General features: G+C 44.3%; 1 protein-coding gene across 2 annotated transcripts; it reads right to left on the reverse strand.

Annotated features, from left to right (window-relative positions):
* Positions 1-3,676: 3,676 nt before the first annotated feature.
* Znf592 (zinc finger protein 592) lies at positions 3,677-52,259 on the reverse strand. 2 transcript variants are annotated; one of them, XM_032893328.1, is made up of 10 exons: positions 52,178-52,259; positions 36,774-36,879; positions 21,108-23,340; positions 16,951-17,129; positions 11,074-11,250; positions 10,633-10,792; positions 10,245-10,532; positions 9,910-10,022; positions 9,320-9,455; positions 3,677-7,495 (listed from the first exon to the last, which is right to left on the reverse strand). In XM_032893328.1, exons 3-10 carry the CDS (start codon positions 23,319-23,321, stop codon positions 6,974-6,976), a joined length of 3,789 nt encoding a protein of 1,262 aa, XP_032749219.1. In that variant the 5' UTR covers positions 23,322-23,340; positions 36,774-36,879; positions 52,178-52,259; the 3' UTR covers positions 3,677-6,973. The 2 variants fall into 2 exon arrangements, with proteins under 2 accessions (XP_032749219.1, XP_032749220.1); XM_032893329.1 differs by lacking the exons at positions 36,774-36,879; positions 52,178-52,259 and adding an exon at positions 24,530-24,875 and having other exon boundaries at positions 6,974-7,495.
* Between the last annotated feature and the right edge of the window lie 19,830 nt (positions 52,260-72,089).

Raw genomic sequence — 72,089 nt, forward strand, 5'->3', positions numbered from 1 at the left:
GCAAGTGGACACCAATTAGAGGATTACTGCTAACAAGAAGGCACTCTGATTCTAGTTTGAGTGGAAGGGGAATTTAGGTTCCCAAAGTAGGGCTACCCAGCTAGGTGTTCTCTCTAGCCTACATGCTCTGATTGAGCTCCACACTGCCCCAGGTCTAGTCACTTTCCAGAGAAAAGGGTACCCGGGGTCACAGGGCAGCAGTTAGTTAAGTCCAGAAAACCAACTCATCTTCAACTGAGCCTAGAAAGACCTCCCAACCTTGACTCCTCCTTTTAGGGCAAACTAGCCTGTTGTCTCCCCATCAAGTCTTCCCTTCGCTCTTCCTACCCTGCACTGAGGAAAAATGCAGTGTCCCCAAGCTGTGTCCCTAGCCTTTCCCTCTGTTCTCATCTGGAGATAGTTTTCTCGTTCCCCCAAGTTAGTCAAGCTGGTCTCAAACTTGACCCTGCTTCCCGCAGGCCCCTGGGTGCCAGACTTACAGACTTGAGCTACCAAAGCTTCTCAAGGCAATCTTTAATGGCCCTAGCTCTCATCTCCTAAGCATCTCCTCATCCTTCTGAATGTTTGAATGCCTCTCAGTAACAACTGCTACCACTTCTACCCACGCAAGTGACAGTACTAACAAATCCAGCCACCACCTGTCCCATCCGCCTCCTACTCCATTATGGATCCACCACCACACCCCCCAGTGTTAGGGGTTGAACACAGAACCTCCAGGCAAATGTCTCACCACTGAGCCACACACCCAAACCTAGCAGAGTTTCCAGCCCAGGCGAGACTTGAGCATGCAGCCCTCCTCCCTGCTGCTGGTTTGGACCAGCAGACCTGGTCTTCTACAGCATTCCTTCACTTCCATCATTTCACCACAGGTTTTGAGACAGAGTCTTACCTATGTAGCTGTAGTTGGCCCAGAACTCACTCTGTAGACCAGGCTAGCTCAAACTCAGAGAGCTCTTTCTGCCTCTGACTCCCAAGTACTGGAATTACAACACTTGCTGGGACACTATACCTGACTTCCTTCTTTGTTTTTTTCTTTTTGTGAATCACTACAGGCTGGCCTCCACTCACTGTGTAGAGACGCATGACCATGAGTTCCTGATCTCCTTGTCTTGGCCTCTCTGGTGCTGTGTTTAAGGTGTGTGACAGACACCTAGCTTTGGCTGCATTGTAAAGATCATATCCAAAAGCCTCTTCGGTACTAGCCTAGGAGCAAACTGTGAAATTCCCACAAGCAGAGCTTCTTAGACAGTAGCACTAGAAGTCAAGGCTGGAGAATCTGTGGGTTCAAAACCAGCCTGACCTACAGAGTGAGTTCCACAACAGCCAGGAGCACAGATAGACTCAGTCTACACACACACACACACACACACACACACAGCCACGCCCACGGGCTTGACTTTAGGTCTAGTACAAGAGGACAGTGGCTATCTATGTGACAGCACTGTGACCCTTGAGGCTAGTGATATTACAAGTCTACAGTCACTTGAGCACTCACTCCTCCCAGATGTAATTGGCACAAAAGACTTTCTTGTTTTTATGACCCAGTTCCCACATAGCCAATAATATATGTATTGATTTGTAGTATTCTTGTACCTAACACAATTTAAATTTGAAAATAATAAAAAAAAATTACAGGCATAGTTGGATCCTCATGAGTTTAAGGCCAGTTTGGACTACATAATGAATTCCAGGCTAGCCTGTGCTAGAGACTAAAACTGTCTTTATACACATATATTTTAAAATTTTTATTTTTATTTATTTTTTTAAAATATTTTATTTATTTATTATATATTATGATTACACTGTCACTATCTTCAGACACACCAGAAGAGGGCATCAGATCTCATTTCAGATGGTTGTGAGCCACCATGTGGTTGCTGGGATTTGAACTCAGGACCTCGGGAAGAGCAGTCAGTGCTCTTAACCACTGAGCCATCTCTCCAGCCTTTAATTTTTATTTTTTAAGACAGAGTCCCATGTTATTCCAGGCTGGCCTCAAACTCACTATGCAACCCAGGCTGGCTTGAAACTGATCCTCCTGTATCTATCTCCCAAAGACCGAGGTATCTACCATTCTTCTCAGGGTCATAAAAGCACATTTAAAGGCCAATACACTATACAATGAACTTCAAGAATTCATCCGGATGCAGGCCCCTAAAGAGCTGAGATGAAGGATTAAAGATGCCTGAGAACTATCAACAGGCAGAAAGCCCGATTTGGAAAGGCTCAACAAAAGGCAAAAGTAACAGGAAAGAACTCAGTATGTAAAAACAGAAACCCCAGGGTTGGGGATTTGGCTCAGTGGTAGAGCGCTTGCCTAGCAAGTGCAAGGCCCTGGGTTCGGGTCCCCAGCTCTGAAAAAAAAAAAAAAAAAAAAAAAAGAAAAGAAAACAAAACAAAACAGAAACCCCAGTACAAACTGAAAAAGAAATAAATGTACTTGCAGAGAAAGATCTTTTCTATTTTGCATAGATCTTTGCATAGATCATAGAGTAAATGGATAAGGAGAATACTGTAAGGATTCTTGTCTTTGAGACAGTCTTTTCTACTCTGATCATAAACATCAATGGAAGGAGTAGAATTGAGAGACCCAAAGACACAAAGAAAGCCCATCCTCATCAGGAGAGGAGAGGACCTGAGACCAAATGATTGTCAAACAACAGGGATCGAGGACTGGCATTTCTGTGAGGGTTTTTTGTTTGTTTGTTTTTAATGACAGGGTTTCTATGTCTAGCCCTGGTTGTCTTGGAACTAACGCTGTAGACCAGGCTGGCCTCAAGAGCTGCCTGTCTCTGCTGGGACTAAAGGCGTGGATCAACACTGCCACCACTGCCTAGGCTGCATTTCTGATTTTTAATTATTGTCTTTCTCCATTACCCTGCTCCTGAGATCACCCAAGGAAAATTAGAAAGTCTGTATGGTGGTACAAGCCTATATATAATCTTATTATTCAGGAAGCTAAGGCAGGATTTAGGGCCAACCTGGGATATAAAACAAGACTCTATCTTAATAAAAAAAAAAAAAAAAGGACTGGGAGGTGGCTCAGTGATAGAGCACTTGTCTAGTATGCCCAAAACCCTACCTAGGACATTCACCACCTTGACCATAATTATAATTCTACCATAAATTCAATTAGGAATGTATCAAAGGACTGGAAGGTGATGCAAAACTGATAACTGCCTTGCTAAATGTGGGCTTATAAATACATTTTATAAATATTACATCTCTCTATTAGTGGTCTGCCATTTTACAATAAAGAATCATTTTAAACAGGGACCTGGAAAAAAAAAATCATGTTATTTGTAAGTCATGCCCCAAGGCATTCTGTGCTCCCTGCTTAAGCTGCTGTGTGTGTGTCTGTGTGTATGTGTGTGCATCTGTGTGTGTGTGCGTCTGTGTGTGTGTGTTCTTGGAGAAGATAAAGGACATATTCCAGAAGCTAGAAGGTCCAATATTGTTTAGGCCAGCCCTGGGCGCTCTTTGGTTATATTACTAATTGAATCCAATGTATTCATTCACACATTCACGCCCTCAGCCATACACCTGGATGCAAATAACCGCTGGACGAGAAAACCTGAAGCTCTTAAAGAGTTGCACTGACCCAGTGTCTTCAGTTTTGAACAACCTCTGTAACACTATGTAAGTGGAAAAAAAGCAAGCTTCAGAACATGACGGATAGAATGCTACTGTTTGTATTAAAAATAGATATATAAATATACATATTTATAAACTCATAAATGCATAGAATTGCTCTGAAAGGATACACAAGATAGAGATAACAACGAGGAACTCTGGCAAGGGCACTGGAAGCCGACCTCCACCAAGAACTTTACTTTTTATTGTATGTTCATTTGTACTGTAGAATGCCTTATGTGGTTGAATGTTTACGTATCTATTTTTCCAAACCAAAAAAAGTTTTTTTAAATTACCTGGTGTTGAATGTACAATGGCATCCAGGACAGAAGTTCCTCAGCCTGGGGCAAGGCAAAATGTGGAAATTCTAGGGTGGGCCACAACACAACCATTAAAATTTTAAAACCCAGACTGTTTACATAAGAGGCAAAATCTTTATAACAATTAGTCCACGGTAATTCAGCATATAGTTTTACAGAGACAAAGCAGTTAAAGAGTAAATACTAGTCATTTGTCAAGCCTCAGGGTATCCAGATGGTAGTTTCTAGAGGGTAGCAAATCTCATCTAGCTTGGTCAGGAGAGCATCCGCTGCAGGGGTTACAGCAAGCATCCTCAGATGACAAATAGTGCACTAAAAAACTGTCGTGAGCAATCAGGAGATACTGTGAGGGAACCGTGTGTGTCCCAGAAGTTAGGTAACCTCTTCTAGAGAATGCTCCAAATGGTGGGTCTTCAGATGGAAAGTAAACCCCAGTGAGAGCCAACATCAAGGACACCGCATGTGCAAACGCAGGGCCCTCCTTGGGGTGACAAGGCACTGGAGGATCTGGCATTAAGGGGCACCCTGCCTTTTTGGAAACTAGAGGGGTGGGCTTTGGGTGGCTCCACACTGCTGACAGGCTGGCAGCAGCCAGAGCAGCCCTGTCACTAAGGCAGCACAGGTTTGACTCAGCACCATCATCCCAGGTAGCCCAGCGTTCTAACCTAAGACCGTTTTTGTTGTTGTTGTTTGGTTTTGTCTCTGTAAAATAGAAGGGTAGCTGAGAGCCTTGTGAGGAATAAGTAAAAGAGTTAAACAAGATGCTGGACAGGAGCAGGGCTGGAGACGTGATCTTCACCATCACTGAATAATAGATAAGCAGACTGGCCGATTCCTAACTGAACCCCACCTCCAGTGAGATGTGTTCCATCTCCCTGTGCCCCCGGTCCACAAGCACAGAACCCCCTGTCCACGTGGTAGCCTGGAAACTACAGTGCTTGCACACTCGTGACCTCACGAAAGTCTTGAAGGAGCTGGATGGGGATTCCTAATTCTGCTTTGAATGAGAGGAGCCCATGAGGATGAGGGGTGCTAGGAACTGGTTGAGGGCAGCAAGAACTCAGCTCATGGCTCAGGCTTCCCATAGCGGGTCCTATTCTACTACTCCAAGAGGCTGCATCTGATATGAGGCCAGTTGTTCTACCCTTAGTTTCTCCACCTTCTTTGTTCCAGCAGCTCCCATGGTTTCTGAGTGGGAAGAAATGCAGAAATACAGCTCAAAGTCCTCTCTTCAGCCCCTTAAGAATGATCTGGGGTGCAGAGGCTCCCAAAACTGGGAGATTAGCATGAGGTGAAGGTTGAAGGATCTGAAGAGAATGCAGGGTATGTGAAGGAACTGGGAGAGGGACAGTGGCTGGCTTGGGACCTGCTCAGCAGGGCTTGTTTCCCTTCACTGCCAGCTGGGAAGCAGGGAAGTGGACTTGCCAGGAAGAATGCTCATTAAAATGGTGTGTACAGTAGAGCCGCTCTGCAACTGAGGCAAGCACTAACTTTTCCCACTGCCATTAGCCTTTCACGAAAAATTTGGCATTTGCTAGAGCAAGGAAAAAAGTCTTCAATTGTGAAAAGGTCATGCATATTTATCCAACTTGATTCCTAATTGGTATTCATGCCTCCCTTGAAAGATCGAGCTAGGAACTCAGCCAAGCTTCCCTGTGCTACAGGGCCTAACCCAGGCCTATTGGGTCCAAGAACACCTTCCCACAGCTTGTCCCTTGTACTTGGACAAGCCTAATCTCATCTAATCCCAATTCTACCAAGTCTGGATTTGCTGTGGCAATAGCAGTCTCTGAATGTTGTATGAATGTCACAGAATCCCTTCTCTTCATCCCTCACCAAGAATCTCTCGGGTTGAAAACCCTTTGATGGAAAGATGCCCAGAGAATATCAATAGACCTTAAGGCTAATGCTGCCAGGCCAGAGACCTTGGAGTGGCTCTTGGCCAGTACTGACACCCCCACCACCACCCTGCTCCTTTAGAACTCTTCAGAGAACCAAGATGTATATATAGGACTCCTGGTTTTCCAAGCAAAAGCTCCAGAACCTAGAGCTCCCATGGGCAGCAGGAAATGCTGTTTTCCTTCAGATGGGGTAGTCAGGACTGTCTGGGAAGAGTCTCAGGTGGATCAGGGAAGCGCTAGCTCACCAGAAGAGGAATACAAGAGCCTACCTGCATGGTAAGAAGATTTTTTTATTGAAATATATTCTGAGCAACAAGATGTAGCCGAGAGGAGGAGGGGCTGGCCTGCCTGAGGCAGCAGCATCTAATGGCACAGGAACAAAAATACAAATACCCCAATGTCTGTGTGCCCCACACCCCACCTGCCAGGGACTGTAGGACAGCAGCAGAAGGAAGACCCACCACAGCCCCAAAGAGGATCTGGCTCTTGGCACCTGTCTGCCTTGGCCATATTTCGTGCTTCTCTCAGGTCCAAACAGGAGTGTACTGCCATTTCTCCCACCCACAGAGACATGATCAGAGTGACAGGTGAAGTCCTCAGGATGTTTCTGGGGGGAAGAATCAGAAAAAGAAGACAGGAGGGAAAGGGTGAGCAAGGGACCTCACCAAGCCAGGCTGGGCAGAGTTCCCAGAGGAATGGCCAGCACCCTTCATTCCCTTCCTTCTTGGGCTCTGAAGGCAAGAAGGAGAGCTCTGAGGTGTCTCCAGATGAACACAGCAGGTAGGGAGCCCAGAGCACAGCTACTGAGGGGTTGCAAGCTGAGTTGACAGCATTGGGGCTGCACTACCTAAGTAGCCTGGGCTGGAAGGACATGGATGAGAATTGGGGTATCAAGAAGCAGCATTAAGCCATAAATAACAGAAGCAAATTCAGAGCTGTGAGGAATTCTCGGTGGCCCCACATTTTCTGGGGCTGGGGACATCCAGAACCCACAGCTCAGAACAGACACTGCTCCAGAGCACAGTGGCCACACAAACACTGGGTAGAGCCTTTATTTCCCACAGTCTGCACAGCAGGTGCAGGGTGCCACAGCCTGCCTGATGGCTCCGGAGCCTCTGGTCACACCTGAGGAGATAGTGCATGGCTGTTCTGGTCCTGAGAGGCCTGTGGTTGATTCTGAGGGTCTTGGGCACTGTCTTCATCCACAGCCAGGCCTAGTGACCTCCTTGGCTCTATGTCAGCCACCAAAGGCTCACTGGCACATTCTTCCAGTCCATTCTCTCCAGTCTTCACAGCCACCTCCTCTCCAGAGCATGCCTCTGGGTCTGTGGCTTCCACCTTCACCTGCACAATTTCTTCCCCACCCTCTTCTTGGCCCCTCACTTTGTGGACTATGAACAGGTGGCGGCTGAGGGAGCGGGCAGATGTGTAGCACAGGCCACAGAGGGGACACTGGGCTGTGGAGCTGTCCACCTGGTGCTGAGGTATGTGGCTCTGGAACTCCAGCTCCGAGTCTGTGGAGAAGGTGCACCTTGCACACTGAAACAGGGGCTTGTGCCTCTTGGTGGAGGAAGCAGTCGCGCCATTGCTCGTGCCTGGAGCATCTGCCATTCTGCTGACAGGTCTTTTCAGATGGTTCACCTGAAAGACAAGCATGAGCAGAGATGAGGCCAAGCTCACCTGCACCTTCTGCTCATCAAGTGCCATGGAACTCAGGTGGAGGGCAACGTTTGGGGAGTCATCTTTTCTTCACTTTCCTTCCTGTGTGTATGTACATGTGCATGTTTGGTACCTGAGAATGCCAGAAGAGGGTACTGGATTCTCTGGAGCTGCATTTATGGGTAGTTCTGATTCCCACATGGCTGCTGGGAATCTAATTGGGGTCCTCTGCCACAGTTACAAAAGAGTTCTTAACTGCTGAGGCATCTCTCCAGCCCCGGTCCTTTATCTTTACTGTTGTACACGACCTAACAGGAAGGTCCTGCCCAGCCCATGTCTCAGGTCTGCTCATCCCAGGACGGATCACCTCTGTGCTTAGTGTTTGTCGGCCTCGCACAGCCAGGGTCATCTGGGTAGAGGGAACCGCGCCTCCTTCGCACTGACCCATAGACAAGTCTACAGGGCATTTTCTTAGACTGATAGGTTTCATTAGACCTAGCATGGTAGGTCCCAGCTTACTGTTGGCCGTGTCACCCCTAGACAGGTGGTTTTGGCTATATAAGAAAGCAGGCTTACTTAGCAAGACAGAGAGCAAGCCAATAAACACTGTTCCTCCATGGTCTCTGCTTCAGTTCCTGCCCTCGGGTTCCTGTCTTGAATTTTGACCCTGATCTTCCTCCATGATGGACTGTAAGCTGCAGTAAAGTCTTTTCTCTCCAAATTGTTTTTGCCCATAGTCTTTATCATACCAATAAGGGAGCAAACTAGAAATTCTGGGTTTTATAATTCTTCTAAGAAACATCTCATGCAAGTTCAAAAAATACAAGAAAGCTTTGAAATGACTACATGTCACTGCATGTGTGCACACCTCTCCCCTACACGTCTGTACTTAATAACATACACTGAATGCGTGTCATTGTGTGTGCCGTCCTCACCCTACTTAATAACATATACTGAAACGTCCCCATGTGAGCAAACACAGAAGCTTCTCTCTTCTAGTGGCAGCGCACTAACCTACTGTGGGCTGTGTCCTCCAGCAGATACCCAAGTTTCCTCTTTGTCACTCAACACTCCACAATGCCTAAGGCCCAAAGCTCTCTAGTCAAAAGTCTAGAACAGAACTGCTGTGTGGAAGGGCACACACAGCATTTGAAGGAAGGGAAATTGTATGTTCTCATGTATTGGTGCTGACCAAAAAAAAAAAAAAAAAAAATTGATATTCTACCTATCCTGTGTGTAAAGGCTTCTGCTACTAGCACCATTCTCTGAATAGCCAAAAAAGCTTCAAGACAGCCCATGGCCTCGTGGTAGCTCTCAGACCTACTGAGTCCTACTCAGAGCACTTGGCCCTTTGCCATGATGTGGGAGAATCTGTAGCACAGGGGTAGTCAGGCTCTTCTAGAAGCTCACCGCAATTGGAGAAGGAGCATGCAACAGGAATGAGGGAAGGAAACAAGGGGCCAGCAGAGAGAGAGAGAGAGTTCTAGACCAGATTCTTGCCACAGCTAGTGTACAGGGAAGCAATACTCCTTCCTTGACAAGGTAGCTTTGCCTGCCTGACTCACTGGATTTTGAAGAAGTCAGGTTACAGCAGCAAAAGACTGATGGAGTTCCCCACAGATCTTTGCTCCTGTTTCCTTCTTATGTTCAGTGCCCTAATGGGACATACAAAAATAGTGACCACATTAGGTGTTACTCTGCTTGCTCCATGGTCACAACTACTACTGGGCTCTTGAAGCCCTTCTAATGCCTTTCCAGTCCCAGGCTCACTAGGCAGCCAGTTCACAGCAGTGATCCCACACTCACCTGAGGGGAATGTCCACCTGCATGTTTGACTTTGGACGTCTGGCTCAAATCAGGGTTTCTGATACCGTGCATAAGGCTGATGTGGCTCTCCAGGAGGGAGGGCCGAGGAAAGCTGGGGCTATCCTCACTGCAGTACCTGCAAGAGCACATTTGAGGAGGTGAACACAGGTTCCCCAGTGTTCCTCACAAATCCAAGACTGAAAACCACGTGAGCAGGTAGACCTGCTAATCAAACCAGTACAGATGGATAAGGGAGCAGACACCAGCAGGTAAGAAGGCTTGCACACTTGACACTAAGTCCTCATCCCAACACAATCCAGAGGGCCCAGTGCTAGGCCAGAGCACTGTCATCTGTCACATCAGCATCTCTATTCTCAGACATTAGGCCACAGTGAGAAAGTCCAGGGCTGGGAATGGAAAGGAATAGTGAGCTGCCAGTCCTGGAGCTGGCTCCTGGCTTGCCTGATTTCTCACTTAGCCGGTGTTTTCTTGCTTTAGGACCTTGATCTCACGGCACAGAAGAGCACTAGTGACGCCACAGGCAAAGCTTTTTGATTTTCAGGCTTTTCTCCTCCCCCTTCCAGACTCACCCACAAGTGTAGACCTTCTTTACTGTGTCATGGTTGTTGCGAATGTGTTTGCGCAGGCTGCTAGGGTTGTGGAAGGACTGTTCACACTGCCGGCATGGGTACCGCCTCAGTGTCTATGGGAAGAGAAAACAAGTCCCAAAGCATCAGAATCCTAAGTTCGTTTTAGACGATGTGATCAGATAGATAGAACACCCTCAAGACCGTCAGATCTATGGTACCCAGCCTGCCCAAAGCACCAGGAACCTGAGAGATTAGCCACATAAGGGCATCCTAGACTCACAGGACAAAGTCCAAGAATCCCAGGGCTGCAGGGTGGCACATGCAGTTGTACTCACCCGACCATGGCTCTTTTTCATGTGGGATACATAGCTCTCTCGATCCGGAACCCACTCCTGGCACTCCTGGCAGGTCCAACCAGTGTTCCTCATCCGGGGCCTTGCTTCAGCCCTGCGGTGAGCGTCCGGCCGGCCCCAACGGCCAGCAGTCAGGGAGCTGCCTCTAGTGGCTACATTTGTAGCTGGGGGCTCAGTGGGAGCTCGAGAACCAGGGCGGTTAGAAGATGTGTCTGTTGAAGACTGGAGGCTTGACAGTTCCTCCACATTCCGGGGAACACCGTGGGTATTCTGGGGATTGGGAGAGGGATTACTGACTAGGCAAGGGAAAAAGACGCACTGAGTCACACCCCTGGCCCGAAGCACATCACTTCTTCCCAAGGTACCTCACCTTGACATGCTGCATTAATTCTGGCTTCTGCAGAAACAGGAGTGGGCACTCAGGGCACTTGAAGACCGCCGCCTGTGTCTTGCTGACATTCTGGTAAAAATGTTGTTGAATGTGCCTCTTCTTATTGAAGATCATTTCACAGGAGCACTTATAAATTAGCCTGACAAGACAAGCCCCGGAGGTGTGAGGTAACCAGGGCTCTGCTGGAAGAATCAAACAGCCCCTCTCCCCTGACTGCGCTCTCTCTGAACCAGAGTGAAGTTTGAGGATCTACTAGCCTGAGCCAGTGTTCATCTTTCCTGCCTTGGGATGTCCTCAGGAGACTCCATAGATCTCTCCACATCTCCACAGCATCAGCTCCCCAGCCCCTCCTTGTACCACCCTTAGAGCATCCAAGCCACCCTCTCTGCCCCACAGGACTAGTCCTGCAGCTGCACTCACTGGGAGGGTTTGTGGGGCTGGGTGGGGTGCTGGGTGGTACTGTGGTCCATCGTACTACTGGCAGTCTTGAAGGCCATGGGGCAGAATGCACATTTGTGGAAAACCTGGCAGTGTCGCTCCTGGATGTGGCTTTTCAGCAAGGCCAAAGTCAGGTGGATGACACCACAGTGGATGCACCTGGACAACAAAGGTAGGGGTGTGTTAGACTTGGGCACCTCAGGGCTCTCCTCCCTCATTCCAGCCCATAGGCTGCAATCTCTGCACATACATCCTAATATTGTGCTTGTTACTATCTGTACAAAGAGAATGCACAAGACTCCTTGAACCCAAGGTCACACCTGGTAGAGAAGGAAGGATAACCCTTAACCCTCCCCAGATTGGCCATCGTATAAACCAAAGCTCTGAGCCTCCTGAGAGAAGCTGACAGGAACAGAGAGGAAGGAGAATGTTACCCACTGGAAGAATGACAACACAGAAGGACAAGGAGAAGTTCAAAGGGAATTTGTAGAAATCCTTTCCCTTCCCATGTGCTACCACTGAGAAATTAGGGATGGGTCCCTAACCAGTGCAACAGGGGCATGACACCACTGCAGTGACCGCTGTATTCAAATAGTCAGCACTGAGACCAGGAAATGCTCTCAAGAGCACTGTGCTGGGGACTGCTGGGAGCAAGGGCTGCTCTGTGGCTGCAACTCAGTGTGGCTGGGTATGTATGTATGTATGTATGTATGTATGTATGTATGTATGTATGTGTCTTTGAGGCAGGGTTTCTCTGTGCAGCTCTAGGTGTGAAAGCTGTTAAATTTTAAATTAATGAAATATTACAAATTCAGTTCAATGCCAGCAAGAGGACTCAGGAGGTCTAGGTTTCTACTGCCAACTCTTGACCTGAGTTCGACTCTCAGAACCCAAGTGTCAGGAAACTACCAACTTCCAAAAGTTGTACACAGGCCTCTACACACATATACCATGCATGCAAGCACATATACACAAAGTAAAATCAACTTCTGGCATAGAATAGTATTTCCATTCTATAGCCACATTTTAAAAATGAAAAGAGACAGTTTTATAATTATATGTTGTGAAAGTGTAAATTTTTAAAAGAAATAAGTGTATATTATTTAACTATTTCTATTATCAACAATAAGAAAATAATAAATTGTTTAAATAATGTAATCTTGCTTTCTTATAACATCATAAACCACATTTCAACATTTTTTTTAAAAGGTCATTTTTTAAAAATGTTTTAAAATTCTAAAACATTTTTGGAAGAGGGGACAGAAAGGTTAAAATATGTCTAGAGAGATGATTCAGCCCTTAAGAGCACTGGCTGCTTTTCCAGAGGACAGGGTTTGATCCCCAGCACCTACATGATGGCTAACAACCATCTATAACTCTAGTTCCAGGGGATCTGACACCTTCCTCTGGTCTCTGTGGATACCAGGCATACACACAGTTCAGAAACATACATGCAGACAAACTCCCACAATAAATAAATTTTTAAAATAATAAATTCCATCCCAACGCTTATACAGACAACCCTGGTTAAACTAAATAGGTCATGGGATGAAACCAAGTCATGTGAATCTGGGAGACTTGGAAGGATGGTGTGTAGAAACTGACAGATATAGGAGAAAAGGCCAGGGAGTGACGGCCTATATCGTTGATCCCAACACTTAGGCAGAGGCAGAAGGATCTCTGAGTTTGAGGCTAGCCTGGTCTACAGAGTGAGTTCCAGAAAAAAAGAAAAGAAAAAAGGAGAAATGGGAAGAAAGAAAGGATTAATTAAAACACACATATACACATATGAAATTATCCAAAAAAATTTCAATTTTTTAAAACATATGAACATTATATAAAATGTAATTATATGATACATATATACAATATATAAGAATTTTAGCATTGTCCTTAAAAAAAAATAGCATTTGTACCAAAAGAATGGGAAGAAATATCTGCAAATCTGTATCCAGCAAGAAACTTAGTAACGAATGTTGGCAAAGACTTCACACTCTGCGTGTAGGGATTTAAACGGTACAGTAGCTTTGGAAAACAATCTGTCAGGGCTGCAGAGAGGTAAGCAGAGAGTTAGGATTTGGCATTTGCATTTACTCCTGTGTGCTCACTAAAAAAGAGGACAAAGCCAGGTGTGCAGCATTCAGAAACCTAAGGAAAAAGAGTGCAGAACTGACAATTCAAAGACAGAGACCGAGAAGCATCTCTGTAACAGAGTACCCTTGACTAGCACTTGAAGCCTTGGGTTCAATCTCTAGAATTTAAGGGAGAAAAGATTAAAATAAAGTGTCTTGGTGCTGAGCATGGTTGCACACACCTTTAGTCCCAGCACTTGGGAGGGGGAGGAGAGGGCCAGGCAGACTCAGACACAGGAAGATCTTTTTTAGTTCAAGGCTAGCCTGGTCTACATAGCAAGTTCCAGGCCAGTCAGAGCCATATAACAAGACCCTGTCTCAAAACAACAGCAAAAGCCCAAGATGAAGAAAAAATAAAAGACATCTCCCTAAATATTTTAGTATTGAATGAATTGCTATTAGATGGGATTTGATCTTAGAATTGGCTGTATAAACTTAAGTCAACATTTAAAAGGTTCTGGGAGCTTTTATTTTAGTTTGCTTTAAAAAAAGGACTTCTTTGTTGTTCATTCACTTGTTTGTTTTTTGAGACAGGGTAGTCCTGGCTGTCCTGGGATTCACTCTGTAGACCAGGCTGGCCTGGAACTCACAGAGATCCACCTGTCTCTGGCTCTTGAGTGGTGGGATTAAAGGTATGTGCCACTACCAACCAGCAAGGATTGTATCTATTTTTAAATAATTTATTTAATGTATATGAATACACTGTAGCTGTCTACAGACACACCAGAAGAGGGCATCAGATCCCATTATAGATGGTTGTGAGCCACCATGTGGTTGCTGGGAATTGAACTCAGTACCTCTGGAAGAGCAGCCAGTGCTCTTAACTGCTGAGCCATCTCTGCAGGCCAAGGGTTTTACTTTTAATTATGTGTATATGTATATGTTGTGTATGGGTTTGTTCATATAAGTTCAATGTCCATAGAGGTTAGGAGAGGGAGTTGGATCTCCAGAAGCTAAAGTTATAGGTGGTAGTTGTCCAATGTGAACTCTAGGACCCAATCTTGGATCCTCTGCGAGAGCAGTATACACCCTTACCTGCTGAGCCATCTCATAGAGAGGGCCAGGATTCAGTTCCCAAGGCCCACATGGCAGAACTGATTCCTGCACGTTGTTCTCTACAGGCACACTGGCATGCACTCTCCCTCACAAATAAATAAATCATTACTATTTTTAATCCAAAATACTGATGAATCACATTATACTCTTGTTGCAAGCCTTTCTGTAACTCTTCACTGCCTTGACTAAAGTCCACAAGTTTGTCAAGGAACATAAGGTGTGGCCTGGCCTGACCCTGCCAGTTCCCCAGGTCATATTCACATGCCTTTTCCATACACTGGCTATCCCCCTGGCCATTCCTTTTGTGTTTGCTATCTCCCTGTCTCTACTCTGCCATATGTACTCTCTCTCCCTTATCCTTCTGCTTGAAAACCTCCTAAGATCCCTGTGGAGGTTTGAGTGAGACTGGCTACAAGCTCACCGTTGAATGTTTAGTCCCCACTTAGTAGAACTGTTTGAGAAGGGTTAGGTGGTGTGACCTTGTTGGAATAGGTCTGGCCTTGTTAGATGTGTCACCAGGGGTGGGCTTTGAGGTTTTAAAAGCCTAAGGCAGGCCAGTCCCTCTCTCTGCCTGTAATTTGCAGAACAAGACGTGAGCTCTCAGCTATTGTTGTAGTGCTATGTCTGCCTGCCTGCCTGCCTGCCGCCTCGATCCCTGCCATGATGACTCACCCTCTGAAACTGTGAGCAAACCTTCAATTAAATATTTCTTCTGCAAGTTAACCTGGTCATGGTGTTTCATCTCAGCAATACAACAGTAACTAGGACAATCTTGTTTCAGAAATTCTCCTGACCATTCTACTCTGAGTTATAGTTTGTGTGTGTGTGTGTGTGTGTGTGTGTGTGTGTGTGTGTGTGTGTGTGTATGCATGTGAACATATGTTCATGTGTACACATACTCAGGGAGCAAAGGGAGCAAAGGAAAGAGGAATGCAATTTTAGGTCAGTCAGGCCTACAGAATAAGAAAGGCAAAAAGAAAAAACAAACAAAAAAGACAATGAGGAAGTTACATAAATTGACAAGTGACTAAATATAAACAAAATGACTAAATATTTTCTTCCCCTTCAAGGTTCTTTACTCTGGTATTTAATTGTATTTTTGTGTTTTGGGGTTTTGTAAATGTATTCCTTTCAGATGTAGGTAGCGTGTGTACACACTTAGGTGTGTGGATACATACATATGTCCAGCTGAACGTATATAGGGAGCTGAGACTGATATTGGGGATCCTCCTCTAACACTCTTCACTTTACTCGCTGAACCCAGAGCATGCCGATTCCACTACTCTTGCTAGGATGTTTGCCCTGGGGATCATCCACTGTCACTGCTTCTTATGCTGAAGTTACATGTGACTGCCAAGCCTGCACGGCTTTTGTATGGGTTCTGGGTTCTAAAGCCAGTCCTCAAGCCATCTACCCAGCCATGTTTTGAATTTTAAGAAAAGGTCTCCTGTGGTATGGGCTACCCTTGAATTTGCTAAGTACCCAAAGATGACCACAGCACCTGATCCTACCTTACAAATTCCAGGATTACAAGAATGTGCCACCACTCTTGGTCTAATATTTAACTTCTTTCTCCTTTGGTTTTTTGAAACAGGGTTTCTCTGTATAATCTTGGCTATCCTGGAGCTCATTTTTGTGGACCAGGCTGGCCTTGAACTCAGAGATCCAAGTACTTCTGCCTTGAGCTCTGGAGGATGAAAGGCATAGGCCAACATGCCCGGCTATAGTATTTAACTTCTAAAAAACTAATTTTCTCGCTTGTGCCTTCCTTTCCTCTATAAAACAGAAATGTCTATCCACCTGCCAGCCAGCACTGCTTTCACATGTTTTTTGAGGCAAGGTCTCTGGTAGCCCAGGCTGGCCTTGAACTCTTGATCGTCCTATCTCTACTTCCTATTATGGTGTTAGGAATCAAATCTAGGGCATCTAAGCATGCTAGGCAAGCACTCTACTAACTCAACTACATCTTATGCCTACTAGCCAACATGCTTGTCCTATTGAGGTGTGTGTGTGTGTGTAGTGTATACGCGTGCATTTGTCTGTCAGTATGAAAGTGTGCATGTGTCATGGTGTGATCATGTAAAAGTGTAAGTGTAGCGATTGGAAAGGAACATGGGTGTCAGTCTTTGCTTTCTACCTTGATATAGGGTTTCTTTGTGGTTCATTGTTCTGTATACCAAACTATCTTGCTGCAAGCTTCTCCTATCCCCACCAATCTCATCACAAAAGCATTGGAATTACAAACACATGCTATGCCCAATTTTACAGCGGTCTTGGAGTTTGAACTTAAGTCCTCACAGCTGTGTGACAAATGATCTATCCAGTAACCCATCTTCCCATTGCCCTACAGGATTCTTTTAAAAGAAAAATTAATGGCATTTATTGATTGATTGATTGTGTATATTTGTATATATACGTTAGTGCATGTGCTATGATTTGGGAGTACAAGTCAGAGAAACCATCCACAGGAGTTGTTTCTCTCCTTATAGCATGTGGGTAATGTGTATCGAACTCAGGTCAACAGGCTCATCGGTGGGTAACACTGAGCCACCTCACCAGCAACCCCCCAACCCCAACACACACATTGGGTTCTCAGTATAAAACAAGTTTCAGCCTAGTAAAAGGACCTGCCATTGGGCAATACCAGGACAGTAAGCCAGGTAGCACCCACCTGTAGCCCACTTTTCGGGCATAGTGCAGGCAATTCTCCTTTACATGAGTCTGGAAGTAAGCAGAGCGACAGAGGACACCACACTCCGGGCAGCAGTAGGGGGACTTGTGTGCATGGATCCGCTGGTGTGCACAGAAACTACATTGGTTGGGCAGCAGCATCTGGCATACCTGGCAAGTCTAGGAAAGAACACCAAGAAAGCAAATGACACGGGTGGGGGAGTGGGAAGCATACGGTCATAGACTGTTACAGTCAGGTAGTTGACGTGTAGGGTCCCAGAACCTGGGAGGTTGAGGCAGAAGGATTGCCACAAATTCCAGGACAGTCTTGGTTACACACTGAGTGATACCCTGTTTCAACAAGACCAAACAATAGCATGGGAAAAGGGAAGAAAGAGGAGCAATGCAGGATGTGATTTGTGTAAATAGCCCTGAGTAGGATACAGTTCAGGCTTAAGCCAGAGGCATAGCTCAGAGGCTGAGAGCTTGCCTTGCATGCTTGAGGTTCTACACTAGAAGCACTGCACTAGAAACACAAACAAACAAAAGTTAAACAAGCAAGCTAGCAAAAAAATAAGGCAAACATGGTGACACATTTCTCTGACCTTAGTGCTTGGCAGGAGGGTCACGAGTTTGAGGCCAGCCAGTGTAACTTAGAGAAACCCAGATGTGTGTTTGTTAAAAAGCTAGACATAGTGGGGTGGGTATACCTGAATTCCTAGCACTTGGGCAGTAGAAGCAAGAAGATCAGGAATTCAAGGCCAGCCTTGGCTACAAAGTGAATTAGAGGCTAGCCAGGGCTGTATGAGACATTGCTTCAACATAATAAAAATAAGAGACACACTGTAAGACTTTCTAATACAATTAGGAAAGCTTGAATATAGATTTGTATTGGGTAAGATTAACGAGTGTCATTAATTTTATGAGGTGTGATGACAGCATAGTTAAATAAAAGTTTAAGAACAAGAAGGTACACTCTACCTTGTAAAGGCCTTAAATCCTAGCACTTGGGAGGCAGAGAGAAGGTGGAATCTGAGTTCAAGGCCAGTCTGGTCTGTGAATTTCACAGAGTTATGTACAGAGGCCCTGTCACAAAAAATCAAGGAAGAGGAGGGAGATGATGATGATGATGATGATGATATAGACCTCTTTGCTGACATTCTACCCCAATTAAATGGCTTAAAATGCAAAGGAAAGGATGAACAACACCCACCCCACCTATACCAGTCAGTGCAGGGGAAGGCAGTTTTGCTATAGGTGCAGACTTCCAGGAGGAAGACAGAAATCCAAGCATGCTGTTCCTGCTGTGGTGGGGAGCTGCACCCTATCTATTTCAACACCCTTTGCTCTGGCTATGTGGCTAGACACTGGTATTGTCATGGAAACCCAAGCCCAGTGGCCATCAAGGCTAATTCCTGATCTCGTCTCCTTCCCTACAAAGCACATTTAGCAACAGGAGATACTGTGAATGATTCAAACTGGGCTGAGAGAAGCCCAACAGCCTCCAGAGTGGTCTGTCCCATTATGTCTGGTTGTGCTTTTCTGTAGCTCCCTCAAGGACAGAGTGACACAAGGAAGATGTGTGCCAGCCCTGATCCTATGCCAATTCTACCTACAAACAACTTTAGAATTTGGGTAAAAAGCAATGTGGAAAATGTCATAGACCCAGGCACCAGACCTCCATGGCCAAAGAACTTCAAAGACCAAATTCAGAAAAAACAGTCCTAGCCCAACTCAAGCACGCTAGGATAAACAAGAACATGGAAGCCCCTAGGAGAGGGTGCTGACTATGCTCCACTCGACTCATTACAAGAAGAATGGGACAGAGAAGGTAAAGGTAAGAAGCAGAAGTGACTGATGGTGTGAACGAGAATGGCCAACGGGTCATAGATTTGAATGTTTGGTCCTCAGGCAGAAGCCCTACTTGAGCGGGATTAGGATGTGTGGCCTTGTTGAAGTAGATGTGGTCTTAATAGAGAAAGTGTGTCACGGGGGTAGGGGTAGGAGCTTTACGGTTTCAAAAGCCCAAAGCAGTTCCAATGGCTCTCTCTTCCTGCTAGCTGCAGGTCCAGATGCAGCCCTCAGCTATGTCTCCAGCACCATGTCAGCCTTCCTCATGTCACGCTTCCCCCATGATGATAGTGGATTAAGCGGCTGACTGTAAGCCAGTCTAACTGTACAGTTAAATGCTTTTCTTCTGAGTAGCTGTGGTTATGGTATCTCTTCACAGCAATAAAACCCAATCTAAGACACTTCCTCTTGGGCAAGTTCTGTATCCTTCTCGCTGTTCTTCTGTCAACCTGATACAAGCTAGACTTGTCTGGGAAGAAACTCAATTGATCAAATACCTCCATCAGATTGCTATCAGATTGCCTGTAGGCAAGACTACAGGGCATTTTCTTATTAATGATTGGCATGGAAGGGCCCAGCCCTGGTAGACCAGACTAGACTGTCTCTGCTTCTCAAGTGCTAGGATTAAACACATGCACCACTACGTGTCTCCTTTTTTAAGAAAAACAAAACAAATCAAATCAAAAAACCAACAACAAAAAACCCAACTATTTATTTTTATATATGTGAGTGTTTTGCCTGTGTGTATATGTATATATATGTGTAGCATGTGCATGTCTGGTGCTTCTGGAGGTCAGAGGAGGAGGTCAGATCCCCTGAAATCGAAGTTATGGGTGTGTGTGAGCCACCATGTAGATGCCATATCAAACCGGGGTGTTCTACAAGAACAGCAACTGAGCCACCACTCTAATCGCTGATTAGTCTTCGTTATGAAATGAAGAACAAACTAATACACCCTGACTCGGAACCAAGTAAAGGAGTATTTAGCCAAGTCACGAAAGGAGCCCTGGAGATGGCTCACTGGGTAAGGGCACTTGCTACGCAAGCATTAAGGAAGGACCTGAGTTAGACAGACACCTCAGCACCTATGTAAAAATGCTGTGCATGGCTGTGCATGAATGGAACCCCAGTGTAGAAATGAGCAGATGCTGGAAGTTTGCTGGCCAGTCAACCTAAGCCAAACAGTGAGCTTCTAAACCAAGAAGACCCTGTCTCAAGAAAATAAGAAATTATAAGCTCTTTGTAATCTGATACACAGATCTCTCTCTCTCTCTCTCTCTCTCTCTCTCTCTCTCTCTCTCTCTCTCTCACACACACACACACACACACACACACACACACACACACACACACACACACACAAACACACCCCCAGTCTGAAGGCCTTTCTGTTTTTAAAGATGAAGTCTTACTACATAGCCCTCCTGCCTCCAGCCCCAAAATATTTCAACCACAACTGTACTAACACAGCTCGAGGCTGCCTTCTTAGAGAATCTGCTAGCAATACCAATAGGGCAGTAAAGGTAAGCACCAAGTCCCTTTAAAACAAACCACGTATCTCACCAATATAACCAGGAAGCAGAGTACACAGAAAGAGTAAGAATAAAGTAACTCACTCCTCGTCTAGAGTTGGGACAACATGGATGAAGGAGAGAGACCTCGGAACCTCTCCATGGGGCCTACATGCCTACCCACTCTCCTTTCCTCCTCAGCTTTGCCTCTGGCCTTATCTCCAGAGAGGTTTTGCTCAACAGTTCTGTCTACTGAGGAGTAGAATGCTCTCAGAAAACAGACTAAGGGACAAACGTAGGAATTCATCTACCCCATCCCCAGGTTCTCTGGGCACTTGCCAAAACCATGTTACCATCTTCGAGAGGCCTGAAAAAGACCACCCACCTAAGCCCTAACAGGCCTGAACTTGGACCAAACTAACTGCCAGTCTGAGTACAAGTGGAACATGGAGCATGCCTAGAGAGACAGAAACTGTTTGTCTGTTGAGAGTCAAATTCACGATCCTTCTGCTTTAGCCTTCTAAGGACTACAATTACAGCAAGTACCACGGTCCCCCAGCTACACTTGTTGGGTCTTCAGGCTTTCCCCACGGGTATGGGTAGGATTATCTTCCCAAATAAGAAACCAAGCACTCTGTATTCAGGTAGGATGCTAACCATTAAGCCAGATATCCTCCTCTAAGACTATGAGTCTACCTCTACTCCCATACCAATGGGTTCTCTCCCGTCCCCATCATGGGACCAGTCCCCAGATGAGCCCGAGGCGCAACACCTAACAGTGTGATGATCTACTTACTAGCCCCTCGGTTTCCTCTGTTGTCCTCTGGAAATGTGTAGCCAGGACCATATAATCTCTCATCTGCTTGTGACATTCAGGACATTTGGTTCCATACCGGATGAGCCTCACTGGGTCTGGGTAAAGTGGCAAGGCTGGAATTACAGGGCTGGCATTGTCCAAAGTGGGGCTGGGTTTGGGGGAGGAAGAAGCAGCTGGGGTTGCTGGTGCAGTGGAGTTCACAGGAGCCGCCACAAACATCTGGTCCGCAGAGATGGGCTTCACAAGCAGCTGAGAACACTGCATGACGAGTCCCTTGCTCTTGTGGTCACGGGCATGCCGAAGCAGGCTGCACTTGTTGAAGAAGAGCAGTGTCTTGGAGCACAGTGTGCACAGCACCTCGATGTGGACACTCCGCCGGCTGTAGTGCTGGCCCAGGCTCTTCTCTAAGGCAAACGCGTCTCCGCACTCCAGGCAGCAGTACCCACTGGCCGGCACGTGGATTCTGCTGTCTGCGGGTGGGCTGAGATTTGGCGCATAGAGGGGCACAGGGTTAGAGCTGTGAAGGACCTTGTTGAAGACCTCCACAATTAGAGGGGCGGCCTTTTTCACCTGGTGGACCAGGGGCACTGTCATTTGCGTGACCTGAGGCTGGCTCCGTCTCTGTGCTGAGGATTTGGCAGTCACAGAAGCAGCAACACTGTGGGGGACCAGGTTCAAGTTGGCCAAGTGCACAGCTTTCGGCAAGAGACTGGCAGGGGCCGGAGTTGATGCCTGAAGTGCTGTGCTCTGTTGCTTCTTGCTTGCCTGCGAGTTCAGGGCAGATCCTTTTGGGACCCGGGGCCCAGAGGTGCGGCAGGGAGACAAAGAGTCACTGGTCTTGTTGATCATATTCTCACCCCCTTTTCTGTCACCCTGGGGACTCCCTGAATCTATGCCTGCCTCAGAAAAGTGCTCTTCCACAGGCATGGCTGAACCTTCATCCCCTGGCACCTCACTTGGAACCTCAGAACTTGTGCCCCCTGCAGGTGACTCACTTGGGTCATCAGGGTCTGGCAGGACCCTTGTAACAGTCCGTTTGATTTCCCCTGATGAAGTCTTAATTGTTTTGATTCTGACTTTGGGAATTGCTGGTGGGGAGCTGGCAGCCACAGAAGGGGACCCTTTGCTGCTGCTGTCACTGCAGATGCTCCGAGGGCTATCTGATGGCTTGATATTTTTTCTAGTGGCCTCTAGAGGGCTCCGGGGACTCTTTGGTGACTTGGGCATTTTGGGGCTGCCTTTAGAACCCTCTTTAGTGGGCCCTGAGGAATCCTTTATGTGACCAGGCTGATCCTCCTTGGTGACATTGGCCACCCTTTTGGCCTGTAAGGCCACCAAGGCTGCAACACAAGAGGATAGCTTGGAATGAGCTGGTTTCAGACGCTGCCTAGGGGGGACAGAGGAGCAAGCACTGAGCTCTGGAACAAGCTTCTTGGGCTCTCCAATACTGTTGCTAGGGTGACTATTGAACTCTAAAGCTTCCCCAAAGAACCGACTGGAATCCAGATCTTTGTGAGGCTCCACCACCTTCTGCCCACCCTGTTCATGCTCCTGCTGGCTCTCTAAAGGCAAGGGTTCTGGTTTGGGTTCTTTCTTACAAAAGTGATCAAACATGTGTAGCTCTGGGACTGGGAACTTTGCCAGAGCTTCCAGGACTGGGCCTCCCACAGTCCCAGGAGGAGGTGGGAAATAACTGTCAGAGTGCTTGGACTTTATCCCAAACCCATTATCTTTGACAGGATCCTCAGGTTCTGGGCTAGAGATTGGGCTGAACTGGTTGAAGGTGGGTAATGGCTCCGACTTGGAAGGCTCTAGCTTACTCGTGAAACTCCTAGCACTGTCTCCATTTATAAAAGTAGAATCAAACTTTGCACAATGGTGGGAGTCTGGGGGCAGGTCTGAACCCCGGAATCCATTATGTAGGAGACTGGGAGTAATGTGGTCTTTCTCTGCTTCAAATGACTCTTGGCGGCTGGTGTTCTTGACAATGACACTCACAGCCGGCACATCTGGGACTGATCCTGAGTGAGACAAGGACACATTCTCATCCATGCACATGCCTGAAGACTTCAGGGGACTCTCATTCTCCTCACTAGGAGTCTGGATGGCCTCCTTTGCATCAAGACTTGTGGGATCTGGGATGTCAAAGGCAGCCAGAAGATCATCAAAATCTGGGGTTTTCATATCCCCCATGGCTGGATGCTGGCAAGTGCTATAAGAAAAACAAAGAACAGAATCAATGACCACCAGGGCCTCTTTGCATTGTCTTACATCATCTGTGTTGAACACTCATCCTACTAATGCATGCCTGCAGCTGGCTCAGCCCTGCAAAACCCCACCTTCTATGATAAGAAGCCTCATACCTGAGTCTCACCCTAAGGTTTCCTGCCTGCTGAAGAGTAGAAAAGGCTAAAGAGAGTGACAAGCTTGCCTGGAAGGTCCTCATTTCTGGGTGGCCCCACGACCAAACAAGAGGATAGGATGCCCTTCTATCCAATAGGCCATCCCCCAGGTCTCCCCATCACAACTGCCCTCACTACCTGTATCTTACTAGCATGTTCTCCTTCTAGGTGGCTCACATATTTCACAGACACACACACACACACACACACACACACACACACACACACACACACACACACAAATATCAGGAACAAATGGTGCCCAGAGCTCTCTGCAACTGCTGCCAAGAGTCTCTGAGAATCTTTACTGAATATATATATATATATGTATATATATAATATATATATATACAGATTCTCATATTCATATACATTCTCTCTCTTCTTCCTCTCTCCATGCTTTCTGCCTACTCTTCCTCCTCCTGTCTTTTTCTTCTGATTTTTGAGACAGAGTCTCTCTCTATAGCACTGGCTGTTGTGGAACTCAATATGTAAACTAGGCTGGTCTTGAGTTCACAAAGATTCACCTGCCTCTGTCTCCCAAAAGCTGGAATCAAAAGTGTGGGCCAGCACACCCAGCTGCTGCTGGTGCCGCTTCTATTAAAACAAGTTTATGGGGGTTGGGGATTTAGCTCAGTGGTAGAGCACTTGCCTAGCAGGCGCAAGATCCTGGGTTCGGTCCCCAGCTCCGAAAAAAAGAATAAAAAAAACCCAAAAAAAACAAAAAACAAGTTTATGTATATGAATGCTTTGCTCCCATGTACAGCTGCACACCATGTTGAGCCTAGTGCTTCTGTAAGTAAGAAGGGGACATAAGATCCCATTATGGAAGGTTGTGAGCCACTATGTGGATGCTAGGAATCAACTGGGATCCTTTGCAAGGACAACTGCCATTAACTGTTGAGCCATCGCTACAGCCTTTCATTTTAACGACAATGAAATAAAAATAGAAAATATCACGAGATAAAGATCTATCATCTATAGTCTTAGAGAATTAACCTCAAGGCTGAGGGGATAGATGCTTCCACCTGGGTGCTAGAATCCACAGAAGGACTTTGTCAGTCTGATTCCAGGACCACATACAGTGGGAGGGCCATGTGAAGCAGATGTGTGGGGAATACTGATAATCCTAGCACTTCAGAGGAGGATCAGAAGTTCAAGGTCATCCTTTCTCACATAGAAGATTCAAGGCCTAGGGAGAATGGTTAAATATTTGACTATTGCTTAATCAACAACAACATGGTCGATAATCTACACAGCAACAAAGAAAATTATTTGTAACTTAAAAAAGACTAATACATGCATCACATGATAACAATATATATAACATTAAGTATCTGTTGGAGTTATGATTGAAAAGAGAAAACTTTAGAGTAATGAAATTACTAGCAAGTTATTTTAGTTATTATGCACATATGTTGCACTAATAAATTGCTTCTCTAAAACTTAAAAGGGAGAAAAAGAAGAGAAGGATTAGAAGCACAGGGGAGGCAGGCGGCATGATGAAAGTGTATCTCCTACAGGTCTGCAGGTTTGCTTTCTCATCACAACTACTCACGCTCCAAACCACCACAGAGTGCATCTCCCTGCCTAGAGTTCTCATGGAAACGAGAAAAGCATATCCCTCCCTTTGGGAAGATATCCAGTTATGGATAAGTAATATAGCAATTATTAAACAGGGTCAGCAGACTGCCTCACTAGAGTGAGATTAGTTTTAAACTGAACAGATATTTATCTCCTGGACTAGGTGCTGGAGTCCATAAACAACAGGCCGATACCAGCATCCCAATGCCAAGCAAACTGATGTGCCTGCTGGGCAGCATAACTATGAAGAAAGGCCTTCGGGACCCTTGCTTCAGATGCTCCCTCCCTCCCTTTCTTCTGCCTTCCAATGCCTGAGGGGAGAAAGCTGAAGAAAGGTAGGACAGATTGGTCCTTCTGCAGTGCATGTGGGAGAGGGCAAACAGTGGTTGATATTAAAACATTTGCTGGAGCCCAGTGTCCTCCAGAAAAGGACAGGGGTTTGATGAAGAGATATTACATCAGAACAAGTAATATTCTCTGTAACTTTAATTCTTTAATGGCTATTTTTAATGATTTTTTAAAATACTTTAACTTCTCTTTTAGCCCAACACCCACCAGAGGTAGTGGAAAAGACAGGATATAGGGTGTGGACCTGTTTAGAAATGGTTCTTTGGAGCAACTCCAATATGTGTTATCTGAAAATAGGCAGTTTAGTTCACAGGATAGCAGCAGCAGCACGATCCCCTCATAAACACTAACGGAAATGTTAGCAGTCCAGATTGGTAGAGTGGGGTTAGCATCAGGGGTGGCACAACCTAGCAGAAATAGCCAGGCCTCAGCCTGGGCTTGAGTCGGCAGGAGGGACCAGTGCCAGTAAGAATGCCGGGAGGAAAAAGTTCTCGGCTGTGCCTCCCTTTGCTTAGGGGGCAAAGATCAGTGAAGATGTGAGAGCAATAAGCGTTCAGCTATGTAAGTAAGCCAAGCTCAGCCCTCATCACTGTCTGTCCCTTTTATGTTCCCTCCAAACATCACATGTCCTCTATGGGGCTTGTCTCAACATGTAACTTGTCTCAGCTGACTTGACTCTGCCAATCAGCAGGCGTCTGAGGAAGCAGTGAGAAACTGTAGCACACCATTAGAAGTTTGTTGATGGGTTTTTACAATGTGTGTTGTTAGTGAAGAACCTTTCATCACGTGTCCTTTTACGTGCTTGTTTTAGTAGAACATCCTTTTACCTGTGTTTTAGTGAAACGTTCTTTCACGAGTCTGCCTTAATTAGCCTTTCATCTGTGTCCACTCTAGCTAAATGTTCCTTCACTTGTTTGCCCGAGCAAAACACCATCCAACACAAGTGACTTTCCAAAGAACCCTTAAGTTTCTACTTTAGTTTCCCCACAGAAACTCATCACAGGTTTGCACAAAATGATCAGACATAAAATATTTGCTAGAGAGTCAGCTAGTGCAGGAGTGCTGGTGCACACCTATAGTCTCACCTCTTGGAAAGGCTGAGGCAGGAGGATGGAGAGAAGGCTGAGCTACATAGCAAGACTGTCTTAAAAAAGAAGAAAACAAAGATAGGTATGGTGGCAAATACCTGCAACCGTAGCACTTTGGGAAGTGGAGGCTGGAGAGTCAGGAGTTCAAGGCCAGTCTCAGTTATATCTGAGGTCAGCCTGAGAGCTCTATAAGAATTTGCTTTACATTTTTTTTTTCTTAGCAGGGCACTGGTATTGTCTTGAGTCAAAGACAGCATGGTCTACAAAGTGAGTTCTGGGATGGCCAAGAGAAACCATGTCTCATCTTGAAATAAAAAAGTGATACTCCCAAGTGTTATAGAGTTATAGTAAAAATAAGTGGTAAAAATCATGTAAGTAATAATTTATATGACCTATGACCTGTTAGAAGAGCTATTTAACAATGCATAAGCTACAATTAAAACTTCCTCTAGGATCTGCTTGTTTTTTTAGGAAATTTTACCAAATACTTCAGTAAGGAATAAGAAACATCTTAATTTTGAATGGGGTCTCACCAAGTCTAACTGACCAATTAGAATTCTTTGAGAGGTAAAAATAATATATAATTTTATGACTATAGCAAAATTAGCCATGAGCAAAATCCTACCTAAACACAGCAACTGAGCACCACAGAATCCGAGGGAATGTGCACCATGTGTCATTTGTCCACATGGGTGTGACTGTTGTTTTTCTAGGCAACTACCAAAAAAAAAAAAAAAAAAAAATGACAATTCTAGTTTAATGCTTTCATAATTCCCTAGAGCAATGGATCTCAACTCATGGGATTATCTGCTATAGTTTGGATCTTAAATGTCTCCCAAAGATTGCTGTTTAAAGGCTTGGCTGCCAGCCATGACTGTACTGAAAGATGATGCAGCTGAGGAGAAGGAAGTCAACTAGAAGCATGCTTTTGAAGGGGATATTGCATTCCCAGCCCCTTCTTTTTGTTTCACAGAGGCCATGAGTCTCTACCACAGGCTGTCTCAGGCCCAAAGCAACAAGACAAACTGATCATGGACTGAAATCTCAGAAAGTATAAACCTAGAAAAAACAACAATAATTAAAAAAAAAAAAAAAAAAAGACAAAACCCAAAACGCTGATTTTTTTTGAACCATGGTCTAACATTATACATTTAGAATATTTAGAATAATGAGTTTGAACAAAGCTGTTCATAAATAAAGAGGTCTCACGTACTGACTCGTTTTATGTCAACTTGGCACAAGCTAGAATATTATAGAAGAGGGCACCTCAATTGAGAAAATGCCCCCACTAGATTGGTGTATGGGCCAGCCTGTGGTGCATTTTCTTGACTGATGATTGATGTAGGAGGGCCCGGCTCACTGTGGATAGTGTCATCCCTGGGCTGATGTCCTGGGTGCCATAAGAAAGCAGGCTGAGCAAGCCATGAGAAGGCAGTAACAGCAACCCTGCATTAGCTCTTGCCCTGACTTCCTTCTGTAATAGACTTATAAGCTATATGGGGAAATAAACCCTTTCTTCCTCAAGTTGCTTTTGGTCATGGTGTTTACCACAGAAATAGAAACCCTAATTAAGACAACTGTATATCAGTTTAGAATAGCCCCTTAAAACACAGCATCGGAGTTGGGGATTTAGCTCAGTGGTAGAGAGCTTGCCTAGCAAGCGCAAGGCCCTGGGTTCAGTCCCCAGCTCCGAAAAAAAAAAAATAAATAAAAATAAAAAAAAGAAAAAAGAGAACTATAAAACACAGCATCGCTTTTTCATTGCAAGTTCCCTTGCAGACAACTTAGTAAGGCTTTATCTCAAAATAAAAAGCAGAAAAGGGGCTTAGGGTGGTATTCAGTGGTAAAATATTTGCCTAGCATGTGCAAAGCTCTAATTCAATCTCCAGTACTACAACACACACGGAAGGGAAGGTGGGCGGGAGGCAAGCCAGTGAAGGAAAAGGTCCTGAGAAATGAGCCTAGAGTTACAAAACACACGTGAAGGGCCACCAAAATGATTCAGCGGGCAAAGGCACTTGTAGCCAAACATGCCCATGTGCACACACAAAACAGACAGAGAATGGAAGCCAGAGATTAGAACAATTTCAATTTAGAGAAATAAAGATTTGGGGGAAAGAAGACTATATAACTAAAATGGAAGTCTGTTCATCCAAATAACAGAAAAGAACAGCATTTTGCTTTTATTTGTTTTTGTTTTTGTTTTTTGTTTTTTTGTTTTGAGCTGAGGACCGAACCCAGGGCCTTGCGCTTGCTAGGCAAGCGCTCTACCACTGAGCTAAATCCTCAACCCCTAGCATTTTGCTTTTAAAATAAAACATGTAGACAACTACAAGATGACTCAATAGTCAGAAAATACATTTGAGTTCTATATAAGTAAAACATATACAGGGTTAAGTACCTGAACAGAAGAGGACATGCCTAGCATGGATAATGGATTCAATCCCAAGCAATACATACACAAAAAGCCATGTGTGTGGTTGTGTGTGTGTGTGTAAACAAACATTAAAATCCAGAAGGGAAAAGAAAAAGAAAAAGAAAGGCTCTAAATAGTTAAGAATAGACTTGACACTGAATGCATGTAATTTTTTTCTTCCCTTTGCACCAAAATGTTCAAATTAAAAACAAACAAACAAACAAAAAAACCCAATCTTATAGAGGCTTGGTCTTTTGCTTGTATTGTAATGCTAAATACTGGCCCCCAGTGCCCGGTTGCACACAGGGATGAGAGAGTCTGCACGTACCCAAGTGACACACTCGAGTGAAGCTATGTAACCTTCTGCCCCAAGTAACCCTGATTGGTGAATTAAGATGCCTACAGCTAATAGCTGGGCAGAAGAGAGATAGGTGGGGTTCGTGGGTTCCCAGGCTTGGGGTCTGAGAAGACCAAGAAGGCAAAAAAAAAAAAAAACCAGGAGAGAGGAGGAAGCTGCCAAGGAGTAAGCTATGAATGAATACATGACTAGGAGAGCTAGCCAACTGGAATGAAGAGCAGTCCAGATAGAACATAGCAAGTCATAATTCAGGGTTATTGATGGGGAAATAGATTATAATGGTATAGAGAGTAGATGTCTGCCCAGCTCTATGCTGATTAAGATTTATTATAAAGAATGAAAGTTGTGTGTTTTTTGCCTGGTAACTGAATGATCAAACATAGGATAGAAACCCTCATTTGAGATTAAATAGTTTCAACAACAATTTCAGGTAAAATGACTCAGCAGGTTAGGACACTTGCTGTCATGCCTGACAACCTTGATTTTATTTCGAGGACCCACAGAATCAATACCTACAAGTTGTCATCTGACCTCTACATACACACTAAGTGCCTAAGCATACATTCACAAAGTAAATAAATAGAACAAATTTAAACCAGGCTGTGGTGGAGCATGACTCAATCCCAGCACTCAGGAGGCAAAGGCAGGTGGATCTCTGAGTTCAAGGTTAACCTACCTGATCCGCCTAAATTTGCCCAGCTCTTTTGTGCATCTAATAACTTTCTATTTAAGTATTGACTCCTAAGGTAGATAAACAGACCCTTCCATATACATGTTGCAAGTCTCCTAGACAGAATCTAGACTTGCTTACAGGTCAAGTAACCCAAAATCACAGATGTTCTGAATGATGGGAGTTTCATTCATGAGACATCTGTTGCTCAACCAACTTAAACAAAATAAAACAAAAAAAAACAAGAAGTCTCAGCCTTAGATTAGTAGATAAGAAACAGCTGTTTCTATAGACACAGACAGGCATGGGCATTACATAGGATGTGAACATTGAAGAGGACCTCCAATAGCCACTGTAGACTGCTGCTGCTCTGCCTGTAAAGCATAAAATTAACAGGGGCCAGCAAAATAGCTGAGCAGGCAAAGGCACCAACCGCCAAGCTCAAGGCCCAGAGTTCAAGCTCCAGAACCTCCCACATGGTAGGAGGTGAGAAGCAACTCCTACAAGTTGATCTATGCCTTCCGTACAAGTACCATGGCATGTGTGCACATACACACAAATAAAATGTAATGCATGTAAAATAATAATAGTAGCAGCAATATTAACAACATGCAAACGACGGAAACAGATGCTCAGGCTCCAGGCACAGCAATTCTGACTCAAAGCTTCCTAGTTTCTAGAACATTGTCCTAGTCCAACACTTAATGTTTAAAAAACTAAGACTCAGAGAGGGGAGTTTATCCACAGGTTACAAAGGCTTATTTATATTTATGGGGACATAAAGCTGAAGGCCAGGACTCTACTCTAGAGCTCATACCAGCACTAAGGGCACAGAGTTCTTACACACGTCACCCTAGCTCCCTGTGCCTTCCTTACTGCCTCTCATGGCATATTCTCTACCTTTATCACTCTTGTTTTCAGTAACATGTTTGATTTCCTGCCTTCACAAGCCCTTGGTAGGAACTCATTAAATTATTAATTGGCACTTTTAGATTTGGCCCTATACTTGGATGTCTGACAGAGACCTCACATCTAATAGACCTAATAGCAACTTTTGATTTCCTCTTACACGCATCCTTACTCAGAAAATGATACTGCCAACCTTCCAGGTGCTGAAGCCAATTTTTTTCCTTCTTACCTCCCACCTAACCCACAAGCAAATACCATGCACCAAACTTCAGCAACAAACAGCATCACTTTCCCTGGATTCTGCCTGGTCTGTAACAGCCATGGTCAACAGAACAGCCAAATGCTGCTGTGAAAATATAAGTCAGATGATGGCCTTCTCTCAACCTGCTCCAACAGCATCTTGTCTCATTCTGAGTTGATCCAGTCTTCTTGAAGCCCACACAGCCTGCTGGACCTCACTGGCACGTCTTCCCCATAAGATTCTCTCATACCAAGTCTGCCATAGCACCTACAGATCTCCTTACCATTCTTCCAGCATTCTGGTCATGCTCCTGCCTCAGAACTTGTACACTTCCTACTTTCTCTAATCTATAAGACTTTGCCCACCTGATGCATACCAATAATTCCATAATTCAGGAGGCTGAGTTGGAAGCCAGCCTGGGCTACACAGAGATTCAAGATGAAAAGACAATGAAGAGAAGAAAAGAAAGATTCTTGTTATGGGTCTCTGTGGGCTTCCTCGTATCCTACCAATTGTTGATCTATGTATATGCTCTTCATGATCTCCTCATCCCTAATCTCCAGCCCTTTATTCTGCTGTTTTCCATAGCACTTATGACCACTGAACATATGGAACATATATCTATTTCCTTATTTGTTTAAAAACCCTACTGTGTTTACTAGAAGGTGACCCACCATTAGAATGTCACTAGATCATTTGTCCAGAGTTGAATTATTCAGGGATAGTCAGAAACTCTCAAGCTTAGTATTTGACAAATATGCAACATGTTTGTGTGTGGTTTCTAAGACTAGAGGTGGGGGCTGGAGACTAAAGGCAGGGTACTATGCATACTGAAAATATGCTTTACCACTTCTCTACCCTAGCTTCTGAAACTCTCATAAAGAAAGACTCATAAGGAAAGGATCAACCTGGAGTAGCCTTTGTGAATCGTGGATCCCTACAGAAACTGATTAAGTCTAAGTATTTCATCAGTGAAAAATACCTCCTGGTCTAGTCCCAGGATCATCCCAGACATCTGAGGGTGAGAACAGTGAGAAGCCAATGGAGATGAAAGACTAGCTCTAAGACTAGGAGCTAGGACCCAAGAGGAAGATGCAGGTTGATCCTGAATCATAACAGGATACAGATCTATGAAAAGACTAAGCCCCATTAAATTATGTATTGTAAAGGTGCTGCATGCTGTGTGAGCCTTACCACAATAACGTTGGTGTGTTACAAGAAAATGGAGAAGGGACTGAAGAGAGTGCTCAGTGTAAAAGCACTGGCTTTCAGAGGACCCAGGTTTGATTTCTATTTGACCCAGGCTCACAACTGCCCATAACTCTAGTTCCAAAGGATAGAACACTTTCTTCTGGAGTCAGAGGATACCACATATGGTATAGAGATATACACACAGACAAAACACCCATGCATATAATAGAATAATAATCAAAATTTAAAAGAAAACAAAATAGAGGTGGAGGGAATAAGAATTATCCAGACTATAAAGGAGACTGAGAAGCAGAAAGGAGGCAGGCAACAAAGTCATAGAGCTGGGGTGCAGATAAGATCTGATACGTTGTAATCTGCACTTACTCTACCTTGCCTTACTTGCAGTGCTCAGTAATACCTGGGCCTCCACTTGTGAGAACAGAATCCAGACACTTGAGAGAAAGGAGACAGTACTCTTTGCTCACACACTGCCTAAAGGAATCCCTCCCACTGAACTTTATAAAGCATCGTGCCTTGGTTGTAAAAACTCCTCAAAATTAAGCAGGAAACAAAGAACCTCAAACTTGCTAGAAACAAAATCGCCATTCCTGGGAGGAGAAAGTAGCCATTCTACAGGACCACTGAATCCCGTATCTCTAGTGTCACTGGTGGTTCAGAAGCTGTCCCTTATCGACCATAAGCAAACAAGAATTGCAAAGATTTGAAAGCTGAAATGTTACGGGAACACAAAGACACACTGCTAGCTTTGAGATCTCTGTGGCTGGCACCAGTGAAAGTAGGGGCTTCTCTCAGTTGCCCCGACACACACAGAGATGGTCCTAGCTTACAATGCCACAGGAAACCCATTTATTTATTTTTTCTTTTTTCTTTTTTTTCGGAGCTGGGGACCGAACCCAGGGCCTTGGGCTTGCTAGGCAAGCGCTCTACCACTGAGCTAAATCCCCAACTCCAGGAAACCCATTTATTTTAAGTTGGAAATATAAATAAAAAATGTAACCCTAGGGTTGGTAAGACAGTCTCTTGGGTGAAGACTGCCAAGCCTAACAACCTGACTTTGCTCCTCTGAACCCACATGGTTAAAAGAACCAACTCCTCCAAAATTGTCCTCATCGTCTTCATATACACACTATGAGAAGTACAAGCACACAAATTAAATAATATTAAATTTTTTTAAATTTTATAAATGACCAATCATCTCGGTCATTTATACACTGTCAGTGTCTTCAAACACACCAGAAGAGGGCATCAGATCCCATTACAAATGGTTGTGAGCGGTGCTCTTAACCACTGAGCCATCTCTCCAGCCCCTTGCTTTGTTTTTAATGTAAGCCTGATGTGGAGATACATGCCTCTAACTCCTTGTGGGATGGAAGCAGTATTTACTTTAAGCCCAGCTTGGACTGTGTGAGACCGTGTCTCAAAAACAAACAAAATATATGATACCTAGCCTACTTATCTGGTTTGAATGTATCCTTTACAACTCTTTTTTTTTTTTTTTTTTTAAGATTTATTTATTTATTATATTTAATTACATTGTTGCTGTCTTCAGACACCAGAAGAGGGCACCAGATCCCATTACAGATGGTTGTGAGCCACCATGTGGTTGCTGGGAATTGAACTCAGGACCTCTGGAAGAGCAGTCAGTGCTCTTAACCACTGAGCCATCTCTCCAGCCCCCTTTACAACTCATATTTAAATTTAATGACCATGATGACAGTATTAAGCAGGTAGGACTTGACTTTTCTTCCTTTGGGGTTCAGAAAATGATAGAAGATCTCACATAGCCAAAAATGACCTTGAACTCCTCCTAACTCTTGCTTCTACCCTCTAAGGGCTAGGAATATATGAAGTCTAGGGTGGGTCTCTTGAGAGGAGACTAGGCCTTAAGGGTTCTGCTCTCATGAATGGAAAAATGGAGGCAGGAATGGTTCTTAGTAAAAATGGGGTTCAGTCAGAGTTCTTTGTCTCACATACATGCTTTCTAGTTCATATCATACAGCACAGAGGCTCCCAAAAGAGATGGGATGTGGCTCTTTGACTTTGGAATTCCCAGCCCCAAGAACATGAGCCAAATAAATTATTGCCTACACGATTCGGTCCATGGTATTTCTCTTACAGCAACAGAAAACAAGATGGAAAACAGCCCCGCCAAGCAGCATGGATTGACCACACAATACATTGTACCATATGGGTAGTTAATCTATGTGATCTCATGGCTAGCTACCAGAAACTGTGGCACACTGCCACTGCCCAGCAAACAGCCAGAGGACAATGAGAATCCAAATTACAAGTTGTGTCTCTACTGAATGCATATCACTTCCATTCAGACCAGAAAGTTAGGCACTCAACGTACCCTTCCCTTTCCTATCCTTCCCTATTCCCTACTCCATGTGCTATCAATCATATTCCTCCCTCCCTCCCTCCCTCCCTCCCTCCCTCTTTCAATCACCTCTCTTCTCTCTAGAGACCTAGATGGTCTCTTCTTTTTACTGTTCAGCTCTAAGGGCAGTCAGCCTCTGCTCTAGCCTTAATCTGTAGCAAATTGGCCCCAGCTAAGGGAGCCTCTCACCAACATCCAGCTGTATTCACCAGTGTGCCCCTGTAATGTGCCTGTTGCTCTAAGACAGTGGTTTTTGACCTGTGGGTCCCAATCCCTTTGGGAGTTGAACAACCCTTTCACACGTGTCACATATCAGAAATCCTACATATCAGATATTTACATTATGATTCATAACAATAGCAAAATTAGTTATGGAGTAGCAATGAAAATAATTTTATGGTTGAGGTCACAACAACATGAGGAACTGTATTTAACGACCACAGCATTAGGAAGGTTGAGAACCACTGCTCTAAGGAAATACCAGGAAATATATCCAATAGTATATCACTATGTACCTTTCTAACATCAGACAAAATGGAACAGTCAGGGTTCTTATGATGGCTGGCTGCCTAGACATGAACCCTGTGGCCCCTGCTACTAAGGAAACTGAGGCAAGAAGATTACTTGAACCCAGGAGCTTGCAGCTAGCCTTAGTAAAACAGTAAAAGCCTATATCAAAAAGAGGGGGAAAGCCCTTATCTTACTTATTTTTTTAAACACATAAAGTGAAACACTATATTACAAGTATAATGATATGATACATGGGATTTGCCTCAAGAATTACAAAAACAGGAGAATGACACAGGAGGGCACAGATGAAACAAGATTGGCCATTAACTGAATGATGTTTTTAATCAAATTATTTTCTACAACACATAGGTTTCAAGAAAATAGTCCTTTGCCTCCATGGGTCAAACCAGATAATCCTGAAAATTATATCCATCAGGACAGATTGTAATAGTAATAATAAAGGGAAAATAACAACTCTTGGTAAGAATGTGTGAAACTGGAATCCTCGTGCATTGCTAGAAAGAATATAAAATGGCATTGCTTGCTGCTGGGTGGTGGTGCAGGCCTTTGATCCCAGCACTCAGGAGGCAGAGGCAGGATCTCTCTGATTTTGAGTCCAGCCTGGTCTATAGAGGTAGTTCCAGGACAGCCAGGCTACGCAGAGAAAGGGTCTTGAAAAACTGAATGAATGAATGAATGAATGAATGAATGAATGAAATGAATGAATGGATGGTATTGCCACTATGGAAAATTCCTCAAAATTTTTTTTAAAAGAATGCCAAATGACCCAGAAATCCATTTCTAGGCGTATGAGCCAAGCATAAGAACACAGACCATTAATATCACTATCAAGGGGCTAAAGCAGGAAAGTCAAGTTCAAGGCTAGCTTAGGCTATACAGCAAGATCCTGCCTCGAAATAAACACATTCATTCTCCCCCTCCAAGGCCTCAAAATATTTACATGTTCCTTCACAGCACCCACATTTACAATATCCAAAGGTAGGGCAAACTCACACATCTATCAATGAATGAACTGATAAACAAAATGCCAAATACATAAAAGTGGAATGGTATCAGTCTGAGAACTAGGGATTTAATAACTCAGTGGTAGAATGCTTGCCTAGCTTAGAGACAGAAAGGAGAGGAGGAGGGCAGGAGTGGGGGAAGACAAGAAGATTCAGACACAATATGAACAAATCTGGAAGACATGATATTAGGGACGATAAACAAAGACAAATATTGAGTGATTCTATTTACATGACATCCCTAAGGCAGGCAAATCCATACAGAGAAAGTAGAATGAAGGTCGCCCAGAGCGGAGGGACAGACAGGTGTTGTCCAAAGGAACAGAGCTGGGTGGTGGTGGTGATGGCTGCATGACTGCAAGTTACTTAATACCACGGTACATTTAAAACTAGGAGACTTTGTAGTATTTTACCACCAAACAAAAACCAATGAACAATAAAAGCGTTCTTGTAGCCAAATTCAGCTCTTCAAGGCCAGCTCAGGTCAACCTAAACGTCATACCTTAGTGAGGTTCTCAAAACAAGGGTGTGGTGAGCGTTGCTGGGGAAGTATAGCTGCGGAGAAAGGACAAACTACCTAGGCACATCGTCTAGAGTCCAGTCACCACCTATGGAAAGAAGAAAAACAAAATCTTTGTAAATGGGTTTAAAGATAAATGTTAAAAGGAAGGAAGGAACTTAAGAAAACTAGTAACTAGTAACAACTACCCCCAACAAGCCTGAGGAAAAACCTCTAAGTTCAAAGCCGGTCCCAAAGGCTTAACTTCCAGCCCCAGACATGCTCCCCTCTACCTAGCCCAGCACGGTGGTGAGAATCATTAGGGGAACTGGTATAAAACTTACTTGCCACCAAGAACTGCCTGTAGCTGCCTATGTCCTTGCCTATATCCTGTTACCTACCTTTCCTGAAAGGTTTAAGAGCTTGAATCACTACCAAATTTAGTCATGTTTTCTTATTAAAGGGTTTCATTGCTCTTGTTGGGTTTTTTTGTTTGTTTTCTTTTTAATAAGACACGTCAGTCTAGGGAGTAAAAATGTAACAGTAATTTCCAACCCCAATAAGCCTGTAGAAAAGAACATGCCATCATCTAGTTATTTTATTTATAAGCTATATGTCAAGACTGGGCAAATCTAGCGTTGTACAAACTTATTCCCCAGCTATGAAACCCTTTGCTACTTGTAGTTTCTTCTGGCCACATGGTTTTATTCCATCTTGCTTCCTCCTCCGCTTCCACCATCCCTTTCCCCCTTCCTCTCTCCACCTGCCCCCATTTCCTAAGACCTCCCATCCCACTTTTCTCCTCCACTATTCAATCACAGCCTTTATTTGATCAGTTAAAATGGAGAAAAGGTTCACATGAGATCACCAGAGTACGTGACCAATCGAATGTTCATTTGGGGTGGGGGATGGGAGGAGAACACCTCTAGAGGAAGCAGAATTAACATCAGAATACAAACATCAGGCAATCCACAACCGAAAGAGGAAGGAAAAGGTTTCATCTCTTTAATTTCTTTTTTTGTTTTCTTCCTGGCCTGACCCGGAAGTTGCTAAGTAGCCGGGCTAGCCTCAAACCCATAGAGATCCTCCTACCTCTGCCTCTCAAGTGCTAGAACTAAAGGCATGCACCACTATGCCTGGCTTTTTCTTTTTTTTTCTCTTTCTTTCTTTCTTTCTTTTTTTTTTTCGAGATTTTATTTATGTATGAGTAGACTGTAGCTGTCTTCAGACACACCAGAAGAGAGCATTGGATCCAATTACTGATGGTTGTGAGCCACCATGTGGTTTCTGGGAATTGAACTCAGGATCTCTGGAAGAGCAACCAGTGCTCTTAACCACTGAGCCAGCTCTCCAGCCCTGGCTTTTTCTTTAAATATGCTCCTTCTGCCCTTTGCTGTCTCAAACAAAACATGAACTAAAAGAAAGTGTAACATCAAAATTAGGACAAAAGCCAGAGGCTGAGAGCTGAAAAGGTAAGAGTAGGTGCTGGGTCTATTGTCCGGTGGCAAATAAGTTCTGAATGCACCTGGTTATTCACTCCAAGTGAAGAACCTTAGTGCCTCGAGCCATGGGTCTCTGGCCTATTAACCAGAGCGCCTCTGGTGTGAATAAACAACCTGGCTGCAGAGAAGGGGCTAACAGACTCACGGCCTTACTGACCCAGGTTGGCTGTTTCTCCCAAGTCACTGAAATCGCAGACTCTGAGTTTGATGTAATAACTCTGCCCTCATCCAACAAGAAACTTAGCAGTAGGTGGACCACAACTAGCACTCAAAGCTCTCAGGCTCCAGCCTGCTTCCAAGACCAAGGTGCCCTTGTACTAAAAGCTCTGAAGCTTCTAGGCATTTTTCCCACTTCCCAACATTGCATAAATTTTCCTTCAGTTTGGTATTGAGACATTGATGCTCTTGTCATAATTATGACACACCTTAGTGTTGTAAGACCAGGATTAGAAATCATTGTTCTAGTATATCTTTCTAGATTAGAGGTTTTTTTTTTTTTTCAACATCAGAAACATAAAAGCCTGTCAGAGATTCCAGGAACTCATTACATTTAAGCCACTCTACAAATAAAGAAATAGAGGTCCAGAGGTGAGGTAATCAGATCGGAAAAGGTAGACAAATTGAAAAGAATTTTTGTTACCTGAAAGGTTCCCAGCATCCCTGACAAGATCGCAAGACCCTGACCTAAGGCCTTCCATCACAGGGCCTTCCAACACCTGCTCACACTAACTACTGCACTCCACCCAGTGTACTCACGCTAGCCACTGGATCTCTATTCAGTGCTAAAGAAAGGGCTTATCTAACCTTTAATCAGTAATTCTCATCCTGGATGAACTCCTGACTCCAGTTCAGACCAATTGTGTCTCAGTCTCTAAGGGGGCCCCTGCACTCACCTTTCTGTCTTCTTAAGCACTCTGACCTGCAAGGTGTTTCCATTTGCTTTTCTCTCCATGTTGATCACCCTTTCCTCAGACATATGCACAGCAAGTTCTCCATCAGATCTCTTTCCTCATCCACTAACCATCTAAATTCACTCACTGTGTGTGTGTGTGTGTGTGTGTGTGTGTGTGAGAGAGAGAGAGAGAGAGAGAGAGAGAGAGAGAGAGAGAGAGAGAGAATATAAATGGAGGTCTGAGTAGGATACCTGGGAGTCAGCTCTCTTCCTTTACCACATGATCCCAGGTATGAAACTCAGGTCATTAGGCTTGTCTGCAATTCTTACCCACTGAGCCATCTCACCAGCCCCAACTTCTACATTTAAAAAAGAAATCTGGGGGTTGGGGATTTAGCTCAGTGGTAGAGCGCTTGCCCACCAAGCGCAAGGCCCTGGGTTCGGTCCCCAGCTCCGGAAAAAAAAAGAAAAAGAAAAAAAAGAAATCTGATGGGCAGTGGTTCACACCTTTGACTCCAGCACTCAGGAGGCAGAGGCAGACAATTTCTGAGTTTGACGCCAGCCTGACTTACAGAGTAGAGTCCCAGGATAACACAAAGAAACTATCTCAAAAAAAAAAAAAAAACTTAATGAATTAAACTAGGAAAGTGAGGGACTGGAGCGACGGTTCAGTGATTAAGAGCACTGGCTACTCTCTCAGAGGATCCAAATTCAAGCACCCATTGCGGCTCACAGCTGCCTATAACTCTGATTCTAGGAGATCCAATCCCATCTTCTGGCCTCTGCAGGCATCAGGGTCATATATAGTGCATAAACATATACACAGGCAAATATCCATGTATAACAGAAAAAGAAAGAAAGAAAGAAACTCAGAGCTGGAAATGTAGCTCAATAGTATAGGCTTTGTCTAGTACATGGGAGACCCCACGTTCAACACCCAGTATTATCAAAGACAGAAATCTCTCCTTAAATCCACCAACCCACCACACCTACTTGATTTCCTTTTTGTACTTTTCACCACCTCTCCTATTCAGTACTTTCTTGTTTATTGACAATAAGTCCCTAAATTCCTAGGAAATAAGATCTATAAAGGGAAGATTTTAATCATGTTCTCTGCTACGTTCCCAGTGCTTAGAATAGTGCCTGGTTTACAGCCAATCTGCACATCAGAACCACCAACCTCAAACCATGACTTGCACTCAGGAGCCTGAGACAGGGGCCTTCCAAGTTTGAAGGCAGCTGCAACGTAGAGACTCTATCTAAAAAAAAAAAAAAAAAAAAAAAGCCTAATAAAACAGAAACTATTTAGAAATAAGTGTTTCTAGTCAAATTAATCCCTTTAAAGGGCTTGTGAGTCAGATAATCTGTCCTGAGAAACAGAGCCATAGAGACAGAAAATGAAGTTGAAAGGAAGCAATGGAACGAATGGATTTCAGATAGAACCCTAGTGTATCTAGAGCCATAAGATAAAGGATTGCTCGACCAGGCAGGGACCTGTTCTCAGCAGACCAGAAAGAACAAACAGGATCTTCTCTGGGGTGACAGTCCGAGAAGAGACCACCGAGGAGGTGACCCCTACTCACCACCCCCCATCCACCTAAGGCAGCCTCTGGCTTCCTACTTCCTCTTCACACCTCAACTGCTTCAGAGGCTTGTTTGACACCATGAAGATGTCCAAGGTTGGAGCACTGCGAGCCTTTGTCAGTGGCTATGGTGCAGATGTACCCCTGTCATCATCGAGTCTCAGCGACACCATTTGTCCCCTCCCAAATCTGCCTTCTGACCTGTTGTCTCACTCCTGACCACCTCTGGTCTTTCCCTGTGTCATCACTTTGTGTGACTGAGGCTAATTCCCCTCAAAACTACACCATCACGTGATTACTAAGCTCAAACAAAGCAACCCTAAAACAGTTTCTTTCTGCCTACCACCTCAGATTTCACCCAGGCGAGGCTCTCCAGAAGCCTCAGAATCTAGGCCTAGACCAAGCCCTCTGATGAGACTGCAGCAGCTGCTGCTTCACCTCCTCAGGACACCTAGCCACTGCCTTCCCTGTTACATCGCTAGTGAGAGATCAGACTGGAGACTAAACAAACTAAATCATGTCCAACGTCTACTCCTACCAAGAGCAATCTCCTTCTCCTCAGAGAATCTCTTCTTCCTTCTTTTCATCTTCCAGCTTCCAACTCTATTCCCACGCCATCTACATCATATGTACACTGCATACATGTGCACATACATTCATTCATTCTGCAATGGTATTGCCAGTTGTAGTAGTTCATCAAGGTAACCGAACACCCAGGAGACAAGGCGAAAAGGCTGCAGTAAGCTTAAGGAAAGAGACACTGGGTCATGACAGGGATTCAGAAAGCCTTTTTCAACTGCAATTCCTACTCCCAAATCAGAAATTGGAGAGAATATATCTTCAGTTCTGAAACAAATGGAAGAGCAGTGTGGATAAGGAGAAGTTTTAGGCAGACGAGCAAACAGGAAAGTCCTGAAGCAGGAGCAGAGGGAGCGGATGAACAGGAGGTAGATGATGAAAGGCCACTGCAAAGACTTCTGCTTTTAACATTTATGCTATTTTTAATTATGTGTATGTGTAGGTGTCTGTGTGTAGGTAGGTGCACTTGTGTACAGGAACCTGAGGAAGCCAGAAAGGTATCATGCGGTCTGGAGCTGGAGTATGAGTGTTTGTCAGGTGCTGATCCTTTGCAAGAGCAATATGCACTCTAACCACTGAGCAACCCTCCAGCCCCTAGGACTCGGGGCAAGGGATGATACAGTCTATACTTTATGAGAGATCTGTTTTCTCCTTAAATAATTCTCAAATCCTTCAACTGAACAGTTATTAAAAAGGGGGTGGAGAAATAGTCAAATTCCACCTCTATTCCAAAGCCTTCAAATCTAATGTCAAATACAGTTTACCCTTTGACCCAGCCAATAATATCAGATAGGCCAGGTATCAGAAGAAAAGGTGGCTTAGAAGCCTGGGACAGGGAGGCAGTACTGGCTCACACCTTTAATCCCAGAACTTGAGAGTCAGAGGCAGGTGGATCTCTGAGTTTGAGGCCAGCCTGGTCTACAGAGCTAGTTCCAAAACTTCCAGGCTACAAAGAGAAACCTTGTCTCACAAAACAAACAAGCAAACAAACAAGCAAACAAACAAAAAACTACAACATAAGATAGCCATGAAAGTTTCTAGCTGAGTATAGTAGCCTTATTTCTACATTAGGTACCCACTATGTGCCAGACTTTGCTTCAAAACAGACTGTTCCTGTCCATGTTTGGGAAACTATAGTCCTAGCACATGAAGGTAGAAGCAGAAGAATCTGGAATTCAAGGCCAGGCTCAGCTACATAGAAAGTTTAAGGCTGACCTGCTCTACAGGTTACCCTATCTCAATACCAAAATCAAAAAGTTTCTTTTAGGGCCCAGAAGATGGCTCAGTAGATGAGAACACTGACTGCTCTTCTAGAGGATCCAGGTTCAATTTCCAGACCCCAAATGGCAGCTCACAACCATCTGATTTCCAGTTCCACCCTACCCCACTCCCGGGTAGTTTATTCTTTAATGATAAACTACTAGGAGTATAACATCTCCCAGGAGGTGTAAATAATTTTTAAATTCTCTCTAGGTTAGAAATGCGAAAGTAATGGCATATAATCCTGGAGTGCAATGAAGTAGGCTTTTATTTTGTGAGTGGGGCTCCCAGTCAGAGAGCACAGGGTCAAAGAACGGCGACTGAGTATGTAGCTCAGTGATAGAGTGCTATCCTAATGTTCAAAAGGCCACGGATTGAATCCACAGCACCAAAACCAATTAGAATTGGGTGTGATGGGGGAGCAAGTAATGAAAATGAAGTTATACGACTGCCACCATGTCCTTCCAAATGGTGTCATTCTATTCTGGTGCCAGAGGTAACCAGCCACCTCAAATGAGTGGCACATAACCACCACCTTCAGAAAGAAAAGCTCATGCAAGAAACCTCAGGTCTAGAAGTAAAGTGTTCTGTCTGTAATTGCTTGCAGGGAAAGCTCCTAACAGCAAAGTTCATCTCACATGATTTCTTTATTCCTATGAAACACAGTGCTCTGGGTAACACTTGACTGTACCTAGACTAGCAATGATGTGCAGATGCAAAAAAAGCTTCTACAGGTCTTGAGATATGAGTAAAATAATCTTGTGCTAGGTATGATCAGGGAGGCTGAGGCATGAGGACTGTGAATTCAAGGATTCAGAGTTGCACTAGGGACACATGGTGAAAGTTGGTCTCAAAACAAACAAGGAGCTGGGCATGTGATGTATGAATATAATGCCAGCACAGAGGCAAAAGAACCAAACATTCAAGACTGGAATATACTACAGAGAGATTTGAGGCTAGCCCAGGCTATACGAGACCCTGTCTCAAAAAATAAAAAAATAAAAAACTAACCAGTTATGCTGGTACAAGTTTTTAATCCCAGCACGAAGAGGCAGAGGCAGGTAGATCTGGATCTCTATGAGTTTGAGGTCTACCTGGTCTACATAGCAAGTTCCAGGCCAGCCAGGACTATATAGATTGACTCTGTCTCAAAACAAAAACAAAAACAAAAGCAACACACACACACACACACACACACACACACACACACACACACGCATGCACGCACAAGGTTAAGACAGCGAGCCTTTCCTGACCAATCTAAACAGCTGCTTGGTGCCCACTCCAGGGCTTCTCTCTCCTCTGGAATGACAAAGCTGGGGCTTAGTTTTGTTTTCAGACTTTGGGATAGGATGGGCTGTAGTTATGACCAACCCATACTTTCTAAATCGATTGTTACAATCAATTTGTAACATGATTGTACAATCACCTTGTCCTTTGCCTTGTACAAGTTAACACCTCTGACTTGATTAACTGAATTGGCAGAAAGGGGAATGCTGTAAACTTCAGCAAGTGAGGGTGTAAACATGAAGCCACAACCAACCCCGCTGGCTCCCACTCAGATAGTCCGTGATATCCCTGCATCCAAAGACACAAAGGAGAGACAGTTCCCCTCACCCAAAGGGTCTAAAAGCCCCCAGAAAGGCAGAGATCCTAGGAATGTATGCTAAACTTACACATGAACCCAACTCTTCCTTTGCAGTCTCTTACACTCCAAGACTCTGTACCCTCAAGACTTCTGCATCTTGCATGTAGATGTGTGAAAAGGAGAGTGAGCCCAGGAGTCTAAGCAGAAGACAGCCCAGACCACAGTGGAAACCAGGTCACACCAGAAACAAACGTATCTTTAGAAGCTTTCATAAGAAAGCACTCAAGCCAAGGGTGGTAGTGCACTTAGAAGGCAGAGAGGCATGTGGATCTCTTGAGTTCGAGGCCAGTGTGGTCTACGGGCTTCTACAAGGCCTTCAGTGTTTGTCTCCAAAATTCCAGGACGACCAGAGCTACACAGAGAAACCCTGTCTTGAAAAACAAAGAAACGGGGGTTGGGGATTTAGCTCAGTGGTAGGGCGCTGCCTAGCAACCGCAAGGCCCTGGGTTCGGGTCCTCAGCTCGGGGAAAAAAAAAAGAAACCGAAGGAAGGAAGGAAGGAAGGAAGGAAGGAAGGAAGGAAGGAAGGAAGGAAGGAAGGAAGGAATCAAGGAATCAAGGAATCAATCCAAACCGGGTAACTGTGTGGTGGTGCCTGCCTGTAATTCTAGCAGTGGGGGGTGGGGGGAGTGGGATTTTATAATTCCAGATTAATCTGTAATCCCCTGGGCGGCTAAGACAGAATGATTTTGAGTTGAAGCTACACTAGACTAAAGATCCTCAACCACCACCTCTATGAACACCCCCCAAAAGAGACCCAAGTTAGGCTCACACTCTACTCACTACACCAGGCTCTCTGGATTCAAGGACTATTTCAGTCAGAGGTGCTAGCCTACTGACAAGGCAAGCCACCTCAATGCACATCTAAAAGCACTTCCCTTCATGGCAGCCCAGGAGATGCAGTCAATTCCAACATCAGATTTCTTTTACAAGACACAGCTCAGTTTCAATTTTTGTTTCCCTACCTTCAATGTTTGTCTCCAAAATGAAAGTAGACCTACTGAGTACTTATTTTTTTATGATGATGAGATATTAAAGCCTTTATAAAATTCAAATGATAGGAAAAAATACAAAGCATAAAATTGAAAACTACACACTCAGAGGCAATACCTCATAGAAAACTGTTCTCCAGGGGAGACACCAGCACGCAGGTTAGGCTTGGTGCCTTCTTCAAATGAGTCTACTTTGTGTGAAAGATCCTTAGAGCTACCTCTGGACTACTCAAAATACTCAATTAAAAAAAATAAAAGCCAGATGTGGTAGCCCTTTCCTTTAATCTCACCAGGTAAAAGGCAGAAACAGACAGATCTCTGAGTGTATGGGCAGCCTGGTCTATGAGTTCTAAGACAGCCAGGGCTACGGAGAGATATTCTTCCTCAAAAAATTAGAATAAAATTCAGCAAACATTTTAAAGTTTCAGAATCTTTCAGGAGTCCCAATAACTCTGGAAGTTTTAAAACTAAATATAGGCTAAAGCCATGTGGACTTCATACACACATCGACTTGAGACAGGGAATCACTTGGCTCTTGGCCACACGCACACATATTCACTCCTCTTCATTCAACCTTGTGAATCTTTTCACAGCCACAAACAGACATTACATCCTGTCTTGTCTACTAGAGTATGTAATCAGAATGAGGGGCCACCGTTACCTCTTGATAGAACACCCACAGATTCTGAAAAGCACACTATAAAGGACTTAACTAAAGTCACACAGTAGGATAATCCAAACATTGATGGCAACATCAAACTTGAAATTCAGTCTTTTACTTCTCTGGGATGCATAAAACTATGCTTTGGATAAATTATAACAAAGTACACTTTTCTATTGTCAAAATAAAAGCAAATTTGTCTGAAAAAAGAAAAACCTTTCTTAAACGTAATGACCTAGGGTTGGGGATTTAGCTCAGTGGTAGAGCGCTTGCCTAGCAAGCGCAAGGCCCTGGGTTGGTCCCCAGCTCCAGAAAAAAACAAAAACAACAACAACAAAAAAAACCTTAATGACCTAATGAATATTACATCCTACATTCCTAGGGCAAGCAACAGACTAGATACTCACAAACAGAAAGACATAGGTTTTAGGTACATGCAATTATTCTACCTCATACACACTAATTTTCAGAATTCTTTACCATTCAGAATGTTCCTATTTTTATAGAAAAAGGAAAAGTTAAACAAACGAACATAGAAAAATAGAGATGTAAATAAAATATCTAATGCAAATACCAAAAGGACTGGGAGATGAAACAGTGGTAAAACACTTGTTTATCATACACAAAGAATCTAGGTTCAATCCACAGCACAGCAAATTACAACAAAACAAATATCAAATAATAAACTGGGCGTGGTAGCCCACGCTTGTAATTCTAGCACTTGAGCATTTGGGAGGCAGAAGAATTAGTTCAAGGCTAGCCTGGTCTACAAAGTAAGTTCCAGGACAGCCAGGGCTACACAGAAAAACTGTCTCAAAAAAGACTAATAAATAGATGGCTATTAGATAGTTCTGAATACAGGATTTATCAGCAAGCTTTAGTTCCTTTGTATTCCATTCGCATATCTCTTTTACATGTATATATTTTAGAGATTTTTTTTTACAAAGATTTTATTTTAAGCATGTGTGATATATGAATATACATTCATCCAAGTGTAGGTGTGTGCACAAGTCAGGTACCCACAAAAGCTGGACAAGCCCATCGGATCTGCTGAAGCGGAGTCACAGGTGTTGCAAGTCTCCTCATATGGACAAGAAACTGAACTCAGGGCCTCTGCTAAACAGCAAGTGTCCTTAACTGCTGAGCCCTCTCTGCAGCCTAAATTTTTATAGAGTTTGAAAAAGAAAAAAATTCTACAGCCTGGGTTACTTCCTGAACAACTCCAATGCATATGCCCATACTGTTACATAGCCAAAACTACCCACACCACGCAGAACGTGCTTATACTTTCTCTGTTAGCCTAGTTAGAAGAACCTCTCTCAGGGTATTTCCTTTCTTTCTAAAATTTATTTATTTTTCTTTTTTAGCTAAGAAAAGATCTCTTATGTCATAGCCTCAAACTTGGTATAACCCAGAACTTGTCAACATTTCATTTTTTAAAGTTATTCTTCCTCTTTCTTAAGTTTCATAAGTGTAAGATCCCATCCAAATAATACAGCACTGTTAACTCTATTAATAATTATTACCAACTATATAGAGCAGTGCTTGAAGAAAGGCTAACATAGAAAGATCGTTCATGTCCATGAAGCCTGAGAAAAGCAATGGGAATTGAAGAGGGAGTTTGTTAGCTGCCTAGCCCTAAGCAGAAAGGGGAAGTGAGCTGGGAACGATGGCCAGAGGACAGAAACATCTGTCACTCTACAGTTCCATTTTCATGGTCAGTGAGGAGTTTAGTTTACTCATCAGTCTCCACGTTTTCTTAATGAGTCAGTCTCCCTGACCTGAATGAGCTGAAAATCTTACTAAACTCAAGTTCTGGTCTCAAAGCTAGGAACAGATACTGAATGAAGCCCAGGGTTCCGAAAAGACAAAGCTGCCCCAAGCTGACAAAGATCATTGCTCTCTAGCTACAACCCCAATCATGGAATGCATGTGCTGTATCTAATATTCTCTGACACTTCACCATAGCTTGCAAATAAAATACAAACTTCTTAACCTGTCTCTCGCATAGCCCAGCTATCTAGCCTTATCTCCAGACAATGAGGTCTCTAATAACTGCAAGCTTCCGTGTTCAGGATTCTTTACCTAGAATGTCCCTCACAATCTTACTAACCTGAAAAATTCTTATTCCTCCTCCAAGACCCACTTCAGAAGCCACCTTTTCTTTTAAGTCTTCTCTCTCCCCTTCCCCCCAAACATTTTTAGAACCTCATGTATCCCAGGCTGGCTTCAAACACTGTGCATAGCTCAGCTACTGATCTTCCTCCCACCTTCCTCTACTCTCCAGGTGCTAGTACTACAGGCCTGGCTACCACAATTTGTTCTCAATAGCTCATTAACCACCCCCAAATCAGAGAATTTAAATAGAAGTTATAATTCACTGTTAAAATAATTGACTTTTCTTAGATACGCTACTGGAAAAAAAAAAAAAGGTACCTAACAGGTCTCACCTTGTACGTTCTAGCATAGTATCAAAACCCAAAATGAGATGTCAATGTTAAATGATCGATCTTGGGGACTGGAGAGATGGCTCAGCAGTTATAAGCACTGACTGTTCTTCCAGAGGTCCTGAGTTCAACTCCCAGCAACCACATGGTGATTCACAACCATCTGTAATGGGATCCGATGCCCTCTTCTGGTCTGTCTGAAGACACTGACAGTGTGCTCACATACATACAATAAATAAATCTAAAAAAACACCCTAAATAAAGTAGATTTTAAAAAAATAATTGATTTATGGAGCACAGCATTGGCATTAAGAGAAAAAAGAAGGAGTTGGGGATTTAGCTCAGTGGTAGAGCGCTTGCCTAGCAAGTGCAAGGCCCTGGGTTCGGTCTCCAGCTCGAAAAAAAGAAGAAAGAAAAAAAAAAAGAGTAAAAAGAAAGGAGCTAGTTACACAAAATTCAATAATTGGATTAGCACAAGGTGTAGGTGGTACTCAACTTTAATCACAGCACTCAGGAGGCAGAGGCAGTTGGATCTCTTGAGTTCAAGGCCAGTCAGAGCTACACCTAGAAATCCCGTCTCAAAATAAAACAAAACTGATTTGTCTGTTTAATCTTTTCCAAAATAGTCCCAGTATAGCTAAGAAACAGCATTTTTTTTTTAGTTATGGCAACTAATATTTGAACAAGTGATTCTATAGCTCAATCTAATCTACATAACTCTGTGAAATACATACTTGCATTGAAGATGAGGAAACTGGAGCATAGGAAGGCTAGATGGTTTAAGCCTATGGTTAACAAGTGTCAGGAGTAAAATGTAAAGTCCTGGGGTCGTGCTGGAGAGATGGTTCAGTGGTTAAGAGCACTGACTGCTCTTCCAGAGGTCCTGAGTTCAGATCCCAGCAATCACATGGTGGCTCCCAACCATCTGTAATGAGATCTGATGCCCTCTTCTGGTGTGTCTGAAGACAGCTACAGTGTACTTATATATAATAAATAAATAAATCTTTAAAGTCCTGGGGTTGGAGATGGCTCATTGGGTAAGAGTACTGACTGTTCTTCTAAAGGACTTGGCTTTGGAAACACCCACAGGGCAGCTCACAACACATCTTTTAACATTCAGATCTGACACCCTCACACAAGCATACACACAGATAAAACACTAAGGCACCTAAAACAAAAATAAATCTAAAAAGAAGTAAAGTCCTCTAGTGTGACTCCAAAGCCAGAGAGCACTGGTATCAGGCGGGCCGGGTTTAAATTCAGCCATGTTTCAGTTGCACAGTGGACACATCATCTCACCCCTGGGCTTGTTGCCTAGTAAATGGATGCGAGAGCCTCCTAGGGTGTACAGGAGTAAGGTAGCACTAGCTACCCACCTAGCAGACACTCAGAAAGGCTACTGCATTCTCCCTTCCTAAAAGCTGCAAAGACCTTACAGAGGACAGGATGTGCCCTATACTCGAGATCTTTTAAACAGAAGAAATCCTTGCCTTATCTAAGTCAGAACAGAGCCGGGGCCAGAGGCCTTATAAAATGCAAATACTCTTAATTACCCTAAATTACAATTCAAACTAAAGAGGAAAAGTGACCCCCCTACACCCCAGGCCTGGGTGATCAGACAGGCCCAGCTCTCCACAGACTTTTATCTCCTTTCTTTCCTCTGTTTCTTCTTCTAGCCCCATGAACCTCTTTCACTTCCTCCAAGTTGCCAAACTGAGTGCTGTTCCCCACATGGTTACCGCTTAAACCTTCTTTGGGTCGTGACCTAATGTATGGTGCTTCTTCAGGGCCCCCAATTCAAATAATTCTCTTCCTCATCTTTTTTTTTCCTCCTTGAACTCAGGGTTTATAAATTTTATGTTGCTATTTCCTTCAGAGTATTGTTCTAAAAACTATCTGGGGCTAGGACTCAAAGGCAGAGTCTGTGCTTAGCAGGAAGGCCAAAGGATTGATTTCCCCCACTGCAAAAACAAACCAACCTGAAACATACAGGGGGGGGAGGGGACAGAGTGACAGAGACAGAGAGACAGAGGGAGCCCTTCATAGAGCCCTTCATAGACACTTTGCCATTGTAATATTAACTAAATCCTCACTGAATCCAAGAGTGCTGGTGTCTAGTTATCCCAGCATTCAGAGGCTGAGGCAGGAAGATCTAGCTAGGCCAGTCAGGAAGACATGCCACCCCTTTACCTCAGATTTCTCTTTCTCTCTTTCCCCCCTTCCCCTTAGTATTTGGTGCTTCGTAACATACATGTTTATTAGACCCTGTACTTCTCACACATTAAAGGAAAACTCTCCAAGGGCAGTTATTTTTCATTGCCCGCCACATGGAAAACATATATTTGCTGACAAACATTTTTTTTTTTTTTCTGGAGCTGGGGACCGAACCCAGGGCCTTGCGCTTGCTAGGCAAGCACTCTACCACTGAGCTAAATCCCCAACCCCCAAATATTTTCTTATATTCTTACTGGACTTTGTCTCTAGGCCAAGATCTCCAACACTAAAATAGAGGTGTCTTTCTGGTGGACACAGTATCTCCAAAACCTAGTTCTGTCATGACACATACTACAAATGCTCAGGAAAAAAAAAATGTTTACAGTCAGGCATGGTTGCCTGAAGTCCCAACTAATGGGGAGGTTTAAGACAGGAGCTCAGTGGCCAACCTGGTTAAAAGTGGAAATGGGGGAGGGGTAATGAATCAAAGCCATCTTCAGTGGAGCAGTAGAAATGGTCAAAAAAAAAAAAAAAAAAAAAAAAATAGCACCAGGCTTCCCTTCTCTTTCAGTGTAATGTACCTGTCAGTTTAGCAAACAGACTTCTGAAATCGCACTCAGTACCATCAGGCCAAGCACATTGTGTGCTCAGCCAGTGTACACCTGACACAAGCACACTCTAGCTCCTACACGAACACAGGCCACAGGCAAATCCTGGTCCAAACCCATTTTACCGACCCAAGTCCCACTCTCCTAAAGCAGAAACTATCTAGGCTTGTCCTGAATACAAAACATGTTCCCTGGGTGGGCCTGTAGGTTTATTCCAACCCTGGACTTTTAATGTCACCTCCGGCCTGCTCATAAAAATAGTTAAAAATCCCTGACCACCTCCAATAATCCTACGGTTCTCAAGAGCAAGCATACCTAAGGTCATATGGACCCCTCCCCCTCACAAAAGCTGATTCAAGGCCAGGAGGCCATCTGTCCAGCAGACGCTCTCCTGTGCTCCCCCCAGGTCACACGGAGCCTTTTCCCCCCAGCCCCTCAGTTGGCAGGAAGAGTCCCCGCAGAGAAATAAATCCAACCCTGATCAACAGGCCTGGTCACCCCCCTAAGAACCCCAACTCTGGAGGAGGAAGACCTGTCTGCCCCGGAGAAGGATCCCCCGGGGTCAGAACTTGGGCGAGGCTGAGGGGAGACTGAGGGGCGCCGAGGAGGGCCGACGTTCCAAGCGTCTGCCCGGTGACGGCACCCGGTCCTCGCGCGGCGGGGACCGTGGAGCTGACAGGGCGTCCCAGCCCGGTGAAGTGCACCGTTATCCTTGCCCGGGCCGGGGGCTCGGCGGGCGGCCGCCTGTCGCGCGCGGGACGACAGCAGAGTGCCCCGGCCGCCCCTGATCGGCGGGCGGCGGCGGCGGAAGGGGTCCGGGCCGGGGGCGGGGTAGGGTGGTGGCCAGGGCCCGCCTGGCGGCGGTCGGGGGAAGTGGCTGCCGCCTGGGGCGGCGAGCAGGGTCCACCAGGCTACAGGGCCGGGCCGGGGCGCGGACAGAGCCCGCTCTCCTCAGACTCCCCTGCCCGAGCTGGAGCGGCCCTGGTGGTGGCCTCGCCCTGTCCGGGCGGCGGGGGCGCCACCTGGCGGCGGCGGCCGCAGCGGCAGGCCCGGGCTCGGCCGCGCGCGTCCCCAGCGCCGGCTGCGGGAGCCACAACATGGCGACGGCGGTGGCGGGCGGGGGCTGCGGCTGGGGGCGGAGCGGGGGCGGAGCCGGGCTGGCGGCGGGACCTGGCTGAGGCCGCGGGTGGGAAGGGCGGGCGGAAGGCGACTCGGGCCTGGGCACCGGCCAGGGCGGTGCGGCTGAGGAGCTGCCCCGGCCCGGCCCGGCCCGGCCCGGCCCGGCCTGGCCCAGCGCGGCTCTGTGCCTTCCGCCTCCCGCCTTAGGCTGGCGCGACCCTGGCGACGCTGACTGCGGGGAGGGGGTGGGGAGGACTGCGCGGCGCTGAGCTCGACCGGGACTCCGACCTGGGCTGGCTCCCGCCGCCGTCAGCGCGGCCTCTCTCGCTGTGAAGCGCTGACGCGCCTCTGAGGCCTCGGTGCGGCCCAGGCCGCCCGCCTGAGGAACGAGTTGTGCCTTCGCGACTGCGGGCCGACGGGACGCCGAGCGCCTCAAGAGCTCGGATAATGTCTTCGCTTAGACTTGGGCGAGCCGGGCCTAATCACCACTGTTGAGTGAAAGGAAGCAGGAGTGGAGTGGGCCGGGGCACTCAGGTGCGCCTTAAATGGCTGATCATCGCAGGCTCTAAGGACTTGCTTGCAGGCGCCGGGCGCTCAGACTCTGGGGGAGCCAAGGGACGCTCGGAGAGTGGAATGGGGGCGGGAGATTGATAACCTCTCAGGGTGGACTGGCAATTCGGGGTTCATCAGGGAAGCTATGACTGCAGGGCAAGAACTCGGGGAGGCGGACAAAAAATTACGAGGTTGACCCGCAGGACTTTCCAAGAACCTGGATTAGCTGGGCACGCAGTATTAAGGCAGCAGGGTCAGACTGTGGGAGCTGTTCTGGCTGCCAGGCAAGATTGCTAAGCATGAACAAATTCCTTCTGAAGACCTCCAGGAAACCAGGAAAGAGCCCACACTTTGCAAAAGGGCCGGAACTGACATTTAGATGGGTACTGAGTTTGCTGAGTGCCAGGACTTGACAGAACCCAACACTTGGATGAGGAGTATGTTAGCGATGAAGTAATGAAGGCAGTTAAGAGAAATGATTCTTTCCAGAAGTTTGGGAGGGAAAACTAGGCCTCAGACTTAAGGAGGAGTAAAAAGAAAGGTTTGTTTCGTTTTTTTCCAATTTCAAAGAGAGTGAGAGCTCAAGTAAAGGAGCCAAAGGTAGATAGAATAATTTATAGTTTATATCCCAGAAAAGATGGGAAGGAGGAAGTCCAAGGAAAAGGCGTTTTGTCCAAGATTTAAAGGGTGAATAAAGATAGAAATACGTGTCCCGTGTGGTAGTGTATGTATGTAATCCCAGCTCTTGGGAAAACGAGGCAAAAAGATCTTGAGTTCAAGACCAGCTGGGATTACACTGTCTTAAAAGCCAAGAAAGGAAGGATTTTATTTATTTGAAGCAGGGTTTCTCTGTGTAGCCCTGGCTGACCTAAGACTCCGCTCTGTAGACCAAGTTGCCTTCAACTCATGATACCCGCCTACCTCTACTTTTGAGGTGCTAGGATTGAAGGTATGCACTGCACCACTATACCCAGCAGGACTTTTTATTTTAAGTTGGGGAAGCATGCACGTTTCCACAGATGAGCTACCAAGATGACCCTAGATGGTATTCCTAGGCAGGTAAATTCTGTCTTTAAACCTTAGCTACAGTTGGTTCAAACTCCCATACTATGGTGGCATGGATCCCTGTAATCTCAGCATTCTACCCCTGAGATAGAAAACAGGATAATCAGGATTTTAAGGCTCCACTTTGAGACCAGCTTGAGCTTATAAGAGACCTTGCCCCGCTGCAGCCTCCCAAACAAACAAGAACAAAAGCTATACCATTTAATAGAGAAAATTGCATACTCAAGCATAGCTGATATCAGTAGAAATTTGTGAAGCACTTTTTTCCCCCTAAAAATCTGTAGTCCCAACTTGTTTGTTTTGTGTGCATTCCTGTGTGTGAGTAGAAGTTAGACGACAGCTCTGGAGAGCCAGTATCCTGCTTCCAACATTGGAGTGCCAAAGATTGAACTCGAGTCACAAGACTTGGCAGCAAGAATCCTTACCCACTGAGCCATCTTACCAGCCCTATCCGTAAACTTCTTGTTTTGTTTTGTTTTTTAAAAAGCCCTTTTCCTTTCAGAAAATTTGTCTCCATTCCCTGATATCACTCCATTTATCCCTCCTCCACCCCAATAATGCACTGCACCTGTGAACAAAATGCCTCAAATTACAAACTGTTAAATAAATTAGAGTTTATTTATAGCCATTAAACCATGTTGAAGGTTGAGGCTGGAGGGATGGCTCAGTGGTTAAGAGCACCGACTGCTCTTCCAGAGGTCCTCAGTTCAATTCCCAACAACCACATGGTGGCTCACAGCCATCTGTGATGGGATCTGATACCCTCTTCTGGTGTGTCTGAAGACAGCTGCAGTGTACTCATATAATAAAATAAATCTTTAAAAAAAATGTTGAGGGGCTGGAGATGACTCCGCTGCTCTTGCACAAGTCCTGAGTTTGATTCCCAAGATTCAGGTCAAGAAGCTTGCTCCTGGGGTTGGGGATTTAGCTCAGTGGTAGAGCGCTTGCCTCAGGAAGCGCAGGCCCTGGGTTCGGGTCCCCAGCTCAAAAAAAAAAAAAGAACCAAAAAAAAAAAAAAAGAAGCTTGCTCCTGGCCTTTTTGGGCACTGGTGTTTGTGTGCATACATAGATAGATAGATAGATAGATAGATAGATAGATAGATAGATAGATAGATAGAATTAAAAGTAATCTTATCCAAGCAATAGTGGCCCATGCCTTTAATCCCGGCACCCAGGAGGCAGAGGCAGGTGGATCTCTGAGTTGGTCCACAGAGTGAGTTTCAGGAGATTCATGGCTACACAGAGAAACCCTTCTCAAAAAACCACTAAGTCTTTAAAATAACTGAGTAAAGACCATGTCGAGGGGCAATGAGCTGGCTCAGGAGATAAAGGTGAGTACAAGTATGAAGACTTGAGTTTGACTTCCCACAATCCAGGCACACAGGCTGAATATTTGTAATCCTAACCATCCTGTGGGGAGGTGAGAGGCTGAGCAAAGAGAATCCTTGAAAGCTCAGGGGCCAACTACCCTGGTAAACAGGAGGAAACCTACAAGGGATCCCATTTCAAATGAGGAAGGGTGGTGAGGGAACAGTACCTGAGGTTGTCCTCTGACCCCCACATGCATACCATGTTATAAACTTGCCCACATTATCACACACCATACACACGTGAATGTGTCCAGTTATCTACATACAGATATTACACATGCATATAACTGAGTATATGAATTTGTAAGGCTTCAAAGAATTCAGATTTCGAAAAGGGTATTGAAATTAAATCTTTGAAGTGTTTGTAAGTCTTTATCAAAAATGGCCAAGGTTAGGAGACTATCCCAGGTAAAGGGAACATATAGTATAAATACACAGCATACCCAGCAAGAGGGCTGTGTGGCCAGAGCCCAGGACTCTAGAACAGTAGTAGAGCCTGTCTGGAAGGTCAGGGGGCACTGAAGCACAAGTGAATCAGGCTGAACGCTAAACCTCACAGACCTGAATGAACCACTGGAGCTTGAACTGTGCTGGCAATACAGTTTAAAGTGGACTTTCCCATTGTCTCTTACTCAACGATGTTGCAGGTTTTGGCCCATTCTTCCTAATAATTAGATGTTTGGTTGATCCAGAACAATGAGGCAGGGAGAACAGTGTATCCTATTTCTTTATACAATGAAAACTGGGCATTGTTTCTCTGATTATTAACTACAGTTTTTTTCACTATAGAGTTTTGTGTAGAGAGAAAATTACCAAAGAGTTAAAAAAAGAAAGAAGCATACAATTTAAACTAGGGTGCAAAAATGACTTCTTTTTTGGTTAAACTTTAAGATTTTCTTTATGTGTTTGTGTGAGTATATGGCATATTTGCATAGCTGACCTAAGGACTCCAGAAGATAGTATATAGAGACATGGGCTACTAGATAACCCTGAAGCTGAGAGTTGTAAGTGGTTGTGAGCGTCCTGATGTAGATCCTTGAAACCAGTTGGAGAACTGAACTTGGTTCCTCTGAAGGAGCAGCAGGTACTATTAACTGCTGAGTCATCCCTCTACTGAGTGTTCTTTCCACTCACTATTTGATTTCTGTCTTTGCTCAGGCTGTCCTGGAACCTAACTCCATAGCCCAGCCTGGCTTTGAACTCCTGATCATCTTCCCTTTCCCCCCAAAGCTAAGATTACAAGTATGTACCACCACACCCAATTTATGCAGTGTTGGGGACCAAACTCAAGGATTCATAGGTGGTAGGTAAGAGTTGTACTAGCTGAGCTATATTCCCAGCGCCTTGAATTTTGTTTTTGAGGAAGTCTAGGTACAGTTCAAACTGATCTTAAACTTCCACTTTCCTCCTCAGCCTCCTGATCCTTTCTCCCTACCTCCCGTCCTTCTTTCTGTAGTACTGGTGATTGAACCTAGGGTCTCCCAAGGCTTCATGCATACTAGGTATCCCAAGGCTTTAAATACTTTAGGACTGGGGTAACTATCAGAGAAGTCAAATAAGCTGTGCTTGCATAGCCCTGTAACCCTGCTGGCACTTGAAAATTGGAAGCAGGAAAAGCTCCACAAGTTTGAGAAAGTTTCAGACTAGCCAGAACTACATATTGAGATTATGTCACAAAACCAGAAAGTGATACCCACACTCTTCAAATGAGAAGATTACCTAGTACATTAGCAAAATGTAGATGTACTTTTCAGTACTCATCCATGCTGCAATGGCTACATTCAGAAAAAGTGATGGCAAGGTAAATTAGAATAATAATCTTTTAAAAGTAATTCAAAGAGCTTTAGTAAAAATGTAGGTTCCAAGCTAGGCAGTGGTGGTACAGGCCTTTAATCCCAGAATTTGGGAGGCAGAGGCAGGAGATCTTTATGAGTTCCAGGCCAGCCTGATCTACAGAGCAAGTTCCAGGACAGCGGTGGCTACAAAGAAGAACCCATCTCAAAAACCACACAAAAGCCCATATGCACAACAATGTTTACTATAATCTTATTTCTGATAAATTGTAAACATAGTAAATGGTTAAGTAACTGATGTGTGCAACATTGTATAACACAGAGAAGAGGGTGACTTGGAAACATTTGATTACAAAAAGATACACTTCTCTAGTGTTTCTAGAACTATTGAACTACATATTATAAAACTTTTTCTTAACAAAATAAAAATGTATATTTTCTGCTTTTGTATCAGCTAAGAGCAGCAGGAAACAGAAGGACCACTCAAACTGTGTAACTGAAGAGAAACAATGTACAAAGATAGGGAAACTGACAAGGAGTTGTGAACCGCCCTAAGTCTGCGAGGAAGCCACTATCAATCATCAGCCTGAAAGGCCAAAGACATGAGACGGTTACCAATGTGGTGTTAGCTCTAAGGGAGGAAGAACCAACAAGATCTTAGAGGCACACATACTTGCTTTCTTTCAACTCTCCTATAGTACCTCACACTGTTTGAACCCAAAAGGACACCTAAGACCAATAGAGCCCAGGTGAACTGTTTTTCAAGGTCAGCCTCTCTAAAGAGCAGAGTGGAGCAGGGTGAGGAATGGGTCAAGGTGCAAAGGCAAACTGTCTAATCATATGCAAACTGGGATTGCAGATTTAGCTCTGTGTAGACACTTATCTAGCATGTACAAGGTCCTGGGTTCAACTACATAAGAAAAAAGAGAATTAGAAGGAAAAATAAAAAACTATGTAGCCAAGGACCTCAAGGGAACCTGGGAAAGCAAGTTTTCTAGAGCTTGAAAGCACAGGTAGCCAGGAAGCAGATGGGACAGATAAAAGGACAGGAAAGGCAAATTCACACTGAAGCAAGCGTGGTGGCCCTAAGTAAGGCCATCCCATTGTTTGTTATATTACTGTACTGGAGTCTAAGCTGGGGTGGGGGGGAAATCAGAAATATATATATATATATATATATATATATATATATAATATATATATATATATATGAAAATGTTGGGGGTTGGGGATTTAGCTCAGCGGTAGAGCACTTGCCTAGCAAGCGCAAGGCTCTGGGTTTGGTCCCCAGCTCCGAAAAAAAAAAGAAAAAAGAAAATGTTGGAGAGATAACTCACTTGGTGCCAAGTGCTTGCTGCATAAGCATAAGGGCCTGGGTCTGTTCCCCAGCATAGAGGAGGCTGGGTATGAAGCCAGATGTGGCAGTGCACGCCTTTAATCCTAGCATTCAGAAGGCAGAGGCAGGTGGGTCTCATTCAAAACCAGCCTGGTCTACAGAGAGAATTCCAGGACAGCCAGAGCTACACAGAGAAACCATGTCTTGAAAAACAGAGACAAAAAGTCTGGGTGTGGTGCCACACACTTGTAATGAAAGTGTGAAGGCTGAACGGACTGACAGATTCCTGGGGCTCACTGGCTTGCAGCCTAGCCTAATCAGTGAGCCCAGGTCCCAGTGACAAATATCTCCAAAAGCATGGTGGACACACCTGAGGGACCACACTAAAGGTTGAATTCCATCCTCTGTATACACATTCACAGGCATGCAAAGAACCCGCCCACACATACAGGTCTAAAAATTTAAAAACATTTTAAAAGATGTATATAAGTTTAAATGGAGTTAAATAGTCTGTCATCTACTGCTACAGACTAAGGTGTAGATTTCTCTTTCCTAGCAAAACTTCATGCAGTCAACAGATAATTATGTGGTACCTATCCTGTGCCAGGAACTGTGAGGCCCTGGGGATTGAAGCGGAAACAAAATTAACCTCTTTGCTCTGTGGAGTTTCCATCCTGGTGGGGGTGGGCAGACAATGCTTGAGTGGTGATAAGAGGCTAGAGGAAAGCAGGCGAGCATTCTGCCCACTCTCCTACCTATGGTAAACCTCCTCATCTGAACCGCATAGCTCTTTATGTGCCAAACCCTCCAGGCAAACAGCCCTTAGTGTCTCTCAGACTAAGACCATAATGTCCACAATTGACCTTCCTGCCTCCCGCATCCTCCAACTGTGTTGTGGGGCTCACTCTGAAACAAATCATTTCAGCATCCTGATTCAGCTCTTCAGTTCTTCCCCACCTATAACAGTAGCTAACCTGCTTATACCACCCTTTCTTATCTCCTGGCTCCATCCTCTGTTTCTGCCTTCCTCCTTCTCCTTTCCACACGACCATCACCTGCCGTTTATTGAACATGTCATGTTGTCTCTAATTTCCAGCGCATTCCACAGCCTGTGCACTCTTTGGGCTTGAAGCCAGGGCTTGGCACGTGCTAGACAAGGACCTACCACTAGTTCTTTCATTTTTATCTTATTTTATATGTATATGTGTTTTCCATGCATGCATGTGTGAGTGTGTGTGTGTGTCTGTGTCTGTGTGTCTGTGTCTGTGTGTCTGTCTGTGTACATACGGAGGCTAGAGGACAACCTTGGATGTTGTTTCTTACTTTCTGTCCACCTTGTTTTTTGAGATGAGTTCTCTCATTGGCCTGAAGCTCTGCAGCTCACAGGTAAGAGGCTGTCTGGCCGGTTAACCACAAGGATTCTCTTCTCTCTGCTTCCCCAGTGCTAGCGTTTCAAATACAAATGACCACTCCGTACATTTTTACATGGGGATCAAACTGACAGCTACTGCCCTAGATCAATTTTTTACATTTTTATTATTTATTTATTTACTTTTTTGTTTTTTTTTGTTTTTGTTTTTTGTTTTTTTGAGACAGGGTTTTTGTGTGTAGCCTTGACTCACCTGGAACTCGCTTTATAGACCAGGCTGGCCTCAAACTCAGAGGTCTGCCTGCTATTCCTCCCGAGTGCTAGGATTAAAAGCGTGTGCAACTGCAACTATCCCTTGGCTTCAAATTTTATTTTTACTGAAACAGTTTTTAACATTTTGTTTTGTGGGCATACAGGAACTACACCTACATCATAAGTATGTTAGGCCTCTTTCTGTGACCCCAGCAAGCCACCTGCCCCTCCCTAGCAGGTGCAGTTCATTATGGCTTTTCTGCTTGCATTCTAGGGATCTCCTGCTTGGAAGGCAGGCCGAACCATCTTCCCAGACTGCCCTCAAATAAATAAAATCCATATTTTTAAATTAAAACTGGATTATTACAAACAAAGCTGAGTGCAGTGACACTTTTTGTTGCAATATACAGGAGGCAGAGGCAGGAGAATCACTGGAAGTTTGAGACCAGTCTTGGCTACACAGGGAGTTCCAGTCCAGCCTAGGAGGCAGAGCCTGGAAAAAAATAAAGTTAAAAAATTAACCCCAGGTGTGATGGTGTCTGCCTAAATCACACTTGAAAGGTTGGGGCAGAGGAAGTATTAATTTAGTGCTCGCTTGGGCTACATAGTGAGTTCTAGGATTTCCAGGACTACATAACAGTGTAAATGAATTAACGTTAAGTGTTACAGTGAATTAATCCAGCAGCTGTATTTCTTTATGCTAGTCCCCAGTAATTACTCAGAGAAGCAATATTTATTTAAAACTGTACCTCATAGCTGAGCAGTTAAATGATCTTTCCTTTTTATGCTAATCTGGCTTCCTCCCAGCCCCATCCCATGATGTTTGCATATTTTTATTGATCTGACTCTTTGGGCTTCAGGTGTGTTTTCATGATCTCTCTCTGGACCCCTTCCTTTTGGCTCCTAATCCTCCATCCTCCTCCCTGATCTGAAGCTCCCTCCCCCTTCTCTCGTTCCTCTGGTTGGTGGACATCCTGCCTCATTCTCTATTCTGCCCAGCCATTGAGTGATCAGCACTTATTGACAAGGTAGAGAATAAATGGTAAGAATGGTTTATACAAACTTAAGACAGGAGATGCTTGGTATAAGCATTACAGTGCCATGTGTGGATTGAAACAAGATATGAGGGCAGAGAAAGAAGCATGAATAACACAATGGTAAACTTGATACAGTGTACAAAAACATTATGCCTACAAACAAGACCCTATATCAATCAAACAAACATCAGAATTACAAGCTAAGTGTGGTAGTACACTCTATGATAACATTCAGAAGGCAAAGGCAGAAGGATCACTGTAAGTTCAAGGCCAGCCTAGTCCACATAGTGAATTCCATACTAGCTAGGCTTATATAAGGAGATGCCTTAAAAAAAAAGTTAATGCTGAATGTATTTTTGTATACATACTAGTGTTGGTTTACAGACAATTCCACTATCTCCGCCCAACAGCTACCTAGCAACTGTTAAGTAGCTGTCCGCCAGGTGTGAGCCAGGCGCATAAAGAGGGACTGCTTGCTACCCCAGCTCTCCCCTCCCCCCCTCCCCCTCCCTCCCCCTCTCCTCTATGTGTCTCTGTTTCCCTCTGTCTCCCTGTCTTTCTCTCTGTCTTTCTCTGTCTCTGTCTCTGTCTCCCCCCCCCCGCCCCCACCTGTTCTAGTGGGCCTCTCTTCTTCTCTTTCTGTTCCCACACCCTTCTCTGCCTCTAGCCCTCCCAACTTGCTTCTCGGTCATCCTGTTTCATAACAGCAATAGTTACCCTAAGACAGCAAGCTAGCCTCAGATTTCCAATCCAGTTTCCCAAACACAATGATCACAGGCATATATCACCACATGTAGTTCCTTCCACATACTTTAAAACTTGTTTTATTACTTATTCATATTGTATGTGTATTGTGTTCTGCCGGGGAGCGGGGGGTGAGGGGACACACTTAAGTGTATGTGGGTCCGAAGACAACTTTCCAAAGGCAGTTCTTCCTTCTCCCATGTGGGTCACACCTCAGTGACCATGTTCTGATCTCTCTCTCTCTCTCTCTCTCTCTCTCTCTCTCTCTCTCTCTCTCTCTCTCTCATTCTCCCCCCTCATTTTAGAAGATTATCTTTAAGAGTAAGAACTTTAAAATATCATATTTCCTTGTATTTTAGCCTTTTTCAAGGCAGCCGGTGCAGATCATGGTAGGACTGTCACTGTTGACTGATCTGCTGGAGCAGCAGAGCTTTCCGAAAATGGCTGTGTGAACAGAGTAGATTGTCCACGCTGGGAAAGGTGGACCAAAGCCTCTAGCCCTTCCCAACCAAAAGCCCACCAAAGCCTTGGCTGTTGCGCTAAAGGATTTTTGTTTGTGTTTGTCCTGCTGGAGTTCAAGCCCAGTGCTTTTCGAGCTGCGCAGGTGCTCTGCCACTGAGTTAGACCCAGAACCCTAAAGCATTTGATTTATATCGTGGAGGTGGTGGGAGAAGGCATTCAAGACTTTTAGGTGGATAAAATTATTTGCTTTTACATTTTCCCCGCAGAGACGGAGGCATCGACAGCCTGGTCACCTAATGGCTTTGTACAGGATGCTAAGGGAGGGGATGCAGGACAATGAAACTGGAGACTGAATCAATAAGCTCATGTGTTTTCAAGAAGGGCTGGTTAGTGGGCTGCTTAGGAAGTGGTAAGAACGAACTTACCGTCTGTATTCATTCAGAGACACTTAGGGGCCTCCTCACACAAACCCAGGCTGAATGCTGGGAACAGACACCACCCACCATCAGACTAAGGTGCAGAGGGGTACCTTGGTCAAAGGCACATTTAGCCAGCCCTCTGGCTTCCGACTCCTGCCCAGTGACCTTGGCTAACTTACTCAAACCACCATCTGTAGCCCACGGGTGTTCTAAGATCTCCTAGGTTCAACAAATCCTCCACCCCACCCCCCAAAAATCGCTTAAAATTCAGGGCTTGCTAGGGAGCCCTGGCAGTGCCTTGAGGCAAATAAGAAAAAAAGAGAAAAAGAAGGCACCTGGGCTGGAGTTTCACAACAGAGGCTAAAGTGAGAGAAGAGAGGGACCGGAAGGGAAGTGAGTACAAGGAAGGATTCTTTTTTTTTTTTTTTTTTTGGTTTTTGGAAAGTTTTTGATTTGTCTGTCTTTCTTTCTTCCTTTCTTTCTTCCTTCCTTCCTTCCTTCCTTCCTTCCTTCCTTTCTTCTTTCTTTTAACCCTTTGCTGCTTGGTTATTGTGAAGTTCTAAGACATCTCTATTTTTTAAGTGCCTCATGTATTCACACTCTCAACCACAGATTGGGAAAACTGCCATCACCTTCTTACCAAGGTGTCTGCTCATTTGAATTCAGGGCTCTCTGGCTAATATGACAGTTCTGGTGGAGCTGTAAGGACGCAATTTCTTCAATGCCACCAACTCCCTCTACCAGAAGACACAGCCTTTCCTTCTTGTGCAGTGAATCTGCCTCCTAGAGGAAAGAAGAAACAATGTCAAGGATGATGGTGGCCTTCATGTCTGGGGAGTGAGTAGGTGCAGCGGGGGTCCAAGACTCCAGAGTGGGCAAGCACAGTCGCCCAGCCTCAAGAGGCCCCAGTCGCCAAGTTAGCCATGGTCCACACAGCTTCTCCCTGGACTCTGACTTCTCCATTCTTTGGTAGAACTACCAACGGAGGCAGCAAGTTACACACAACCGGCTGCTGGATGTGCTGTCTGGGCCCAGCGGCCACATTGCTCATGGTTCAGGCAGTCTCCTTCTGGATAAAGGACTTTGGGTACTTCCGGAGCTGCACCAATGCCTTCAGCGTGCCAGCATCGGTGGCCATCTGGGTCTGTTGGTCTGTTCCTGAGGCATTGTTGGGCATAGTACAGAGATCTCGAATATGTCAGGCATTGAGATCCCAGTTGGTCATGAACTCTCAGAGCCTGTACAGGACCCCTGTGGTTGTCACGTGATGACTCTGCTATTGCCTCCTTCAGTGAGGTGTCTGAGAGGGATCTCATTATCACAGTGCCACAGGAGCTGAGAGTGTATAAACACCATCTGCCTCACTCCCTCATGTGCGGGGGAGACAGGAGTTCAATCAGGGTCTGGATGGCACCCCCTTTCACAACAGCTCTGGTCTGCTCTGAAAGTCCATGCTACATCAAACTTCAAGTTGGGGAGAAGTACCTCCTTCAGGCACAATACCAAACTGGGAACAAGCCCTGCCTCAACAATCAGTTTTGGTGAGGGGCTCCTTTCCTGAGGTAGCACTTTCTTGGCAGTCTGGGTGGCCACAAGACACAGGATTGGATCTTTTGACTACGTCTTTCAGAGTGAGGTTGGTCACTTTGACACGTTCTTGAGAAACCAGGTCATTGGAGAATTGACTGATATTTCTTTTCTCTAAAGTAAGGCTCATTCATCTTTCCTGGCCTTTTGGGGTTCGAGGCTGGCAGGAATCCTCTGTTGTTATCTCACAGATATATCTTTGCCTCAGTTCTAACTTTTTTCAGCCTCTCTTTGGAAGCTTCTAAGGTACATGTTGATTGGAGGGGAAAAAATACCTCCACAGAGCTGCTCTGGTTTGTCTGTTTTAAAGCAAGGTCTTAAAACACAGGTCATAGGGGTTGGGGATTTAGCTCAGTGGTAGAGCACTTGCCTAGCAAGCGCAAGGCCCTGGGTTCGGTCCCCAGCTCCGAAAAAAAGAAAAAAGAAAAAAAAAAAAAACCACAGGTCATAGACATAGCCTAGGCTGGTTCCTGATTCTCCTGCCTTTACTGTTGTTTTTAGCAAAATCTCAATTATTTGATTTTGCCAATAAATACTAGAGAGCCAGAAGCTGGGGTGAAAATAGGCTAGCATAGAGAGGCAGAGAAAGGACCAAGCTGACCTTCTTCCTCAGACCATATCCCCAAAGGAAAAGTCCAGTTCTCCTTCTCCATGATATCTCAAAAATCTTCAACTCAATGTCCCTCCTTCTACTTCCTGTGTATATCTCTCTATCCAACCATCTGACTTCCTTTTAGTCTCTTTTTTCTTCTTATGTTTTTATAATAATGTCTTGTCTTTTGTTGGGGTTTTATTACTGTAAAGAGACACCATGACCAAGGCAACTTTATGAAGGACAACATTTAACTGGGGCTGACTTACAGTTTCAGAGGTTTAGTCCATTATCATCATGGCAGGAAACATGGCAGCATGCAGGCAGATATGATGCTGAGAGGAGCTAAGAGTTCTACATCTTGATCCAAAGGAAGCCAGGAAGAGACTCTGTCTGTACTGGGTGGAATTTGAGCATGAGACCTCAAAGACAATGCTCACAAGTGATACACTTCCTCCAACAACGTAACACCTACTTCAACAAGGTCATACATCCTAATAGTGCAACTTCCCTTGGGTCAATCATATTCAAACTACCACATCCGTAAATATGGAATGTGATTTCTCTAGTGTGCAAACATACCAATTAGGAACTGTATTTGAGTTTTGTCCCTGGGTGGTGGGATTAAAGGTGTGGACCACCGTCATATTGTTTACTGTGCTAAAAATATCCATTCTAAGAGGTTACCTTTTCTCTCCATAAGAATTTCTGTGAGAGAATGAGTGGAAGGCAAAATAGAATACAGTCAAGCTTTGGATCCAAGAGATCCACATTTGCATCTTGTGATTTCTTTTCTACCAGAGCCAATTCCCTCAGTGTCAGCTGATTTTTTTTTTGACTATTTAAGACCTAATCACCTTGTAATGTTTGAAATAAATTATTAGCACTTGAATAGTTAATCCAATTGTGGGCTGTAGCCAGTTAATATCTCCCAGCAATTTTTTAAAACCATTGAGCATTTGTAATTGATCTCTCCTGACTTATACTTTCTGTGATTGAACTTTCTGGAAACCTATCTTATATCATAAATAATTTGATAGAATCTCCCCTTTGTATTTTTTTCAGGAGCAATTTGTAATCCCCAGGAAGGCAAAATTCTTTTTACTTTATCAAATTTTTTCTAAGATATCTGTGTTTGACTCAGCTAGTAAGATATCATCCATATAATGGTAAATTAGAGATTAAGGAAACTGAATTATTTTTAATGGCTGTGTACAAAATATTTGCACAGGGAAGGACTGTGTAACATTCCTTGTGGTAAGACTTTCCAATGATCTCTCTTTATTGCTATAAGTAGATACTAAAAATGCAAACCTTTCCCTACCATGCTCATGCAAATGGATTGTGGAAAAGCAATCTTTTAAATCAATTACTACCAAAGGCCATGACTTAGGTAACAAAGAAGGCAATGGGATTCCTGGCTGTAAAGAGCCCACTGGCCAAATCATCTTATTTATAGTTCTTTTTTTTTTTTTTTTTTTTTTTTTTTTTTTTTTTCGGAGCTGGGGACCAAACCCAGGGCCTTGCGCTTCCTAGGCAAGCGCCTTACCACTGAGCTAAATCCCCAACCCCTTTATTTATAGTTCTTAAATCTGTTAACATCCTCCATTTTCCTGATTTCATTTTTAAGCAAGCACAGGAGGATTCCAAATGCTGGTAGATTCTTCAGTGTGTTGAGCATTTAGCTGTCCCTGTACCACCTGTCCTAGTACCTGTAATTTTTTTTCTATAATAGGTCATTGTTCCACCATACAGGTTTGTCAGTTAGCTATTTTAAAGGTACGGTGATTGATATCTTCAAAAGACCTGTTGTGTCCTGCTTATGTACACCCTGAACAGTCTGTGACCATTCTTCATAATACCTTTTAATATTTTTCTCATAAGCATTCTTTATTTTATGCTTTATTAATCTGTGTTTTTCATTGCTGCAGCAAATCACCTCTCTATAAATGTATGACTGTATTATTCACATATGACTTTTATGTACCTATATGTCCTTCTGGCCCTATGCACCTGACCCATCTTGCACTTTGTTTTACCTGAGATAAAGTTCCAATCCTTAGAAGCTGAGTATTTACCTCCTGAAGAGTTCGATCTAAATACCAAGATTTTGATGAAATTACTATTGCATCTATGCTCCTATGTCTACTAAACCTTCAGTTTCTATACCATTCAATTGTATTTTTACCTTTGGTCTCTCATCATTTATAGCAATTTGTCAAATTTTTTGTTTTCTTTTCTTTCCTGAATGTTTTCTTTTATCTACTGAAGCTGCTCTGTCCTTGATTATATCCACAGACATGTTGGTTTTTTTAACAGCAGGTATTAATTCCTTTAGTTGCTCTGTAGATGAGTTTCCCATATACTGACAGGGAACAATTAAATCACATTTGAAGTCAGGGATGATGGGAGGACCCTCAGGTGTTTCCCAATGGCAAAGGGTTACATTGCCTATCCCTAGTTGATCTGCAATCATTAAACCAATGGTGGCCTTTGCCTACCTTCTGCATTATTCCAGAAGGCTGGGTCCTTCTTTTTGGATTACCTCTAGGAAAAAAAAAATTATTTCTTCCCTACAATCCCTTTTCAAATGACCTGGTTTACCACAATTAATTGTGACATTTTTATTTTTTCTAAAACTTTAAAAATTACTTCTATCAGAGTAACATTATAAACATGAGCTACAATATCACCCTCATTTCTAATCCATTCCTTTATTGGTGTTAATCTTGCATTTAAAAGCCCAATCACCTATTCTCATTTCAAATTAGCATTTTCAAAAGCAAAAGGTTTCATTCATATTTGTCTGACTTCTGAATCTGAGATTTCTCTATTTACAGATAAAGTCATTCTTTGAGGGGGAAAAAAATCAGTGAAGGCTTCTTTTGGGCCTTGTAAAATTTTAGTAAATGACCCAGACCTGTTTAATGATTCTTTTATCTTTTCCCAAACATTTATAGCTGCTAAACCACATAGCACCAAGGTGTGATCATCAAATTCAAGCTGTTTTGCAACTCAGCATATTTGACCTTCACCTAGCAACTGATCTTGGGAAATATTCATATCTTGACTTTATGTTGTTGTTCTATGACCCCATCTCCCTGTTTCCACTATGTTCACCATTGTAACTGCGGACCAACTTCCAAAATTTCTCACACCTCAGTGAAGTACTAAAGAAGAAAGTATCTCAACTACGGATGGAAGGGATGGTTCTATTTCCTTCATATTTATGCTGCATAAATAAAAGGATAGTTTATTGAGCATTTGCCCCAGGACTGGTCGGCCAGGACCATGGTCTGCTCTTGGGAACAGAACCGTGAACCTGAGTTAAGGTACTACAGGGTTTTTAAGCCCCAAATCCACAAACATCTGTGCCCATGTTATTTCACCAATCAGGATTGAGGGATAGGGGACTTTCTTAGGAGTATGCCTTTGTTGTACATTTATCCTGCCCTCATTGGTTAGGATATTCATCTGTGACAGGGGACTTGCCTTGTCTAATAATCATGTTCTAACCCGGATGGGACTTGTGTAACATTCATGTCTTAACTTGCCAACCTGGAGGTCAGTTACCTACTACATGGCTCTCTCTGCCAAGTACAATGTCAGTTTCCAGGAAGGTCTTGGGAAGTTAAACTTTACTAGATCCCTACTCAAAATGGAAGTCTCATTCCAAATACTTTCTTATATTGGTGCAGATATCTCTCTTATATTAGGGTCAATCCCACGAGTAGCTGATACCATAAAAATTTATATACAGGCGCAGGGTGTGCTGTTGGGCAGGTGGATCAGGTCCAAGCTTATTGTGACTAACTATACAAAACAGATCTGTTGGCTTTTATCATGATTGCTTTCCAAGGACACAGAACAAGAACAGAATATGTAATCAATCTTGGTATTAGAAAGTTTCCTAATAACAGCAGAAATGTATGGGGAAATTTCCATATAATAGCAGGCTAGCATGATGAGATCCAGGCCCACCTCAGCCAGAGATCTGTCATTGCCACCGCCGCCATCGTTGTCGTCATCATCATCATCATCATCATCATCATCATCATCATCATAATTAAAGCTAAGGAAGAAAATAAAAACAAAGTGCCATACCATCAAACTAAGACAATAAATAAATGTGAAGAAAAAAAGATTTAATTTTCAAATAATTAGCATGGCATCTCAGGCTATGATTCCAATCTACAATTCCAGCCAGCACTATGTGAATTTGAGGCCAAATTAGCCTACATGGTGGATTCTAAGAGCACCTGATTAAAGTGTGAGCCCTGGTCTCAAAACAAACAACCTGGGGTTGGGGATTTAGCTCAGTGGTAGAGCGCTTGCCTAGCAAGCCCAAGGCCCTGGGTTCAGTCCCCAGCTCCGAAAAAAAGAAAAAAGAAAAAAAAAAAAAACCAAACAACCCAAAAGTCTCAGGTAGCACCACTCTGACTGCTGAAGCCCTGAGACGTTTTCCTTGAAGTAGTAACTAATGTAGCTCACTAAGTAACGGAAGCTACCCTTGAACTCCAGACCCTCTGCCTCCATCTCCCAAGGGCTGCCACTGTAGGCATCTGATACCAGAACATGGCCACCATTTTGTTGAGACATTCTTTAAAGTAAAACTTAAAACTAACATCCCAAAAGGGGTCTCCTCTCAAAGCATCGTTCTGAATTCTGTTTGCTAAAACAATCTGCTTCTCAACCTCTCTTGTCTACTGTCTGTCTTTCTTAATTACTATGGAATATTTAACATTTATCACCACCATATACCTGTTTCTCCTCCTCCTCTTCCTTTCCTCCTTCTCCCCTTCCCTCCTCCTCCCCCTCTTCATCCTTTTCTTCTTTGTTTGGATGATTGGTTGATTGTGTATACTCCTGCCTGTCCTGGAACTCACTCTATAGACCAGGCTGGCCTAGAACTCATTCATTTTAGAGTTGTAAAATCTTCATCTCACCATGAGACATTATCAGAGTCCTGCTTGTCATTCAGAGTCAAGAACTGATCTGGTCTCGTGGTGCACACCTTTAATCCTAGCATTTGGGAGACAGAGCAGGTGGATCTCTGGGTTTGAGCCCAGCTTAATGTACAGAGTTCCAGGACAGCCAGTGTGACACAGAGAAACACTGTCTCAAAAACACAAAAGAAAAAAATAATTTGTAACAACCAAGACTGAAGATTTGAAGCTAGAGAAATAATTCAGCAGTTAAGAGCACTTGCTATTCCAGAGGACCAGAATTCACTTCCTAGCACCACATGGTGGCTCACAACCATCTGTAACTCCAGGTTCTGGATATCAGATGCCCTCTTCTGGCCTCCGTAGGCACCAGACACATTTACATGCACACACATACACACATGCAGGCAAAAACACTCACACATAAAATAAAGTTTTAAAAAAGAAAAACTTGTTTAAAAGAATGGAGATTTATGTTTCTGTAAGAAGTTACTCTGTTTGCATGGGTCTACCCCTTCCGTTAGACACACAACACCACACTGACTACAGCAGCTCACTCTGAGATTGATTCAGCTAGTCAACATCACCTTCACTTTGAGCAGAGTGTGTCAGTTTCTTTTCCCGATTATGATGAAATGAAAAAAAAAACAACTTAGAGTCTAAAAGGAAAGGTTTATTAGCGCTCACAGTTCAAATGAACAGTCCTTCATGGTGGGGAACTCAAAAGAGCAGGAGCCTGAAGGAGCTGGTTATATTTCATCCACAGCCAGGAAACAGACAGACAAACAACACATGCTCTCTCCATTTTGTGTAGTGTATGATTCTCTGGCTGGGGAACGGTCCCACCATAATTAAAAAGGCGTTTTCCACATGAACTAACTCAGTGAAGACAATCTCCAACAGGCACATCCTCAGGTAAGTCTAGGTTCAGTCAAGCTGACAAGCAGCACCAAGCAGCCCACACAGAGAGGTTAAAGTCCCTTGAAGTGTGTTTGTGTAGCTGCTAGTTCCTTGAAAAGGACTAGTAAGCTGGTCTTGGGGCACAATGTAGACAAGAGCACACCATGCTAAGCAAACATCTTGTCTGATGGTCTTACTCTTTCACTCCTTGTCTTCTTTTCCTGCCAAGAGATTTTACTCAGAAGTCAAATAGACAGCTTCTACTTCCTGCCGCTTTTCCCTGCACGCGAATGCTTACGAATATAAATCACCACCACCAACAAAGCCATTTTTATCTGTTTAGTATTGGCAGAAATGAGTAACCCAACCTCATTCCATTTGACCACATCAAGCTATTAGGAAGAAACGGTGACATGGGTACAAGAACAGCCACACACTTGAATTGCCCTTTCTAAGAAGTGACCAGACAGTAAGTTCCTAGTCTTTCAAGGTCAAACTCTAAAAGAATATCATTAAGCCCAACGAAGCCCTGACCATTCCACACACCTGCCATTCCTGCACTGGGAAGCTGAAGGGAGAGAGGATCACCAATGGAAGGGTTACTCTGGGCCTCACAAGACTCTCTGAGAGAGAGAGAGAGAGAGAGAGAGAGAGAGAGAGAGAGAGAGAGAGAGAGAGAGAGAGAGAGAGAGAGACAGAAGTAGAGTCAACTTGTGAGCTCCTTTCAGACAGGCAAGGCAGAGCACGTCTGTAACCTTAGCATTTGGGAGGCTAAAGCAGGGAGAACGCCAACTCCAGGTCACTCTGGACTGTACAGTGAGACTCTGTCTCAAAAACTACTTAGGGCTGGGCTCCCTTGGTAAAGCACTTGCCTAGCAAGCACAAAGCCCTGGGTTAGATGACAGCTATGCATAAATTGGGTGTAATAACACATCCAGCACTGGGGAGATGACGGCAGGAGGATCAGAAGTTCAAATCCATCCCCACCTCAGACTGTTCCTCAGTGACTCTTGCACCTTATTCTTTGAGGCAATGTCTCCCAGTCAAACCACAGCTCACTGACATGGCTACTCATACTCACAAGCTGTCCAGGGGATATCCTCAGCTCTCCACCTCCAACACTGGGATCACAAGCCCATGGCTACATTTACCCAGCATCCAGCATTTTGTGAGTACTGGGAATCCTGGATCCGGCCCTGTTGTTTGCCTCACATGCACTTTAACCATCCAGCCATTTCACCAGAAAGTACTTAACCCTGAATGAGAATAAAACTACAACACAAAAATGTGTAGGCTCCACCTACAAAAGTAATCCATACAATGGGTCTTGTAACTGCCATGGCTGACGTTGTTAAGAAGTCGTCATGGTCTCTGCACTTGGGAGGTAGGGC

This window comes from Rattus rattus, chromosome 2 (genome assembly GCF_011064425.1).
Source record: "Rattus rattus isolate New Zealand chromosome 2, Rrattus_CSIRO_v1, whole genome shotgun sequence".
In the NCBI taxonomy this organism is placed as follows: domain Eukaryota; kingdom Metazoa; phylum Chordata; class Mammalia; order Rodentia; family Muridae; genus Rattus; species Rattus rattus.

Coding starts and splice junctions, on each gene's coding strand:
- Znf592 (XM_032893328.1), bottom strand. CDS start 23,321: ATGGGGGATATGAAAACCCCAGATTTTGATGATCTTCTGGCTGCCTTT. Junction 11,251..16,950: donor GCCCGAAAAGTGGGCTACAG/GTGGGTGCTACC, acceptor TTTGTTGTCCAG/GTGCATCCACTGTGGTGTCA. Junction 7,496..9,319: donor CAGGTGGACATTCCCCTCAG/GTGAGTGTGGGA, acceptor CTTGTCTTTCAG/GTGAACCATCTGAAAAGACC.